Source organism: Leptodactylus fuscus, chromosome 6 (genome assembly GCF_031893055.1).
Source record: "Leptodactylus fuscus isolate aLepFus1 chromosome 6, aLepFus1.hap2, whole genome shotgun sequence".
Taxonomy (NCBI): domain Eukaryota; kingdom Metazoa; phylum Chordata; class Amphibia; order Anura; family Leptodactylidae; genus Leptodactylus; species Leptodactylus fuscus.
This window is the reverse complement of record NC_134270.1, coordinates 122,333,090-122,401,057: the sequence shown is the minus strand read 5'-3', so window position 1 is coordinate 122,401,057 and position 67,968 is coordinate 122,333,090. Positions and strand designations below refer to the sequence as shown.

Genomic DNA, 67,968 nt, shown 5'->3' with positions numbered 1-67,968 from the left:
GGCTGGTTAGAGGCTCCCTCCACCATTAATTGGTCCAAACTGGGCTGGTTAGAGGCTCCCTCCACCATGAATTTGCCCAAACTGGGCTGGTTAGAGGCTCCCTCCACCATGAATTGGTCCAAACTGGGGTGGTTAGAGGCTCCCTCCACCATTAATTGGTCCAAACTGGGCTGGTTAGAGGCTCCCTCCACCATTAATTGGTCCAAACTGGGCTGGTTAGAGGCTCCCTCCACCATTAATTGGCCCAAACTGGGCTGGTTAGAGGCTCCCTCCACCATGAATTTGCCCAAACTGGGCTGTTTAGAGGCTCCCTCCACCATGAATTTGCCCAAACTGGGCTGGTTAGAGGCTCCCTCCACCATGAATTGGTCCAAACGGGTTTTTAGAGGCTCCCTTCACCATGAATTGGTCCAAACTTGGCTGTTTAGAGGCTCCCTCCACCATGAATTGGTCCAAACTTGGCTGTTTAGAGGCTCCCTCCACCATGAATTGGTCCAAACTGGGTTTTTTAGAGGCTCCCTCCACCATGAATTTGCCCAAACTGGGCTGTTTAGAGGCTCCCTCCACCATGAATTTGCCCAAACTGGGCTGTTTAGAGGCTCCCTCCACCATGAATTGGTCCAAACTGGGTTTTTTAGAGGCTCCCTCCACCATGAATTGGTCCAAACTGGGCTGGTTAGAGGCTCCCTCCACCATGAATTGGTCCAAACTGGGGTGGTTAGAGGCTCCCTCCACCATTAATTGGTCCAAACTGGGCTGGTTAGAGGCTCCCTCCACCATTAATTGGTCCAAACTGGGCTGGTTAGAGGCTCCCTCCACCATGAATTTGCCCAAACTGGGCTGTTTAGAGGCTCCCTCCACCATGAATTTGCCCAAACTGGGCTGGTTAGAGGCTCCCTCCACCATGAATTGGTCCAAACTGGGGTTTTTAGAGGCTCCCTCCACCATGAATTGGTCCAAACTTGGCTGTTTAGAGGCTCCCTCCACCATGAATTGGTCCAAACTGGGGTGGTTAGAGGCTCCCTCCACCATTAATTGGTCCAAACTGGGCTGGTTAGAGGCTCCCTCCACCATTAATTGGTCCAAACTGGGCTGGTTAGAGGCTCCCTCCACCATGAATTTGCCCAAACTGGGCTGGTTAGAGGCTCCCTCCACCATGAATTGGTCCAAACTGGGGTGGTTAGAGGCTCCCTCCACCATTAATTGGTCCAAACTGGGCTGGTTAGAGGCTCCCTCCACCATTAATTTGTCCAAACTGGGCTGGTTAGAGGCTCCCTCCACCATTAATTGGTCCAAACTGGGCTGGTTAGAGGCTCCCTCCACCATGAATTTGCCCAAACTGGGCTGGTTAGAGGCTCCCTCCACCATGAATTGGTCCAAACTGGGGTGGTTAGAGGCTCCCTCCACCATTAATTGGTCCAAACTGGGCTGGTTAGAGGCTCCCTCCACCATTAATTGGTCCAAACTGGGCTGGTTAGAGGCTCCCTCCACCATTAATTGGTCCAAACTGGGCTGGTTAGAGGCTCCCTCCACCATGAATTTGCCCAAACTGGGCTGTTTAGAGGCTCCCTCCACCATGAATTTGCCCAAACTGGGCTGGTTAGAGGCTCCCTCCACCATGAATTGGTCCAAACGGGTTTTTAGAGGCTCCCTTCACCATGAATTGGTCCAAACTTGGCTGTTTAGAGGCTCCCTCCACCATGAATTGGTCCAAACTTGGCTGTTTAGAGGCTCCCTCCACCATGAATTGGTCCAAACTGGGTTTTTTAGAGGCTCCCTCCACCATGAATTTGCCCAAACTGGGCTGTTTAGAGGCTCCCTCCACCATGAATTTGCCCAAACTGGGCTGGTTAGAGGCTCCCTCCACCATGAATTGGTCCAAACTGGGGTTTTTAGAGGCTCCCTCCACCATGAATTGGTCCAAACTTGGCTGTTTAGAGGCTCCCTCCACCATGAATTGGTCCAAACTGGGGTGGTTAGAGGCTCCCTCCACCATTAATTGGTCCAAACTGGGCTGGTTAGAGGCTCCCTCCACCATTAATTGGTCCAAACTGGGCTGGTTAGAGGCTCCCTCCACCATGAATTTGCCCAAACTGGGCTGTTTAGAGGCTCCCTCCACCATGAATTTGCCCAAACTGGGCTGTTTAGAGGCTCCCTCCACCATGAATTGGTCCAAACTGGGTTTTTTAGAGGCTCCCTCCACCATGAATTGGTCCAAACTGGGCTGGTTAGAGGCTCCCTCCACCATGAATTGGTCCAAACTGGGGTGGTTAGAGGCTCCCTCCACCATTAATTGTTCCAAACTGGGCTGGTTAGAGGCTCCCTCCACCATTAATTGGTCCAAACTGGGCTGGTTAGAGGCTCCCTCCACCATTAATTGGTCCAAACTGGGCTGGTTAGAGGCTCCCTCCACCATGAATTTGCCCAAACTGGGCTGTTTAGAGGCTCCCTCCACCATGAATTTGCCCAAACTGGGCTGGTTAGAGGCTCCCTCCACCATGAATTGGTCCAAACTGGGGTTTTTAGAGGCTCCCTCCACCATGAATTGGTCCAAACTTGGCTGTTTAGAGGCTCCCTCCACCATTAATTGGTCCAAACTGGGCTGGTTAGAGGCTCCCTCCACCATGAATTGGTCCAAACTGGGTTTTTTAGAGGCTCCCTCCACCATGAATTTGCCCAAACTGGGCTGTTTAGAGGCTCCCTCCACCATGAATTGGTCCAAACTGGGGTGGTTAGAGGCTCCCTCCACCATTAATTGGTCCAAACTGGGCTGGTTAGAGGCTCCCTCCACCATTAATTGGTCCAAACTGGGCTGGTTAGAGGCTCCCTCCACCATGAATTTGCCCAAACTGGGCTGGTTAGAGGCTCCCTCCACCATGAATTGGTCCAAACTGGGTTTTTTAGAGGCTCCCTCCACCATGAATTTGCCCAAACTGGGCTGGTTAGAGGCTCCCTCCACCATGAATTGGTCCAAACTGGGGTTTTTAGAGGCTCCCTCCACCATGAATTTGCCCAAACTCTGCTGGTTAGAGGCTCAATCCACCCTGATTTTCAAAACAAATGTTGGTGCCAACCTCAACTTACTACAAGGGCCAAATTCACTGCTGGTGACAAGCTCTCCTCACTGCAAGTGCCAAATACACATGTTTCAAGGTGTTTTCCTACTGTCAGAGAGGTGGTATTGAGTGTGTAAAGTGTGTAGTTGTTAGGCTGTGATGTTGGGGTAATAGAGGGTCTTTGGTGTGTTAGATGCCCCCAGACATGCTTCCCCTGCTGTCCCAGTGTCATTCCAGAGGTGTTGGCATCATTTCCTGGGGTGTCATAGTGGACTTGGTGACCCTCCAGACACGGATTTGGGTTTCCCCCTTAACGAGTATCTGTTCCCCATAGACTATAATGGGGTTCGAAACCCGTTCGAACACACGAACATTGAGCGGCTGTTCGAATCGAATTTCGAACCTCGAACATTTTAGTGTTCGCTCATCTCTAATCTTAATCATTTTTAGTTCTAAATATTTTGGTGTTTGCAGCAGCCATTTCAGTTTGATATATCTAATAACTGATGGACACAGTAATATTTCAGGATTGAAATGAGGTTTATTGTACTAACAGAAAATGCGCAATATGCATTAAACCAAAATTTGACCGGTGCAAAAATATGGGCACCTCAACAGAAAAGTGACATTAATATCTAGTACATCCTCCTTTTGCAAAGATAACAGCCTCTAGTCGCTTCCTGTAGCTTTTAATCAGTTCCTGGATCCTGGATGAAGGTATTTTGGACCATTTCTTTCTACAAAACAATTCAAGTTCAGTTAAGTTTGATGGTCGCCGAACATGGACAGCCCGCTCTCAAATGATCTGAAAACAAAGATTGTTCAACATAGTTGTTCAGGGGAAGGATACAAAAGTTGTCTCAGAGATTTAACCTGTCAGTTTCCACTGTGAGGAACATAGTAAGGAAATGGAAGACCACAGGGACAGTTCTTGTTAAGCCCAGAAGTGGCAGGCCAAGAAAAATATCAGAAAGGCAGAGAAGAAGAATGGTGAGAACAGTCAAGGACAATCCACAGACCACCTCCAAAGAGATGCAGCATCATCTTGCTGCAGATGGTGTCACTGTGCATCGGTCAACAATACAGCGCACTTTGCACAAGGAGAAGCTGTATGGGAGAGTGATGAGAAAGAAGCTGTTTCTGCACGTACGCCACAAATAGAGTTGCCTGAGGTATGAAAAAGCACATTTGGACAAGGCAGCTTCATTTTGGAAACAAAAATTGAGTTGTTTGTTTATAAAAAAAAGGCGTTATGCATGGCGTCCAAAAAGAAACAGCATTCCAAGAAAAACACTTGCTACCCACTGTAAAATTTGGTAGAGGTTCCATCATGCTTTGGGGCTGTGTAGCCAATGCCGGCATCGGGAATCTTGTTAAAGTTGAGGGTCGCATGGATTCCACTCAGTATCAGCTGATTCTTGAGAATAATGTTCAAGAATCAGTGACGAAGTTGAAGTTACGCCGGGGATGGATATTTCAGCAAGACAATGATCCAAAACACCGCTCCAAATCCTCAGGCATTCATGCAGAGGAACAATTACAATGTTCTGGAATGGCCATCCCAGTCCCCAGACCTGAATATCATTGAACATCTGTGGGATGATTTGAAGCGGGCTGTCCATGCTCGGCGACCATCTAACTTAACTGAACTTGAATTGTTTGTCCAAAATACCTTCATCCAGGATCCAGGAACTGATTAAAAGCTACAGGAAGCGACTAGAGGCTGTTATCTTTGCAAAAGGAGGATCTACTAAATATTAATGTCACTTTTCTGTTGAGGTGCCCATACTTTTGCACCGGTAAAATTTTGGTTTAATGCATATTGCACATTTTCTGTTAGTACAATAAACCTCATTTCAATCCTGAAATATTACTGTGTCCATCAGTTATTAGATATATCAAACTGAAATGGCTGCTGCAAACACCAAAATATTTAGAACTAAAAATGATTAAGATTAATAGGGGTGCCCAAACTTTTTCATAGGACTGTACATTTGCAAATTGAATTACCCCTTTGTAAAAACCCCTTCCCCAACCAAAAACAAGGCAAGGCCAGCATAACATGTGGAAAAGGTGATGTAAATGCATCATAACTAAAGTCTGGTGCAAAACGGTAACTATTCTCTGCCCCAGGACCATTCATGCTTTCACTAAGTAAATGAAGCAGACATTGATTATGGGCTATTTCTCATTACTATCAACCACTATTATGGGTTATTTCTCATTACCATTGTCTGCTACTATGGGCTACTTCTCATAACTATTGTCTACTACTATGTGCCATGTCTCAGTACTATTGTCTACCACTATGGGCTATTCCTCATTGCTATTGACTACTACTATGGGCTACTTCTCATTACTATCGACTACTACTATGTGCCATGCCTGATTACTATTGACTACTACTATGTGCCATGCCTGATTACTATCGGCTACTACTATGTGCCATGTCTCATTACTATTGTCTACCACTATGGGCTATTTCTCATCACTATTGTCTACTACTATGGGCTACATCTCATTACTATCGGCTACTACTATGGGCTACTTCTCATAAGTATTGGCTACTATTATGAAATATTTCTCATTATAATCAGCAAAATCACATTTCCAAAAGCATGGAAAAGACAAAAATTTATTAGCGTTTCACTTACATGTAAGCAGCAGCAGCCAAAAAAAAAAAAAGCCTGAATAGTGGCCATATTGCCTCAGGAGACATAGTTTGGAACCTCCCTAACTATAGATAATTTTGGCTCTGCGACAGCTGATGGGTGTATCCATTTTATTACTGCTCTAGGCAATAATGTGCTCATCTTGGCTGAACCCCATTAGGCTGTAGACAATGCTCTACCTAAATTACTAAAACCAAAGCATTTTATAGATATTATAACCTTTCTGCAATAATCTAATGTGAAATATTCCATACTCCTTTTTGCAATATGACACATAACTGCCGAGTGATTTCACATGTGTCATTTTGGTGCAGTTTTGAAATGAAAATTAGAAGTTTTCTCATGAAAAGCGAAAAGTAGAATTTTCCCTTTATATTTTCTCTTCCTATTGCTATTGATTTCTGCATCACAACAGCATATGTGAAAGCCCCCTTGCTAAATTTATTGCAAAGCTGTGACCTTTGTGTCTTATGGAAAGATGCCACTAGGGGAAGTCTATAAACTTACTAAATGCTGCTTCTAATTCTAAAAACTAAGGTAGTACTCCGTTTGTTAGACAAATTCATTAAAAGTGAGGCAAATCACAAAAGGGCAAATATACTGTATGATCCCCTCAGCCGGGCTCCCATCCAGAACATTACAACAAATTTGTCACCAGGGTGAAACATAAAGAAAATTTGTGTCTCCTTTGTTAGGCCAGGGCCCCACAGGACAGAAGCACCACAATCGCAGTGTTTTACAGAGCAGGCAAAGTGGATGGGATTCTAGCGAATCCCATGCCCACTTTGCAGTAAAAACAGCTGTGCAGACACGCCGTGATTTCCAAAACCAGTGTGGTTTTGGAAATTGCAGCATGTCAATTATACCTACCGAAACACCGGCAGTTTCCCCATAGGTATAATTGCAACAGAAAATCCGCGGAGGAATACTCCGCAAACTTTCTGTTTAAAGTGCTGCGGGAAGAACCACGATGTGTTCCTGACAAGGTTTTTCCCACAGCACTTTATTGCTGCGGAACATCCCGTGGGGCCTTAGCCTTAAGATGTTAATTTATTTCACAATATTCAATTGAGCATCACCAGAAGAGTTTTCAGCATAGCTCCCTGGCCCTGTCACTCAAAGAAAGGCGGAGGTTAAGGACCCAAACGATGGTTACCTGTGGAACCTGGTGGACCCCATTGACTATAATACACAGTCCGCAGTTTTCAGCCTCCATGCAGGTGATTTCTCTTAAAAAGAAGTCAAGAAAAAAAAAAGTGGTGACCTGTCTGAAGATACTAGTGGCAATGTACACTTACCTGATGTTCTTTGGTTTAGTGAACACCTTCTGTCCCCTGTGAGTACTGCACTCCTCATGTACTTACTAGAAGAATGGTTAGAAATATATCTGCCTCTGTCATCATTGCTATCTCACAGTCATGGGTATGAATATTTTTATAAATCTTTACAGCCCTACAGGTGAATAAGCTTACTTACCACTGTAGAAATACTAAACTTGATTAGGGCACCTCACATGTGATCTATATATTCTAGAAGTTTGGTACATGACTACACTTCATTCAAATGATATCCCTTGACATACAGGCTTAAAACTTACAAAATAATAAAAAATAATAATAATAAAAAAAAATAATACCCCCATTGTTCCTGTTCCTAAGCTTCAAATCTACCTGCTGGACTCTCCTACCTACTCCAACCAGACATGGTTGGTCGGCAAATCACTTGCCACCGCAGTGACGCAAACAGCCTTGGCTGATCGTGCTTGGCTATGTGGTCATTTCCTATCACTGGATGATAGAGGTTCCAGCTACAGTCACTGCTTAATGCATAATTTTCTTTGTTAAGGTAGACAGGATTAAAAAATTCTGAACCAATAGATTCTTAATAGAGATTTGTTTCTAAAAATATTCATGTAGTTCAACCCTCTGGCTCATTTCGAAACTGGAAATGCTATTATTATATTCTAGGATCTCTTCAGACCACAAAGTATAATATGTGGTGGTCTCACTTCTCTAGGGCATCCTTGCAGTGCCCAGGTGTTCCCACACATCCTCTGCTGGCCTGTCCTGTCCACTAGGTAACATCACTGAGGCCCAGTCCATTGAGGTCACAGTGCTAAGACCCAGTGTCGTTTTCTTATTCCTAATGCTCATCTCTTGTCAGACTGGGTAGAAGCTACTCTTAGACTTCTTATGACATGCTGTTCTGTCTATCAAATGGTCCTGCAGTTATATCCTTTATCCAGGGTTACAATGCAGGCTTCAATGGCTGGGAAAAAAAAGATTTAAAAAAAAAAAAAAAAAAAAAGGTGATAAGTTCAGAGACTGCTTTTATGGTTAAATGACCAGTAATCCTGGGTAACTGTAGTCGTCCTAATTGATAAGGCTGAGTGCCAGGCAATAAGGAAATCACACCACTCACAATGTTGGTATTAGTTCCTCTCTCAGGGCACTTTATTTAAGTGGGGTTAAATAGCAGCAGACAAAGACAAAGAGATAAGAACAATGTAAGTTCTGTGTTCATTCCTGATTGTTGTAGCACATCTTAATTACACAAAAAAGAAAGTTTAAACAGTTCCATAAACAGTCAGCTGCTTTCGCTCCTGGTGGTGTCTCCTGGGAGAGGTCTCCTGGCAGCGAGCCAAGCATGTGCTCTTTACACGCAAAAGAATTTCACTCTGGAATGGAGGTATCATCTTATCACATAACATTATTCCATTTTCAAGCATAAGCAACTATATCTAACATTCAGTTTTTTAAGGATAACAATGTTTTTCATACAATACATGATTATAACCTTCACATAGGCACAGCGAAAAATATCTCACCTTACCATAACTTACACCTTTTATGAAGGCGTGTGGATTATTCCAGAGATGACTTTATTTCTTTTATTTTAGGAGTAGAAATAGAATGTTCAAATCTGCCAAAAAACAACTTAAGAAGATCATTGTGAGTCTTACCGTACTTCTCATCATCTTCTTTAGCTACATCCATCATTCTAAGGTAGGTTCCTCATAGAGATTAAAGATCACACTTTTTCATAACTTTATATCTGTGTAACAGAAGAAATATTGATCATTTCTTGTCAGCCTAAAAACCTTAGCTCCTACAAACCCAATGTAGCATGTGTTCTGATTTGGAATATGCTGAAGTCTCAATCTTACCAAGTGAAGCCAACAATGTAGATCTGCAAATAAGTGAGCTAATGAGTCTTGTAAATCATATTATTCCAAGTGTGAATTCTACACGTATAAATGAAGTAACCAGTGCCAAAAAAAGCATTGCAACCATCATAGACTATAAATCTACATACTTTATAGGAGACACCATAACGGTTTGAGTTGAGTTGTCTAATTACTTAGGTAAAAAGAAGACCTATGGAGGAGATTTCTTATGAGCTCGAATTTTTTCTCCAAACCTTGGAGCTGGAGCTTCTGGGACAATCAAGGATTTCGATAATGGGACCTATAATGTCTATTTTACTCTATTTTGGGAAGGTCGAGTGAAAATATCTATTCTTTTGATGCATCCCAGTGAAGTAGTCGCGGTTTTATGGAGTCAAGAAACCTTGGTTACAAACTTGTTAAATATACTGGTAAATTCCTCAACGAAAATCAAGAGGTTTACACAGAATGTGGATTTTCTTTACAAACAAAGAGAAAGAAATGTGAATATGTGGATAAAAGATATGGAGAATCCTTCTACTGTATTAAACTTCCCGGCATAGCTTGTGAAGCTTTCATATATCTGATGAGTGAAAACAGGCAACATACCTATGTGACCAGTGAGCAGAAGGATCTGTTTGAATGGTAAATACTTTTTCTAATTATTCCATTTATTTAAATTATAATTATAACATAGTTTTAATTATTATCATTTGCTTGACTTAAATGGCTTATATAGGATTAGATATACAGTACAGAATATTGTGCACTGCTACAGTAGTGCTAAGAACACGGAAACAAATGTGGCATTTTACAGTCTCTGCAAACTGAATCCCATTCACATATTGCGAAAAAATACACGCTGCAGACATGCGGTAATTTCCAAAACCGTCCTGGTTTTGGAAATTGCATCACGTCAATTATACCTACAGAAATGCCTGTGGTTTCCCTTGTGGTATAATGGAAGCAGAAAGTCTGCAGAGGGAAACCTCTGAAAACCACTGTGGGAAGAACGCAATACGTTGTCTCCGTGTTTTTTCCTGCAGTGTTTTTTTGCTGCGGCCCGCTACATGGAGCCTTAGCTTCAAGAGGATGTGCTGTATTTCCTTGTACAGTGGAAATTGCTACAGTCCCTTTGTTTTTAGGATCAGAATGTTTGGACTACCATTGATCAGACGATAGTTTTCGTAGTCATATGCCATAACATTCATTGAACACCCCTTTAAAGTAAGTGTACCACCACCAAAATCATTTCTAAACCCCTAATTCATTTGTAAATAACTCATAGGGTGCCATTCGTGACATTGTGAACATAACTTTTTGCTTTCAAAGTGTAGTCTTGCTGCCAAAAAAAAAATAATCAACTTTTGGCCAGTGGCCCACACTGCAAAATTGCTGTTTTACATTACCAGAAAAGTGATGGTATTCTGGCTTACCCGCGTTTGTAAAAAATTTTTCTGTATAGATATAATAGGGGTAGGAAGTCTGCAGACTTTCTGTTAAAAATGCTACAGGAAAAACATGATGTGTTTCCGACGCAGTCTTGTCCACAGCATTTTTTGGCAGCGATTCACTACCTGGAGCCTTAGTCTCAATGGGGTTATGCCATGAAACATATTTACCTTCTATCCATAAAATTGTTACTGCAGTGGGGGTCTGACTGATGAGAAGTCCAGCAGGGGCAAGCACACATTCAGCCTGGATGCATTCATAAAAGGGATGAAACTTTCCCCTGTTCTCAGGGTCAGTTGGGGGTCTTAGTGGTCAGATCCCATCCAAACAGCTACTTAAATATTTTTCATGGTATAACCCCTTTAATCCATATGTAATTTTTTTTCCAATAATTTGTATGTAAATTTGTTGTTTGGTGCACACAGGGCAAGGTGAACATATCTTTCTGCCTGTGGTTGGTGCCAGCATTGTTCCCTAATATAAAGACTGGCTGGTCCGAATAGGCAAAGGCAATAGGCAAAAATGAATGCTTCAGCAGGCTGAGTCCTGGTTCACATCTGCTTAAAAAGCAGTGAGTAAGGAAAGCAGACGGACGTCAGGGGTCCGTGTGTTTTCCATGCAGTGTCCACACAAATCATGCAGAGAGAAAAGTAGTGCTTGTAGCACTTTTCTCTACGCATCACTCGTTCGGACAACGCTCGGAAAACACACGGATCCATTGTAGTCTATTGGGTCCGTCCGCTTTCATTGCTCACCACTTTTTAAAGCATTCAGTATTTAGTTCGGGGGTCCCCAAGCGGACTCCGTGAACGGAATACCAATGCAGTTGTGAACCAGGCTCCGCCATGTTGCACAGAACAGCGGATAAGCATATGGATTAAAAGTAGATTTTTCCACCAGTAACGTCATTGTGAGTGATTGATTTAAAAACCATTATGGCGGTGGTAGAATTACTTTAAAGTCCAGACGTTCATTCTTTTGTCTTCTTAGGTGTCTAGATATCAATAACGCTTTCTCACATTTTTTTCCTCCTCCATTAAAGGTCCAATTATGGAGTAGAGATTCCCAAACTAATCGGAAGTGTTGATGTTCTGAAATGTTCGGGTAAGTGCTTTTCACTTTTTACCATCATTCTTACTACTCTTGGATTCCTGTCATATTCATGTAAATTCCTAACCGCTAAAAACGAAAACAGTCTACAGGGAGGCTTCAAAGTCTAACTGAAATTTCACTTTTTTGTTGCTGAACATTTTTGTATTATACTTTATTAACCTATTGTACTCCCTTTTAGCTGAAAACAAGTTCTAAAATTCTCCCTGGCAATGCTTATAGTGTCTTGTATTCACCCTCTATTGCTATGTATACATATATAGCAAATGCCAAAGGAGAGGGGGGCGGGGTGTCAATTCCAATAGCTGTATTTCCTGTTGTTTTTTTTTACCACCTAGAAAAATTCTACTTCTATAATTTCAAAGCTACAGATATAGGAGAAAAAGAGAAATCTTGAGTTTTCAACTTGTTTTAACCAGTGAGGAAGTTAAAGACCTGAGTATTCTGTCTACGCTCGGTGTATTCTGTCCATTTTACACAATTTTTATATAGTTTCTAACCCAACAATTTGTTTGTTCCTCTCGTTTGCAGCACTTCTCTTTTTTGATAATCATGGAAATGGCTGGCATCAGACATACTTAGCATATGATTTAATAAATCATATTTACATCCAATGGAAGAAACATGGGCACCCATTTGTAACTCAAAGCTTTTTCACTGTGAAAGATCATACCTATATCACTGATGAAATTGGCCAACTTGGTGGAGGTGCCAACACCATCATCATCATCATTACTGTAGGACAACATTTCCGACCTTTTCCTCTCAAACTCTTTATCAGAAGAATTCTCAATATTCGTAAAGCCATTGAAAATTTATTTTGAAGAATTCCAGATACAAAAGTTATCATAAAAACAGAAAACACCAGAGAAATGAACCCTGATGTTGAACGATTCAGTGATTTTTATGGATACATCCAATATCTGTTGGTGAAAGATATCTTCAGAGTGCTTAACGTTGGTGTGATTGATGCTTGGGACATGACCACAGCCTATGGGTCATATAATGTTCACCCACCACAAATCGTCATTAAGAATCAAATCAATCTATTTCTTTCTTTCATTTGTTAATTTTATTAATATATGTGTTATTTATTTTTGACAAATATAATATACATTTGGAAATAAGAAATGTTTTTGTTATTTTATTAGGATAAAAATCTTTAGGCTAAGCCCTCTTGCACATGACCATGTGCAGTCTCCGGGTCAGTGAAAATGGTTAGGTGACACATGGATTGGTATTTGTGTGTGTCATCAATGGCTTTCACCGACCCATACAATCCAAATGAATTGTCAGAGCTACATTTATGATAGGTAAACCTGCTCCATAAGTTCTGGTTCTTCAATTCTATTAACTTTAGTATGTTAATTCGTTCTTGATATTAGATAAGATTTGTTGGCAACAAATTTTTAGTTAGCAAGGCAAGGCTACAGGTTCAATGAAGGCCTATGGGTGGCCTTATATGACTCCATATAACTTGGGTGTTGAATAGAACCATAATATGGCTCAGAATAGTTATTGCAAGAGATGAGCGAGTAGTACTCGATCGAGTAGGTATTCGATAGAATACTACGGTATTCAAAATACTCGTTCTCGATCGAGTACCACTCGCTATTTGAATGTAAAAGTTCGATGCAGAACCAGCATTGATTGGCCGAATGCTATACAGTTGGCCAATCAACGCTGGTTCTTCTCCTACCTTTAGAAGTCTTCTCCTTGCAGCTTCCCCGCAGCGTCTTCCGGCTCTGAATTCACTCTGCCAGGCATCGGGCCTGGGCAGAGCCGACTGCGCATGTCCGCTTGTAGTGCGGGCATGTGCAATCGGCTCTGCCCAGGCCCGATGCCTGGCAGGGTGAATTCAGAGCCGGAAGATGCCGCGGGGACGCTGCAAGGAGAAGACTGCTCGGAGGATCCAGCCCGACCCTCACTCGTGGACTTGGTAAGTATAATTTGATCGAATGTTGCCCACCCCTGAAACGGGCATTTTCCCCCCCATAGACTATAATAGGGTTCGATATTCGATTCGAGTAGTCGAATATTGAGGGGCTACTCGAAACGAATATCGAACCTCGAGCATTTTACTGTTTGCTCATCTCTAGTTATTGCTAATAAATGTTCATGAAGTGTGTTATCTAATGACTTTAACATTCATGTTTTTTTCAGTTTAGAGTGGCATTTACTCAATTTTACATATTTGGAAGTTATGAACTATATAATGTTAATGCGACTACTCTATCGCTATCAGAAGAAAGTATGAAAATCTTCAACAAAATGTCTGCCATGGTCCCTAACCTTACTTTGACTGATCTTGAGAAAACATCTAGTGCCAGAAGAAGCATTGCCACAATAGTCCATCCGAAACTGAAGTACTGTGTTGGAGACAAGTTAATTGTCCAAATTGACATGTTTGACAATTTTGGTAACAAGAAAACATATGGAGGAGACTTCATAAAAACGCGAATCTTCACACCTAATCTTCAAGCTGCAGCATCAGGGAACATAGAAGATTTTAACAATGGAACTTATCATGTCCATTTTACCCTATTTTGGGAAGGGCGAGTTTATATTTCTATTGTTCTTTACCACCCAAGTGAAGGGGTTGCAGCTCTATGGAGATCAAGAAACGAGGACTATGGTCTTGTATACTTCATAGGAACCTTTATGAATGGAAGTCAACAAGTCAAAAGTGAATGTGGATTTGACTTGAATTCACATAAAAACTTATGTGAATATAGAAATGGGGAAGACAATGAAGCATTTTACTGCTACAAAGTAGATTCTCTGAGCTGTAAGTCATTAGCTTACCTCCAGTCCTTCAACAGGCAACTCTCTTTCCTCACACCGCTTGAAACAATACTTCTTAGAAGGTAACAATGCAATGTACTATTTTTTTCTTTTTATTTCTTTTTCCCGCAACGCTTTTTTGCTGCGGCCTGCTATGTGGGGCCTTAGTCAAAATGTCTTGGTCTTGAATATTTTTAATATATTAATAAGTTAAATGTGTTTTCCCAAGGACATAACTACAGGGTGTCCCAAAAAAATGTATACACATTTTAGCAGCTGATAACTCAATTATTTATTCTTTCTTTACAGACTGAACCCATTAAACCGAGTGATGGCATACAGACTTGACTTTGAAGAAAGGAAATTTATTCTAAAATGCTACTGGAAGTATGAAAACGCAGTAGAAGTGCAAAGACAATTTAGGAGGGAGTTTAACAAAGAACCACCTACACAAGTTACCATCACTCGAATTAGGGATAAGTTTGAAGCTGATGGAACTGTTCAGGACGTCCATAAGAAGCGTTCCGGAAGACCACGTACCTCGACAAGCCCCATAAAAGAAGAAAGATTACTGGAAACGTTTCAGCGAAGTCCACGAAAGTCTTTGCGGCAAGCTAGTCCTGAGGTAGGGATTTCAAAATCATCAGTCCATCGCATCATGAAACGTTGTCAGTGGAGAAGTTACATTCCAAGATTAGTCCATGCTCTCAATGACGATGATCCAGACCGAACAGTATTGCGAGTGATACTTGGAACGATGTAACGAAGATGCACACTTTCCCACAAAGATTGTGTGGAGTGATGAGGCCACATTCAAATTAAATGGTTCGATTAACAGAAACAATTGCACCTACTGGGGACCTGAGAATAACACATGGTAGTGTGGAGGTGCCCCATCTTTCTTCTTTTATGGGGCTTGTCGAGGTACGTGGTCTTCCGGAACGCTTCTTATGGATGTCCTGAACAGTTCCATCAGCTTCAAACTTATCTCTAATTTGAGTGATGGTAACTCGTGTAGGTGGTTCTTTGTTAAACTCCCTCCTAAATTGTCTTTGCACTTCTACTGCGTTTTCAGACTTCCAGTAGCATTTTAGAATAAATTTCCTTTCTTCAAAGTCAAGTCTGTACAGTATGCCATCACTCGGTTTAATGGGTTCAGTCTGTAAAGAAAGAATAAATAATTGAGTTATCAGCTGCTAAAATGTGTATACATTTTTTTGGGACACCCTGTATATTTAAATTTGTAGGCAATTAAAAAGTAAATATTTTTTCAAATTTAAATAATTAAACCTTTATAAAAATTTTAAGATTTTTCTGTAATTATCTTAGTGGTGATTTCCCTTAGATATAGTTGTTTGTGGGAAAAACCTCTTTTATTAAAGTCACCACTAACTGATCTTTAACTTTCCTTTAAACTCAACAGTTTTAATTTTGTTATCTTTTCTGAGAACAATTTTCCACCCGTTCCTTTAACGCCACCCCCCATGACTACAACGTTGATGGCCTAAAGTAAAAGTGGCTGAGATGATAAAATACTGGGGCAAAGCATAAAAAACAAAAGTGTTGACTGCTGCATCTAAGGCCAGTGATTACCCGCAGGGTCACAATTTTTTGGCTTGGTCTCATCTCTGCTGCCCAGTGGGGATTTAATAGGTGAGTAATGTTTTCTTGGTTTTTATATAAGATCATTGCTTGTCTATGCCCCAAATGTTAGAATCTCCATTTATGTCATCACTGTTGTAGTTCTGGAAAACTCCTTTCATTTCTTATATTAACTGCCCATGAAATAACTACAATTCTCATAAACGTTTCCAAGGGTTTGATATTATAGAAATTAGTAGCTAAATTACAGATTAGTATAATGCAGAGAAACCTAGAGTAGTGAGATTGACTATACAATATTTTTAATAACCTTTGTTTAAAAATTCTCTTCCCAGAGAAAACATTGCAATAGAAATCCCAAAGAACCCTGAATATGTTGATGTGCAGACATGTAAAGGTGAGTATTTAGTATTTAAACCCTACAAATTGTACAGCGCTACGGAATATGTTGGCGCTATATAAATAAAATTTATTATTATTATATTATTATTATTAGTGTATTTTAGTAGTTTTAAACACCAAGATGCTGTTATGCACAGCACACTTCAGATTGTACTTGGCTATACCCATTTTAACTGGAAAAGCTCTTTAAACCCTTTAGGCTTAATCCTGGGCTTTCCTTTTTTTGTTCAGTAATGCATTCTAAAATCCATAACTTGGTACCATTTTAAGGTAAAAAATTTTAATTTATGGAGTAGGAGGGGGGAATATAAAAAGGCAATTCTAAAATTCTTTCTCTTTATTTATAAGTTGTTTGGTTTTTTAGCAATGGTGGCAAATTTATCAATAATGTTTAAAAGTGCAAATTTAGACTAGACAATTTTAAAGAGGACCTTTCATGTCTTTGGGCACACACGATTTGATATACCACTAGAAAGCCAACAGTGCGCTGAATTCAGCACAATATCGGCTTTCCCGTTATGTGCTCCTGGTGAAGAGCTATCGGTGTTATTGTAGCTCTTCATTGTAAGAAGGGCTTTCCTGACAGTCTAACTGGGAATGCCCCTCCTGATAGTCTGGCTGTACCTCTGTATGGTCAGATGGGGCGTTCCTTACTGCCCAGCCATTCTGGGCATCAGCATTGTGTCAGGCATCCCACTCCTGATTAGGCCCAAATGAATGGGCCTAAACAGGAGTGTGTCTCGAGCCGCCAAATCCATGGCAAGATAGGTCATGTCTCTTCTTTTTTCCGCTGCTAGCTAGCGGGAAAAAAAAAGCGAGCAGCTCCCATTGAAGTCAATGGGAGTCATTTTTGCAGGCAGATTTTGAGCCAGATTCTGCCTCAAAATTCACCTGCAAAAATCCCATGTGAACATACGCTTAGATGCCTGTACAGCAATTTAGGAGTTAAATGTCTAGCATCAGAGGTTTCTCTGGTCTTAGACATTACAGCAGGAATCTGACTGGCAAGAGGTTATTACTAGAGATGAGCGAACAGTAAAATGTTCGAGGTTCGATATTCGTTTCGAGTAGCCCCTCAATATTCGACTACTCAAATCGAATATCGAACCCTATTATAGTCTATGGGGGGAAAATGCTTGTTTCAGGGGTAGGCAACATTCGATCAAATTATACTTACCAAGTCCACGAGTGACGGTCGGGCTGGATCCTCTGAGAAGTCTTCTCCGTGCAGCGTCCCCGCGGCATCTTCCAGCTCTGAATTCACTCTGCCAGGCATCGGTCATGGGCAGAGCCGACTGCGCATGCCTGCACTACAAGCCTGATGCCTGGCAGAGTGAATTCAGAGCCGGAAGACGCCGCGGGGAAGCTGCACGGAGAAGACTTCTAAAGGTAGGAGAAGAACCAGCGTTGATTGACCGACTTTATAGCATTCGGCCAATCAATGCTGGTTCTGCATCGAACTTTTACATTCGAATAGCGAGTGGTACTCGATCGAGTATGAGTATTTCGAATACCGTAGTATTTGATCGAATACCTACTCGATCGAGTACTACTCGCTCATCTCTAGTTATTACGTATTTATTAATTATTTTGTATCAATCCTTCAGTTTACTCTCCATGGAATCTGGAAAAATGTAAGATTGGAATGAAATCTCCATCTCCCAGTGGTTTTGTGTTACAAAATATATGGAAACCTGTGTTTTGCACCATCCCCAACTTTACTACCCAAAAGAAGATGTACAATTGCTTAAGTGACAAAATGATCTACTTTTTGGGAGACTCAACTGTACAACAATGGGTTACATATCTAGTACAGACTTTGAAAGGTAAGGTAAAAAGTTTCTCAATCAATTTATGTACAAATCATAATCTAAATGAAGAACTCGATTTAAAAATGGTTTTATATGTAATTTTAGGTAATCTTTTTGTGCACTATATTTTTTAATAGATCTGGAAAAGTTTGATCTTCATAGAGCTGGAATGGAGACGTTGATGGTTGCAGTAGATCAGAAAAGGAATATTCATTTACAGTGGAAAAAGCACAGTCATCCAACTATTGCCAGCCATTTGTACATGGTCAAAGATGATGCTTATATTCATGAGCAGATAAATCGACTAGCTGGAGGTCACCATTACATTATTGTCATCTGTTTGGGTCAACACTTTAGGCTTTTTCCAGTCCATCTTTTCATTAGGAGGGTTATTAATGTATACAACGCTTTGTTGAATCTCTTCTTGAGGAGTCCTGATACTAAGGTCATCATCAAAACTGAAAATACCAGAGATGACCGTCATGATGCAGAGAGATTAAGTGACTTCCATGGTTACATCCAAAACCTGATTGTGAGAGACATCTTCAGAAATCTTCCTGTTGCTATGGTTGACGCATGGGAAATGACCATTGCCTACAATACACATAATGTTCATCCTCCAGAACATGTGATCAAGAGCCAGATAGAAATGTTTCTAACATATATTTGTTAAATTTGTTTGAAAATTAGTGCTGAGCTCCTAACTTACATCCTGTTAAAAGATCTCAATAGTATCTTGCAGTTTGGGCTTTTAGGTGACTTTGATAGATGCCATACCAATACATAGGGGGTATTTCAAGATATAATCCAAGTTGTCCTTATTTTAGAGTCAGCTGTTGTAGACACTGTTGAAAGTGGAGGTCTAGCTAAGGTTTACATTGTCCTCCTACCACAGAAGTCATAAGGATTTCATCAAGTCCAAGCTATCAAGTTGATCTAGAAGAGGATGATGCCAATTACCCCATCAGAAGAAAAAAAAATCTTTTCCAACTCAAAATATGGCAATGGGTCTAAATCCCTCAATCAACAACCTATCCCTTCTAGCTCCTATTGTTAGGGTTGAGACGTACACTAACATTCAAAAGTTTAGGGTCACTTAGAAATTTCCTTATTTTTGAAAGAAAAGCACAGTTTTTCAATGAAGATATTATTAAAAGAATCAGAAATACACTCTATAAATTGTAAATGTAGTAAATGACTATTCTAGCTGAAAATGTCTGGTTTTTAATGCAATATCCACATAGGTGAATAGAGGCCCATTTACAGCAACCATCACTCCAGTGTGCTAATGGTACATTGTGATTGCTAACTGTGTAAGAAGGCTAATGGATATTTAGAAAACTCCTTGTGCAAGTATGATAGCACAGCTGAAAACAGTTTTGCTGGTTAGAGAAGCTATAAAACTGACCTGAGTGTGTACTACTCCCTTCAGAGGACAGCACAAACAGGCTCTAACCAGGGTACAAAGAAGTGGGAGGCCCCGCTGCACAACTGAGCAACAAGACAAGTACATTAGAGTCTCTAGTTTGAGAAATCGACGTCTCAAGGTCAACAACTGGCAGCTTCATTAAATAGTAAACTCAAAACACCAGTGTCAACGTGTACATTGAAGAGGCGATTCCGGGATGCTGACCTTCAGGGCAGAATGACAAAGGAAAAGTCATATCTGAGACTGGCTAATAAAAGGAAAAGATTAATATGGGCAAAAGAACACAGACATTGGACAGAGGAAGATTGGAAAAAAGTGTTATGGACAGACAAATCGAAGTTTGAGGTGATTGGATCACACAGAATAACATTTGTGAGATGCAGAACAACTGAAAAGATGCTGGAAGAGCCTGACGCCATCTGTCAAGCATGGTGGAGGTAATGTGATGGTCTGGAGTTGCTTTGGTGCTGGTAAAGTGGGAGATTTGTACAAGGTAAAAGGGATTTTGAATAAGGAAGGCTATCACTCCATTTTACAATGCCATGCCATACCCTGTGGACAGTGCTTGGTTAGAGCCAATTTCATATTACAACAGGACAATGACCTAAAGCCACCTCCAAATTATACAAGAACAATTTAGGGAAGAAGCAGGCAGCTGGTATTCTATCTGTAATGGAGTGGCCAGCGCAGTCACCAGATCTCAACCCCATTAAGCTGCTGTGAGAGCAGCTTGACCGTATGGTACGCAAAAAGTGCCCATCAAGCTAATCCAACTTGTGGGAGGGGCTTCTGGAAGCACGGGGTGAAGTTTCTCCAGTTTACAAGAGCAAATTAACAGCTAGAATGCCAAAGGTCTGCAATGCTGTAATTGCTGCAAATAGAGCATTCTTTGACAAATGCAAAGTTTGAAGGAGAAAATTATTATTTCAAATAAAAATCATTATTTCTAACCTTGTCAATGTCTTTATGATATTTTCTATTCATTTTGCAACTTATTTGATAAATAAAAGTGTGAGTTTTCATGAAAAACACAAATTGTCTCGGTGACCCCAAACTTTTGAACGGTAGTGTATACTGTGGCCCCTTTAAGTCTGTCAGGTCCACAGAGACAAATTCTCCTTTAAGAAATTGTGATTTAATTCATGTGCCAACCTGGGTCTTTATAATTCCCTCCTTTTCTCTCTTCCATGCCGGCTATTGGTTTCTCCCTGGTTTTGGCTCCCATCCCTGTTGTTTCCTGTTTGTGATTGCTGTTTCTGTTTCTCTGGCTCTGACCAACGGACTATATACCTGGACTTCTCTTTGGATTGCAACTATGCTGAATTATCTCACTCTTTCATTTGACTTCTGTGACGTACCTTGACCTCTCATTCCATCATTCGCTGGTGTACTTCGCTGCTATCTCCATTGCAGACCCTGCTCTGTCATTTACTCCTTGTCTGTTGAATTGCTTGCAACTCTGCTCTCTGGCTTCTGCTCACAGTTAATCAATTTGTGGCACATTCCCCTGTGTTGTCAACTCTGTTCTGGGATTGCCAAGTCCATCTCCACCACTAGGAACTCTGGTAAAAATGTTTTGAGACTAGTTTTAGCTCATACTGGATGTGTAGAAGTTTGGTTACGGTTTCTCCACTAGCGGTCGTTGCTAGCTGGACCCTGTACCTGCATAACTTTACATTTTAGCTTTAAATATCCACATAAATCACTAGATATAGGACAATACCCCAATATAACATCAGGATTGTTTCAGCAATTTGACAACTTGTTATATGGGTATTTTTGTAAATTATCAATAAAGAATCCTTGAAGCCACAGTACTGTAAATAAGAAATACACCTGGAGGTCATGTCTGTTCCTCTTGTCTTGTTATATTTCCATTTTTCTCCTATACTACATTAAATACATATGTTCTCTAATACCATGTTCCAAAACGTACCCTACTCTTGTGGTACAGAGACTGTGGACTAGTACTGCAGCCTCGATACTGCTGTTTGCCTCTATAGTCTACTTAGTCTTAAAATTCTTAAAGTTAAAATCATCACCTACAACTATATATTTTTAAGACCATTTTCATACATATGTAACATAGCCACAAAATCCTCAGCAAACCTACAACACCCCTGTAGAAAGTTTTCTTAGGCTAAGGCCCTATGTATCGCCCGCAGCAAAAAAGTGATGCAGGAAATAGACTTATGGGGAAAGAGAAACACTAAAATGAGGCTGAATTTTTTTCCACAGTATTTTTATTATTTTTAGCTGTGATTCAGACATAATTTGGTAACGTTTTGGCATCTGTATTGAAATGCATGTCTCATATTCTGGCGTCTGTGTAGCAATGCAATATCAAGACCTCCCGTCTGAACACAATACAAACTTCAGACGAACATCTAGGTGATCTCTGAGGGTAAATTCACCCGGGGTAATTTGGTCAGGATTTTGAGGCTGTATCCGGATCAAAAAGATGGCTCCCATTCAAATCAAAGGGATCCGGTCAGTTCTTTTTTCCAGGAGCTGTTTGTTCTGGCTCCCGGAAAAAAGAAGCAACATACTCATTCTTCAGGCAGATTCGCCTCGCGACATCCGCCTGAAGACACTCCCTCCCGACAAGGCCCATTCATTTGCTACCATATTTTGGTCCGGAACCTGAGGCAGCCTCCACCTCAGGTTCCAGACAAAAAAACCCAGTGTGAACCCAGCCTAAGCATTTTTCATTGAAAACATTGTGCAAAAAACTAAAAGTTTTTCTTTGCTAATAAAAAGTGAATTGAAAAAAAGTTGTTCTTTGCTGTCATTAATATTTCTTGGTAACCAGAAAAACAGGTCTTGACTACTCAGTAACCTACCATAATTAGAGAAGGGGATTCCTCTATGACAGGCTGTGTAGGTGTGAAACACATTTTTCTAAATTGTATGTACAGTGCTGTGCATACAAAAAGAATTGACTCAAAAATAGAAGTATTAGGCTACATGCACATGACCGTGCACAGTGTACAGTTCAGTAAAGATGGCACTGATGATACATAGATTGATATCTGTGCGTCACCTATGCTTTTCACTGACCCATATATTGAGGCTAAGTCCCCACTTTGCAGAAACGCAGCTTTTTTTGTTGCAGATTTTGCTGTGTTTTTTTGATCCAAAGCCAAGAATGGCTACAAAAGAAATGGGAAATATAAAATAAGTTCTTATACTTCTACCTTCTACTCAATCCACTCCCGGCTTTGGCTCAAAAAACTGCAGCAAAATCTGCAACAAAAAGAGCTGCGTTTCCGCAACGTGGGGTCTTAGCCTAAAAATGAATTTACAGTGGTGCGAATGCAAACAGGTAAAACCTGCTTCATATTTTGCAGCTCTTCAATTTGGCCCAGGCTAAGAGCTGCAAAACTATGGTTGTGTATGGGCCCATTGAAATGTACAAGTCTGTACTTTTATCCCTAATTGCAGTCGTGTCCGTGAAGCCTTTAGGCTAAGACCCCACAAAAGCACTGCAGGAAAAACCATGGCGGAAACACATTGTGGTTTTTCACGCAGCACTTTTCACAGACTTTCTGCTTGCCTTAAAATACCTATAAGGAAACCGCCAGCGTTGCCGTACATATAATTGACATGCTGCAATTTCCAAAGCCGCAACAGTTTTGGAAATTGCAGCATTTTCACTGTGCATAATTTTTCTGCCATGTGTGAATGGGATTAGCTAGAATCCTATCCACATTGCAGTGACTGTAAAGTGCCATGGTTTTTGCCATGATGTTTCCAATGTGGCCAAGCCGCAGTGTTCACTAGGGTTGATCAAGAAATTGGATTCCTATCGGCGATCGAGTAAATTTCACGATTGCGATCGGAATTCCGATCCCGATCTTTTCCTTCGGGATCGAGGTCAGAGGTTATTTTCCACAATTCTTGGCTACTGGCTAATCATTGTGGGAAAAGCTAACAATGTTAGCGACTACTACTACAATGTACAGTAATGGAGATGTAGCAGGGTCCAGTGTACGGCACAGCAGGGAGGAAACAGAAGAGTAGATAGTATCTACTCTTCTGTTTCCTCCCTGCTGTGCCATATACTGGACTCTGCTACATCTCCATTACTGTACATTGACTTGTCTATCTACTCTTCTACTTCATCCCTGATTTACCGTATACTAAGCCATTACTGTACATTACTGTACAGTAATGGAGATGTAACAGAGCTGAGTATACGGTAAAGCAGGGACGAAGCAGAAGAGTGGCAGGCTGAGGTAAATCACTCTGTGCTGCTGCTATAGCTGCCTTATCTGCAGTAACTGACACTCGCTGGCTGTGGCTATTTTAGGTAAGTGTCCTTCTCTCTGCGCTGTAATGCCAGCTGGAGCGGTGCCCTCTCTGCCCAGTACCTTTATATCTCTCCAGCGCGTCCTCGTAGTCCTACAGGTATTCCTGTTCTTCAATGCGCTGCTGTGAGGACGACGAGGCACTCGCCATATAATAAGCCATGGCTGAAGTTTGCGAGTAGATAGTACTGTACATTGACTTGTCTATCTACTCTTCTGCTTCGTCCCTGCTTTATCGTATCCTCAGCTCTGCTACATCTCCCTTACTGTTCAGTAATGGAGATGTAGCAGAGCTGAGTATATAGTAAAGCAAGGACGAAGCAGAAGAGTAGATAGACAAATCAATGTACAGTAATGGAGATGTAGCAGAGTCCAGTGTACGGCACAGTAGGGAGGAAACAGAAGAGTAGATAATATCTATCTACTTGCGAACTTCAGCCATGGCTTATTATATGATGAGTGCCTCATCGTCCTCACATAGTGATTAATAAAAAATGTTTTATGGCAATTTAAGTGTTCCCTTGCTCATTCTATGCATTCTAAGAAAACGATCTTAAAAAAAATCCCATTGACTTGACTTAGAATCGGAATTTGGATCGGGATTGAATGGAACATGATCGGAAATCGGATTTTAAAAACGATCCTGAAATTTCAAGATCGACTCAACCCCAGTGTTTACCCATGATCTCTGGCCTTATAGTTTATTTTTGACAATTAGTAAACTCCAATGTGAATGAATAAGAGAGAAATCTAAATTCCATCAATATTTGGTGTGACTGCCCTTTTCCTTTGAAACAGCATCAATTCTTCTAAGTACACAAGTTTTTGAAGGAACTCGCCAGGGAGGTTGTTCCACTAATCTTGCAGGGATTATTCTTTATTCTGCAGCGTTTACAGATATTGCCATGACTCGAGGTCCCAAGTTGGGCTCGCAATCTCAATTTTCTGTCAGTATGTCTTTGGAGTGTGGGAGGAAAGTCACACAGACACAGCAACAACATTCACACCCGATGCAGATGATGTCCTTGGCTATATGTATAACCCGAGACTCCAGCACCACAAGACAACAAGGCTAACCATTGAGCCATCGTTATATTCTCTTCTTGCTGATGCTATGCAAATTTTCAGAATTCTGCCGTCAATTGCCAAAAAAATTGTCTAGTTTAAAACTGTAAATGTATGGGGGGAGAGGGGGATGCAGCTGCAATTTTTTACTGCTATTGTGCATATGGGGATATGTGCCCAGTTCTGTGACCTGGGAATATGTGTCTACACATTAGCAGGCATGATGCTGCAGGATGAAGAAGGATTCAAGGTTGACCTGACTCTGCACCTAGATGTCATTTCAGCCGCCTACAGGACGTACAAATAAACTGGGTAGTTTCTTATTTAATCTAACTATTATATTACACTGACTCTTAACCTGGTTGAGATGTTGTGCCTTTGGGGACATATACCAAGACTACTGCATCTATTTTTGTTTTTCTAATTCTTCCCTTTCTTGTTATGTTCTATGTATGTAAGATTTATCATGTGTTTTCGCATGTTTTAAAATTTGTCATGCTTGTCACTTTGCTTTTTCTTAGGAAAGTGGGTGTGGTTTATTGAAGTAGCATTTTACAATGCCCGGGGGTTTTAGCCTTAATTTTTGCAGTGGTAGAATTACTTTGAATGAGTTCCTCATTTGTTGCTTTTGTCCTCTTAAATATATAATGTTATGCCAAGATGTTTTGTTGCTTTTTTACATGCAGTTTTACCATGGGTTCCACTCCATATTCCTCTGTGTGAACTTAACCTTCAAGGTCCAATTTTGGAGTAGAGATTCCCAGACTAATTGAAATTGTTCAGAAGTCTTCAGGTAAGTGCTTTAATTAGTTTTAGTGTAAGTTTTATTTCCGTTGGATTCTTGTCATAGTCGTGTAAATTCCTAATTGCCAAAAAGTAAAACTGTAGATATAATCCTCTATTTATGAATATGCAAATCACCTTCAAGTGCATTGGGGGAGAGGTTTGATTGGCCTATCTGTAACTGAGTTTTTTGCTAGATTAAACATAGCTCAGAAAATTTTGCCTGTTTTTTTAACTTAAAAAAACTAAAATTTAAAAAGCAAAGTTCACACATCTCTAGAATTAACTTTTTTATTGATCTTATATCAAGATATAGTTTTTAATTTAACAATTCATTTTTTTCTTTCTTATTTTCAGCACTTCTGTTTTTCAATAAGCAATGAAATGTCTGGCATAAGACACATATGGAATCCAAGGAAGAAGCATGGACACCCACTGAATTTGTCACTGTCAAGCCTGAAGTATACAACTTGGAACTTACTCAGCCATAACACAAGTCCCAGTCCTCTTGTTTCACAAAATTTCTCTATGAGTTCTAGATTTTTAAATATTTATCATAATGAAAATTTATTTTTAACATGTCTAGAGGCAAAAATCATCAAAATCTGAAAACGTCAGAAAAATGAACCCTGATTTAATCAATTCAATATCTCTTGGTAAAGGAAATCTGAAATTCAGAGGACTTACCATAGGTGTGATCAATGCTTGAGACATTACCACAGCCTACGGATCATATAATGTCCACCCACCAGAAACTGTCATTAAGGATCAAAATTTGGTGTATTCTCATTGGTTCCTTTCTTTTTACTTACATTTTAGTTTATTGTTTTTTTTTTTTTCCATTTATCTCAGTTTCTGGATTCTTTGATTTTTCTTTTACAGTATCTGGCTTTTTCATTGTTTGGCTTGTTTACTGGAGACATTTTGGTTTGTTTTTTTTATGATATATATTTTTTCTTTTTCCTATTTTCCTTTTCTTCTTCTCTTTTTTCCTTTTTCTTCTTTTTTTCCATGTTATTTTAAACCTCTATCTATCCTGATCTCCAATTTTGTGTTATCATATGGTCTATATGTTTTATTCCCCTGTTTTTTTTTTTTTTTTTTTTTAAAAATGTGTGTTCTATAATTTTTTTGGTGTAAAAATGTTCTTTGTGTATTGTTTTGTAGATCTAGCCAGACGAAGGTCATCTGACCGAAACGTTGCAGCATCGTTTTGATCTACAGCTTGGTCATTCTTTGTCCTGATACTTTACATGGCGTGTAATTTTTTTTGTACAAAAACTTCTTGTTATGAAGTCACAAATTAAAGGATTACTTCTTTTCGCTTTAAGCTAAAACGTGTGTGTGCAGATAAATTACTAATTTCTGTTTTTTAACTCAGACGCTGACATGATTTTGCATCCAGGGTTTTGAGAGCTCAGCATGAGATATGGCTGATCAGCTATGTTGGCTGTTTCATTCTTAAGCAAATGAGATAAACCGCTGGTAAAATTAATAGATTCTTATTCCCAAATTTAATGGATTCAGAAGATATGACGTTCTTAAGTATATTATATCTATTTAGGTCAACCTATTATTCCACATAGGAATCAAAAACAACTACTATGAGAAAGTAATTGCTATTTAGTTTAGAGAAAAAATTTCTTTTTAACTGAAAATATTGTAGTTGCTCATCTCTGCAATCTAATACAGATCCCTTGGAAAATCTGGTTTGGAACCTTGGGTTCAATATTCTGATCTTGAAGATAGCAATTTCTTGTATTAAGAGAACATTTAATGTCTTGATGCTCGGCGTGCCCATGTGATTGCTGCTGGCCCAATCACAGGCTTCAGCCACGACTGCCAGGCTGATAACGTCACAGAAGAGCGCTGTAGTATGCTTAAACAGAACACAAACAAGGCACTGAGCAGTGTTCTATTTTATCTTAATTGTACACTTGAAAAAGGGGTATGCACCCCAAAATGTGTGGTGTGAGATTTTCAATAAAGGATCATAGGATTATTTTACTATCTCCGGGGGTGCGCAGTCCTGCTATTTGCTGACTCATTCTTTGGGTCACCTATTGGTCAGTGCATTGTCTACAGGAGAACGCTGGATGTTGTCAGTAGAGTGCCGGAGGCCCAAAATGGTAACGGAAGGTGAATATGAATGTGTTTTTGGCTTCTTACAGCTCCCCTGGGCCTCCATCTGTTATACTCTGGGGTATGACTAGACCCCATAGTATGATAATGTCATTTTACCAAGTATTATACTCTGGACCCCAGAGTATAATAATTGTTAATGGGTGTCAACAATGGAGCATAATACTGTGTGCAGGGGCCACTATGGGGCATAATGCTGTATGCAGAGACCACTATAGGGTATAATACTGTGTGCAGGGGCCACTATGGGGCATAATACTGTGTGCAGGGGCCACTATGGGGCATAATACTGTGTGCAGGGGCCACTATGGGGCATAATACTGTGTTCAGGGGTCACTATGGGGCATAATACTGTGTGCAGGGGACAGTATGGGGCATTATACCTTGTGCAGGGGCTACTATGGGGGATAATACTGTGTGCAGAGGCTGCTATGGGGCATAATGCTGTGTGCAGGGGCCACTATGGGGCATAATACTGTGTGCAGGGGCCACTATGGGGCATAATACTGTGTGCAGGGGCCACTATGGGGCATAATACTGTGTGCAGGGGCCATTATGGGGCATAATACTGTGTGCAGGGGCCACTATGGGGTATAATACTGTGTGCAGGGGCCACTATGGGACATAATACTGTGTGCAGGGGACACTATGGGGTATAATACAGTGTGCAGGGGACACTATGGGGCATAATACCGTGTGCAGGGGCCACTATGGGGCATAATAGTGTGTGCAGAAATGCGGGGGGAGGGTCGGTTGGTTGAGGTCTTTGGCGTTGGTTGGGGGGGGGGGCATGTCAAAAGTTCACCAGGGGGCCTGCCATTCCTAGTTACGCCACTGGTAGTATGCTGTTTATATTATTACAAGAGATGAGTGAACACTATTCGAAACAGCCGTTCTGAATAGCACGTTCCCAGAGAAATGAATGGATGTAGCCTGCACGTGGGGGGTTAAGCGACCGGCCGCCGGCAAAGTCTGCGTGTTGGCCACTTCCATTCATTTCTATGGAAGTGTGCTATTTGGAACAGCTGTTCCGAATAGTGTTCTCATCTCTAATTATTAGGTCTATTTTGTTATACATTTTTCTTGTAGTTCATAGTCTTTCTTTGAAATTCCCAGTTTGACAGATACCACATATTTGCCCAGAGGGTTTATTCTGGTCACAAAGTTATTATTGGAATTTGACCTTTATCAATATAATACGTAAGAGTAATTGTATATACAATTTATTACAACTAGCACAGTGTGGTCCATGTAGTTACTGATCTTACATAAGGCTAAGGTCTCCCATTGGGCATTAAATCAGTGCATAGAGTACTGTAAATTAATAAACCCGTCTCTATAAATATGAACCATAGATTATAAATTCAGGTTTTTTGTTTATACTTCATTTTTAATTGCTAAGACATTTCAATTTACAGGAATTGTTCATGATTACAAAAAATTGGCCTGTAGTTTTTTTCCCAGAGTTCCTCATTATTCCTTGGGTTGTTTTTGATGTAGACGCTAAGCTCCATTGATGTGTGTTGAGTTAATTTGCCAGGAAAGATAAAACAAGGGTCTATTTGTGGCATTGTTTACGGAAGAAAGTAACTAGATTTTTGTAATCCTGGACATCCCCTTTAAATTAACTATTAAATTTTCCTTTAAAAAGAATTTGTGCACAAAATTGAGATATAAATTAATCACAGTACCTTGTAGGGCTGTCAGCACAGGTTACAATGATATATTGCTTATTCAGGAATGTTGCTCCATTCTTGTTAAAATTCCCCTTTTATCCCTATGCAAATGAGGAGGAAAGGGGGTGTTGCTTTCCATGAACGGGCTTCACTATCTGCTGCTGCTAACTGCTGCGCAGCTCCATCCACTAACTGTACTGCGCATGTCTGATGATGACACCCTGCACTGAAGTGAAGGAAGTTGGCGCCAGATGGAGACGGTGTGACATTATCGGACAGGAACAGTACAGTTAGTATTGCATGCTGAGGTAGAGGAGAGAGATTTCACTCAACTAGCAGGGGCAATGTTTGTAAGCAGTTATGCCCATGCCCATTGATGGAAAGCAATGTCCCTTTTCTGCTCATTAGCATAGGGAAAACAGCATGATTTTAACCAAAATGGAGCAGCGGTCTTACTATTCCCAGTCAAAGAGCAAACATCAGTACATTTGTCAGGCAAGCCAATTTTGCCTATTTTAAAGTGAAAATTGGTGATCGAGATAAATCATGGGTCCTTCATAAAGTGTGTAAGCAGTGTGTTGAGAGTTTACGGATGTGGATCAAACTTCCATTTGGTATACCTATGATTTGGCGAGAGCCCAGAGATTATTCAAGTGATTGCTACTTTTGTACAGTGAAAACGCCAGGATATAACAAGAAAAACAAATGTAAAATAGAGTACCCTAGTTTTCCATCAGCTATACGCCCAGTGCCTCATTTAGCTGAAATCCCAGTGCCAGTTTTTAATGAATTACCCTCTTTGGAAATACGGGAATACGAGTCTGGTGAAGATAAGAATGACCCCAGCGATGAAGATTTTGAAACTGAAGATGATTCCATTCATGAGGGAAATGAGTTGAATGATTTGGTACGAGATTTGGGACTTTACAAAAAAGCTTCAGAGCTGTTAGCATTAAGACTGCAGAAGAAAAACTTACTTGAAAAGGGAGCTATGGTATTCTATTTTTGATAAAGAGAAAGTGCGTTTATACAATACTTTCAAAGTGATATTGGATTTGTGTATTACCATAACGTACATGGTGTAATGGAAGATTTGGGAATTTCAGCCTATAACACAACTGAATGGCGACTGTTAATTGATAGCTCAAAGCGGAGCTTGAAGTGTGTTCTCCTTCACAATGGAAATTTATGTTGTTGAGTCCCGATAGGCCATTCAGTTCATCTCAGAGAAGAATCTGAAGACATAAAGAGAGTCATTGATTTGTTGCAATATCACATGCACCAATGGATCATTTGTGTGGACCTTAAAATGGTCTGCTCCCATCTTGGCCAGCAATGCGGATATACCAAGCATCTCTGCTTTTTGGGTTTGTGGGATAGCAGAGTTGGTGAGAAGCATTGAGTGCAGTCAAATTGGCTGCCAAGATCTGACCTGAGACCTGGTGATCCAAACATTCTACATCAACCACATTATATTTCCACCTCTGCATATAAAATTGGGTCTCATGAAGGAATTCGATAAAACTTTGCCAGTTGAAGGAGACTGTTTCATGTATTTCATTTCGGTATTTCCTAGCCTGTCATTTGAAAGGATAAAGGCCGGTGTTTTTGATGGTCAACAGATTTCGACAGCTTGTTAAAGATGAACATTTCATCGAAACAAGGTCAGAAATTGAAAAGAATGCTTAGTTGTCATTCAAAAACATTGTTAAAGACTTTCTTGGAAATATACAAGTACAGAATTACGTCAAAATTGTTTGCTAGGTTGTAACATGAGCACCACATGGCATTTTTTACATAGCCATCTTGCTAACTTCTGAAGCAGATAAACGAGTTTGGGCTACCTACTAGCCTATGGGGAACATGGACATTGTTTGACTAGTTTGCAATTATTGTAGAATATAAAAAGGTGAATCTTCTTCTTTTCTCCATTTTTCCCCGGACTAACATCTGTTCAGAATTTCTCCGAGCTCTACAACTGTGAGGGATATTTTATACAGTGTACAGAGCATCTAACCTATGTCCGTCTTTACTGAATGATACGCCGTGTAAGTAGCTGCTTATAACCTTTGTACTGTACTGTTTAGAGAATTACACTGCTTTTACATGGAAATTTTACCGCACATGTCTTAGTAAAGATTGTGTCTACGCTTACTTATTTTAAAGACTTTTGCAAATAAATTTATTTTTAAAATTTATAATAGTATAAAAATAATGCTCACCTAAAAGTAATTAAAAAATGTTAAGTAAAGTTGATTCAAGTACAGTGTAGTCCATGTAGGTTTGGCCCCAAGATCTCGTCTTGAGGACTGAAAGAGTTCTCAGAGTATATTGTAAGTTAATATTATAGTTTGATTCAGTAAACTTTATATACAATAAGCCAAAAACTATACAATATTTTTAATTCAATCAGATTACATAAAATACCTTTATTACTTTTTTAGGTAATTTAGCAGAAAATGTTTGCTATATAGAGACCAGTCTTCTGTTTGTTTTACTTTATGTTGTTATATTTTTTTATTGCATCAATTATATCTTTTTTACTATTTTTAGCATTTTCTTTATATGTTATATAAAATTAGTTTACTAAGTTGATGAATTCATTACATTTTCTCTAATACTAATATATATCAGGCACTCAAAAAGCCAGAAAAAATAACAATTGTGCATTAATGTAATCCAATATAAAAAGGGTGACACCTCTTCCTCCTCACACCTTGTAAATGTTAGGGCTAACTGAATGAAATAATAAATATTATTTTAAAATTTTTTAATTTCTAAATGTCACCTCCATTCTGCTTTAATTTACTTGTGAAAAAATTTAAAGGATTAACAAACTTCCTAAAGACTAGAGATGAGCGAACAGTGTTCTATCGAACACATGTTCCATCGGATATCAGGCTGTTCGATGTGTTCGATTCGAATCGAACATCACGTGGCAAACTCCAAAAAGATTCGATTCCCCTCCCACCTTCCCTGGCGCTTTTTTTGCACCAATAACAGCGCAGGGGAGGTGGGACAGGAACTACGACACCGGAGGCATCGAAAAAAATCGGAAAAAGTCATTGGCTGCCGAAATCAGGTGACCTCCATTTTAGACGAATAGTAGATTTCAAATCCGGGTCATATGAGAATGTGAACTTTGTGACTATGAGACAGGGATAGCTGTACAGGCAGGGATAGCTAGGGATAACCTTTATTTATGTGGAAATGTTATTAAAAATAACTTTTTGGGGCTCTATCGGGTGTGTAATTGTGATTTTTGTGACATAAACTTTTTCCAATAGGAATGCATTGGACAGCGCTGATTGGCCAGAGTACGGAACTCGACCAATCAGCGCTGGCTCTGCTGGAGGAGGCGGGGTCTAAGATCGCTCCATACCAGTCTCCATTCAGGTCCGACCTTAGACTCCGCCTCCTCCGGCAGAGCCAGCGTTGATTGGCCGAAGGCTGGCCAATGCATTCCTATGCAAATGCAGAGACTTAGCAGTGCTGAGCCAGTTCTGCTCAACTACACATCTGATGCACACTCGGCCCTGCTACATCTGATGCACACTCGGCTCTGCTGCATCAGATGTAGCAGAGCCGAGTGTGGGTCAGATGTAGCAGAGCCGAGTGTGCATCAGATGTAGCAGAGCCGAGTGTGCATCAGATGTAGCAGAGCTGAGGGTGCACTAGAACCCCTGTGCAAACTCAGCTCACGCTAATAGAATGCATTGGCCAGCGCTATTAGCCCGATGAAGTACAAAGACTGTTTTGAATTTTGTTTAGGGCTGCAGATTTGAAAAGTGATTTATTGGGACTTCTAATACAATTAATAATACAAGTCCCTTAAGGCTGAGGCCCCACGTTGCGGAAACGCAGCTTTTTTTGTGGCAGATTTTGTTGCGGTTTTTTAAGCCAAAGTCAGGAGTGGATTGAGTAGAAGCGAAAAGTATGAGAATTTTTTTAGAGTACCCATTCCTTTTGTAGCCATTCTTGGCTTTGGCTCAAAAAACTGCAACAAAATCTGCAACAAAAAAAGCTGCATTTCTGCAACGTGGGGCCTTAGGGTGCATTCACATGGAGTAACGTGCCGCGTGACCTGGCACGTATACGTCGTGTGAGACTTTGAGTGCCGTATACGCTCCCATTGATTTCAATGGGAGCCTGGATCATATACGTTGCGTTACTCACGCGGCACGTTACTCCGTGTGAACTCCCCCTTAGCCTGAGAAAAGGCTTTGGAAATTTTGTTGAAAATTTTAAAAATTTCTGCTTGACTTGTAAGTCTTCTAAAAGAATTAAAAGAATGTTTAAGGTTTGATGCCAACGTAAAGTACAGACATAGTAAATAATATTTGTGACGGAATTTGGATGGTTTGACAAAACAGATTATTTAAGATTTTGAAAATTGCTAATTTTTCTAAATATTCGCCAGATTACTATTTCTCACAAATAAACACAAAACATATTGGCCAAAATTCACCGCTTACATGAAGTAAAATGCATAAACTCATACCTCAAAACTACTTATGTACAGTGTTGGTCAAAAGTATTGGCACCCCTGCAATTCTGACAGATAATACTCATTTTCTTCCAGAAAATGATTGCAATCACAAATTCTTTGGTATTATTATCTTCATTTAATTTGTCTGCAATGAAAAACCACAAAAAGAATTGTCAAAAAGCCAAATTGGATATAATTCCACAGCAAACATAAAAAAGGGGGTGGACAAAAGTTTTGGCACTGTTTGAAAAATCATGTGATGCTTCTCTAATTTGTGTAATTAACAGCACCTGTTACTTACCTGAGGCACCTAACAGGTGGTGGCAATAACTAAATCACACTTTCAGCCAGCTGAAATGGATTAAAGTTGACTCAACCTCTGTCCTGTGTCCTTGTGTGCACCACATTGAGCATGGAGAAAAGAAAGAAGACTAAAGAACTGTCTGAGGACTTGAGAAGCAAAATTGTGAGGAAGCATGAGCAATCTCAAGGCTACAAGTCCATCTCCAAAGACCTGAATGTTCCTGTATCTACTGTGCGCAGTGTCATCAAGAAGTTTAAAGCCCATGGCACTGTGGCTAACCTCCCTAGATGTGGACGGAAAAGAAAATTGACAAGAGATTTCAACACAAGATTGTGCGGATGGTGGATAAAGAACCTCAACTAATATCCAAACAAGTTCAAGCTGCCCTGCAGTCCGAGGATACAACAGTGTCAGCCCGTACTATCCGTCGGCGTCTGAATGAAAAGGGACTGTATGGTAGGATACCCAGGAAGACCCCACTTCTTACCCAGAGACATAAAAAAGCCAGGCTGGAGTTTGCCAAAACTTACCTGAGAAAGCCAAAAACGTTTTGGAAGAATGTCCTCTGGTCAGATGAGACAAAAGTAGAGCTTTTTGGGAAAAGGCATCAACATAGAGTTTACAGAAAAAATAGAGGCCTTCAAAGAAAAGAACACGGTCCCTACAGTCAAACATGGCGGAGGTTCCCTGATGTTTTGGGGTTGCTTTGCTGCCTCTGGCACTGGACTGCTTGACCGTGTGCATGGCATTATGAATTCTGAAGACTACCAACAAATTTTGCAGCATAATGTAGGGCCCAGTGTGAGAAAGCTGGGTCTCCCTCAGAGGTCATGGGTCTTCCAGCAGGACAATGACCCAAAACACACTTCAAAAAGCACTAGAAAATGGTTTGAGAGAAAGCATTGAAGACTTCTAAAGTGGCCAGCAATGAGTCCAGACCTGAATCCCATAGAACACCTGTGGAGAGATCTCTTGATGGCAGTTTGGAGAAGGCCCCCTTCACATCTCAGGGACCTGGAGCAGTTTGCCAAAGAAGAATGGTCTAAAATTCCAGCAGAGCATTGCAAGAAACTCATTGATGGTTTCCGGAAGCGGTTGTTCACAGTTATTTTGTCTAAAGGTTGTGCTACCAAGTATTAGGCTGAGGGCGCCAATACTTTTGTCCGGCCCATTTTTGGAGTTTTGTGTAAAATGATCAATGATTTGATTTTTTTTTCATTCTCTTTTGTGTTTTTTCATTGCAAGCAAAATAAATGAAGATATTAATACCAAAGAGTTTGTGCTTGCAATCATTTTCTGGAAGAAACTGAGTATTATCTGACAGAATTGCAGGGGTGCCAATACTTTTGGCCAACACTGTAAGTTAAACCATTATTATTACAGAAAGCAACACGTTATATTTCACATGTCAACACATGTCCATTAGGTGTTTTCAGGCCATGTTCTTAAGGGGTTAAACAAGCCGTTTATTTCCACTTCCTACCATACCTTTTCACATAGATAGATATCTTGCTGTCACTTTGATAACACATTGCCTTCGTGACCTATAAATGGGTTATATATGGTTCCAGGAACAGTGAGAGCATTACACCCTATTTTAAGTCAATTTCAAGTCAGAACAAATTTATTCGGACAAAGACAGACCTTGGGACCAAAATGGCTGAACGCGAAACAAAACAAAAATTGAGAGTTTTCTCATCTCTAGTTAATTTCTAGGCCTGGAGCCATAGGAGTTTTAGCAACCTTATCTAAATACACTCTTAAAATGTAAACACAAATATTGCATGATCAGTTACTAAAAGCTAACATCACTTCTTCTTTTCTAGAAGACCAAGTAGAATGTCGATATCCAGAAAAATAAGCTTTATAATAATTTTGAGCATCACAGTCATCTGTATCTTTTTGGTTACTGTCAAGGTCCACCTGCAAAGTGCTAAGGTAGGTTCGCTTTGTGATTTGATTAAGGCGGTTTTCCAGGCCTAAGAAAATGAGACGGAAAGCAGGAAATGCTTGTTACGTGAATGAATAAACATAAGTCCCAGCATTCACCGACTGCACCTCTCAAGTTTTTCATTCATACCCAGTATACTTCCTTACACATTCATGTGTATATATTTATATTCATATATATGCTCACACACATACATTATATGTTACATATATATCAAATATATGCATAGATACAGTACAGACCAAAAGTTTGGACACACCTTCTCATTCAAAGAGTTTTCTGTATTTTCATGACTATGAAAATTGTAGTTTCACACTGAAGGCATCAAAACTATGAAGAACACATGTGGAATTATATACTTAACAAAAACATGTGACACAACTGAAAATAAGTCTTATATTCTAGGTTCTTCAAAGTAGCCACCTTTTGCTTTGATTACTGCTTTGCACACTCTTGGCATACTCTTGATGAACTTCAAGAGGTAGTCACTGAAAATGGTCTTCCAACAGTCTTGAAGGAGTTCCCAGAGATGCTTAGCACTAGAGATGAGCGAACACTAATCAAAATAGCCGTTTTGAATAGCACGCTCCCATAGAAATGAATGGACATAGCCGGCACGCGGGGGGGGTTAAGCGGCTGGCCGCTTCCATTCATTATTATGGGAGTGTGCTATTCAAAATGGCTGTTTCGAATAGTGTTCCCTCGTCTTTACTTAGCACTTGTTGGCTCTTTTGCCTGCACTCTGCAGTCCAGCTCACCCCAAACCATCTCGATTGGGTTCAGGTCTAGTGACTGTAGAGGCCAGGTCATCTGGCGTAGCACCCCATCACTCTCCTTCTTGGTCAAATAGCCCTTACACAGCCTGGAGGTGTTTGGGGTCATTGTTCTCTTGAAAAATAAATGATGGTCCAACTAAACGCAAACCAGATGGAATAGCATGCCGCTGCAAGATGCTGTGGTAGCCATGCTGGTTCAGTATGCTTTCAATTTTGAATAAATCCCCAACAGTGTCACCAGCAAAGCACCCCCACACCATCACACCTCCTCCTCCATGCTTCACAGTGGGAACCAGGCATGTAGAGTCCATCCGTTCACCTTTTCTGCGTCACACAAAGACACGGTGGTTGGAACCAAATTTGGACTCATCAGACCAAAGCACAGATTTCCACTGGTCTAATGTCCATTCCTTGTGTTCTTTAGCCCAAACAAGTCTCTTCTGCTTGTTGCCTGTCCTTAGCAGTTGTTTTCTAGCAGCTATTTTACCATGAAGGCCTGTTGCACAAAGTCTCCTCTTAACAGTTGTTGTAGAGATGTGTCTGCTGCTAGAAATCTGTGTGGCATTGACCTGGTCTCTAATCTGAGCTGCTGTTAACCTGCGATTTCTGAGGCTGGTGACTTGGATGAACTTATCCTCCGCAGCAGAGGTGACTCTTGGTCTTCCTTTCCTGGCGTGGTCCTCATGTGAGCCAGTTTCTTTGTAGCACTTGATGGTTTTTGCAACTGCACTTGGGGACACTTTCAAAGTTTTCCCAATTTTTCGGACTGACTGACCTTCATTTCTTAAAGTAATGATGGCCACTTGTTTATCTTTACTTATCTGCTTTTTTCTTGCCATAATACAAATTCTAACAGTCTATTCAGTAGGACTATCAGCTGTGTATCCACCTGACTTCTGCACAACACAACTGCTGGTCCCAATACCATTTATAAGGCAAGAAATCCCACTTATTAAACCTGACAGGGCACACCTGTGAAGTGAAAACCATTTCTGGTGACTACCTCTTGAAGCTTGATAAGAGAATGCCAAGAGTGTGCAAAGCAGGAATCAAAGCAAAAGGTGACTACTTTGAAGAATCTAGACTATAAGACAGATTTTCAGTTGTATCATGCTTTTTTGTTATGTATATAATTCCACATGTGTTCATTCATAGTTTTGATGCCTTTAGTTTGAATTTACAATTTTCATAGTCATGAAAATACAGAAAACTCTTTGAATGAGAAGGTGTGTCCAAACTTTTGGTCTGTACTGTATATATACAGCATAATAAACAATCTCATACCAAAGGCGTTACTAATATCCACACATGGAAGGACTCACATGCAGCTAAGGAACACTCAGTGGACTCTTCTGAGCAAAACATAAACCAATAACACCGAAAAAATCCAATGGCAAAAAAATATATATCCAAAATATTAAAAAATAACTTTTAATGAAGCATAATAAAAAAAAGTAACACAAAGTTACAAGAGATATACCAGATCCATACAGCCTACACATTTCAGAAACAGGTTATTAGAAGGTATTTTTTTTATATTTTGGATTTTTTTTTTGTGCCATTGGATGCTGGAACATTTTTCAGTGTTATTGGATATATACAGCATGTATATGTACAGGATAATATATATATATTTACCTATAAATATGCAAATGCATATGTGTATAATGCATAAAAGAATATGCATGTGTATATGTACCTATACAATCTGATCCCATCATACAACACTTCACAGTAAGGCTGTGTTCACAAAGTGCAGTTTTGCTCAAAAAGCAAAACTTTTCAAAAATGCATTCACACGTTTTTTTTTGTTTTTTTTTAAATACCATATATTGCTCAAAAACATATGCATCATAACAAATCTACGTATTGTAACATGTATCTATTTTTCCATCAGCCTTCCAAACTTGACTGTGTGCAAACAAAAAATAACATATCGTCTAGTTGGAGATCTTCTACAACCACAAAACCATTAAGAATACTAACTACCACAGACTCAAAAATAAAGCAAATAATGACTCTTATAAGTCAAGGTGTTTCACATGTAAACTTTACAAACTTAAATGAAACAACCAGCGCCAGACGTAGTAAAGCAACCATTGTAAACTATAAACCTTCGTATTGTGTTGGAGACACCATAACAGTTCAAGTTGAGATGTTCAACTACCTTGGTGAAAAGAAGGCCTATGGAGGAGACTTCTTACGAGCTCGGATATATTCTCCAAACCTTGGAGCTGCAGCTTCTGGGACAATTGAGGATTTCGATAATGGGACTTATAATGTGCATTTCACTCTATTTTGGGAAGGTCGAGTGACAATATCCATCATTTTGATGCATCCCAGTGAAGGAGTGTCTGTTTTATGGAAGTCACGGAGCAACAGATACAAATATGTCAAATTTGTTGGTAAATTCCTCAACAGAAATCAAGAGGTTCACACAGAATGTGGATTTGTTTTGGCTACAGAAAAAGAGAAGTGTGAATACATGGACACAAGATATGGAGAATCCTTCTACTGTATTAGACCTCCTGGGTTAGCTTGTGAAGCTATGGTTTCAATGAAAAGTGAAAACACGCCCTATACTCATCTCACCAAGGAACAAAAGAATCTCTTTACCAGGTAAATATAGATTTCAGAAATTGTTACAATTGCAGCATATGCACAATGGGAACGGCATTTTTGGGAAATATAGAATCAGCTCTACAAGGTCACTGGTCACTAGATTGATGCTAATTTTCCTACACACTCCCTTTAAAACTACTGACAGATAAAGGACATGACATTGCTTATCATATTACATTGCCACATATCAATGGATGGAATATAATCTATTAGGCAACAAGTGCAGTCATTTCTTAAATTTGATGTGTTGTAATGGGGAAAAATAGGAAAGTGTTAATATCCGAGTGACATGGGCCAAATTGTGATGCTCAGACATGCAGGACTTTATCTTCCGTTACAAAGGTAAACATTAGTGTCAATAGTAATGGACAAAGAATCACATAGTGATCTCACAATGTACATTTTTCCCAATCAGTGTCTGTTTTTGGAATATGTAATGGAAAACCATGCAAACACAGGGAGAACATACAAACTCCTTGCAGTTGGTTTTTTGAATTTGGTGGGATTTGAACACCAAGACTCCAGCGCTGCAAGGCAGCAGTGCTAACCACTGAGCCACCATGTGCCCCTCTGACTGCTCTCTTTGACAACTAAAGTCTGTTGCTGTCATCCTGTGACGGAAGACAGCAAGGGACATTAGTAACGGTAGTGTGAACTCCACCTTATTGAATAATTCCAGTATGCAGTGCTACTGAAAGTGGTCCTGGGCACCCAAAGCTTATTGATAGGCATGGGGAATACAAAACTATCCCGTCTGCTCCAATCTCTCAGAAAATCAGAGTACAAAAAATTGCTGAAGATAATGCTGGCTATGGTAGCTGGCGGTGTATTGTGCAGCATATGTGCAGATCAGACAGAATACACTGCTAAAAGTACCTACAATGTGCACGGCATGTCAGCAGCAGAACTTGACCATAGAGTAATGGTAAAAGGTGACCTGGTCTGAGGAATAATGTTTTATTTTACATCATATGGACAGCTGGGTGTGTGTATGGGATATACCTGAGAAGCGATGTACCAGGCTGCACTATGGGAAGAGGGCAAAACAGGGAAGGTCTTGAAAATCATGGGTTCTAACACTTATTTGGCTGTTACTTTAACATGTAAAGTAGCTCCTACTTATTCTGAAGGATAATGTCTCCTGTGACAAGAATAGTTTCAAAATAGCTTAGGTAACGTGATACAGAGTACAAATTGTTTACTTTAACTCCAAATTCTCTAGATCTCATTTTCACCAAGCATTTGTAGTATGTGGTGGAAAAGCAAGTCTAGTCCTTGGATGCCTCACCTTACAACTTTCTTGTCGTGTTGCCAGATACTACGCGAACACAACGTGTCCTGAGGTCTTGTGGAGTTTATTGCATGATGGGAGGTTATAGTTTTCGCCTAAGGCCCCTAAGAGTGAGCCACAGCAAAAAAAAACAAAACAAAACACAGCTTTTGAAAACACAGATTTTTTTGTGCAATGTGTGAATGAATCCCATCCACTTTTTAGGTACTGTAAAACGCAGTGTTTTGTGCCATGGCATTTCCGCCCCGGCCAAAACACTGCAATTTCAGAATATAGTGCCCTGGCCTTAATGTTATGAGTGGCTAGTGTAAGTTCTTAGGTACTTACAGGTATATATGTTTTTTGTTTTCTTAATATAATATTTTAGGTCCAATATTGGAGAAGAGATACCCAAACCAGCTGAAAGTGTTATTGTTCTGCACTGCACAAGTAAGTACACTATTTCTGTTTATAGTGGTTCGAATGCGCAGCAGCATGTTAAGATTTTTTGGTTTTTTTTGCTATGTTTACTGCAACTGAGAAAACTATAATTGTAAAATGCTTAGTGCAGGTCATAAATAGGGGGATAAGTACAATCAGTTTAGAGACAGCAGCCCAAAGAGCCCTCTGCCAAATAAGGGGGTGTCAGTATTATAAACTGCAAATGAACTATTTTATCAAATTTGAATTACAAATGTCATACTTTTCATTTCTTCACAAAGAACACAAATAAATCTAAACAAATTTTTTTACCAAAATTATTCTGCATTTCAGATTTTAGAATTTATTCATCTCACAAGACTAAACAAGTAATTTGTCTGCACTGATATGAAGGGTGATACTGAGTTCTCAACTGCAGTGGTCTGGCTCAAAAATTATCCCCCATCACTGCCACTAAACAATATAATGGTTCCATCACTGGTCCCCATACAGTATGGAACCAGTGTAGGAACCACTGTACGGGCTCCCAGTCCTATTCTGTCTCCCTGCTTCAGGCACACTGTTGTGACGTCATGTGCGCCAGGAGTAGGAAGAAGCAGGAAATGCTGTAGAGCAGACAGATGAGTATTGGTATTCAGGAGTAATAGAGCAGAAAGATGTGGCTTCCTGATCTACCAATAGCAGAACTGGGTCAGCAACACCACTCCTCCCCAGTTAGGTCAATCTGGTTTTACAACTAGATCGGCAGAATCGGAGAAAACCTGACTGCATTCACTTACCATTAAAACTCCTGCTCTTCTTCCCTCTTCAGCCTCCTATGGTCCCTGTGTGCCACACATCAGGTCATGATGAAGTAATGTGTGGTGCACAGGGGCCCCCTGGAGATGGTAGAGAATAGGTAAGTTAATATGGGTCATTACCAGACTTCCACTGCCTATTAAAAAGTAGTTTGGGTCCAGTAGGGTCCCCTAAAGGAATGAGACCCACTAGAGGATTCACGGCTCAACAGTCCTGGCAGGCTGCATATTATTGATTTTATGAAAGCGGTTGCTGGCCGTGGAAATTTGAACACGGTCGAAATTGACTCCTGGGCTGGACTTCGGGCATGCAAGCCCTACAAGAAACAAAAATAATATGTTTCAATACTATCAACATGAAACCCAATTATAGAACATCTTAAAGGAGTAGCCTCCTTTTTAATAGAAGGTCCCCTGATGTTCGGTTAGCCACAGAGGGTCTAGAGAATCTTGCCACAAGTGCAGAATTCTGTTGCAATGTCACCACAGTGAAAATGAAGCATTACAAAGTTCATATTTGAGTTAGTAGACTTTTTGAATAAACCACATGAAAATGACTCAGGCGATGTAATTTATAAGCTCTTTCTGCTTTGGCTAATAGATGACCCTCCGTCTCTATAAACTATCAAAAACTATGGTTATTTATAGAGATGAGCGAACAGTGTTCTATCGAACTCATGTTCGATCGGATATTAGGCTGTTCGGCATGTTCGAATCGAATCGAACACCGCGTGGTAAAGTGCGCCATTACTCGATTCCCCTCCCACCTTCCCTGGCGCCTTTTTTGCTCCAATAACAGCACAGGGTAGGTGGGACAGGAACTACGACACCGGTGACGTTGAAAAAAGTAGGCAAAACCCATTGGCTGCCGAAAACATGTGACCTCTAATTTAAAAGAACAGCGCCGCCCAGCTTCGCGTCATTCTGAGCTTGCAATTCACCGAGGACGGAGGTTTCCGTCCAGTTAGCTAGGGGTTAGATTCTGGGTAGGCAGGGACAGGCTAGGATAGGAAGGAGAAGACAACCAACAGCTCTTATAAGAGCTAAATTCCAGGGAGAAGCTTGTCAGTGTAACGTGGCACTGACGGGCTCAATCGCCGCAACCCAGCTTTCCCAGGATCCTGAATGGAATACACTGTCAGTGTATTCCCGTATACCCGATATATACCCCCGATACCCGTTCCAACGGTGTGCCCCCCCACCTTCACCCCAGAAATACCCTGCAAGTCCCCTAGCAATAGGATTGGGGCTATATACACCCACTATTTTTGCTACTGCCATATAGTGCCATTGTCTCACTGGGAATTCAAAGAATATATTGGGCTTACATATAACTTCAATTCCAGGGAGAAGCTTGTCAGTGTAACGTGGCACTGACGGGCTCAATCGCCGCAACCCAGCTTTCCCAGGATCCTGAATGGAACACACTGACAGTGTATTCCCGTATACCCCATATATACACCCCAAATCCCCGTTCCAAAGGTGTGCCCCCCCACCTTCACCTCAGAAATACCCTGCAAGTCCCCTAGCAATAGAATTGGGGCTATATACACCCACAATTTTTGCTACTGGTATATAGTGCCATTGTCTGACTGGGAATTCAAAGAATATATTGGGGTGACGTGCACCCACAATTTTTGCTACTGCTATACAGTGCCATTGTCTCACTGGGAATTCAAAGAATATATGGGGATATGTGCACCCACAATTTTTAATACTGGTATACAGTGCCATTGTCTGACTGGGAATTCAAAGAATATATGGGGGTTACGTGCACCCACAATTTTTAATACTGCTATACAGTGCCATTGTCTGACTGGGAATTCAAAGAATATATGGGGGTTACGTGCACCCACAATTTTTAATACTGCTATACAGTTCCTTTGTCTCACTGGGAATTCAAAGAATATATGGGGGTTATGTGCACCCACAATTTTTAATACTGGTATACAGTGCCATTGTCTGACTGGGAATTCAAAGAATATATGGGGGTTATGTGCACCCACAATTTTTACTACTGGTATACAGTGCCATTGTCTGACTGGGAATTCAAAGAATATATGGGGGTTATGTGCACCCACAATTTTTACTACTGGTATACAGTGCCATTGTCTGACTGGGAATTCAAAGAATATATGGGGGTTACGTGCACCCACAATTTTTACTACTGGTATACAGTGCCATTGTCTCACTGGGAATTCAAAGAATATATGGGGGTTATGTGCACCCACAATTTTTACTACTGGTATACAGTGCCATTGTCTGACTGGGAATTCAAAGAATATATGGGGGTTATGTGCACCCACAATTTTTAATACTGGTATATAGTGCCATTGTCTGACTGGGAATTCAAAGAATATATGGGGGTTACGTGCACCCACAATTTTTACTACTGGTATACAGTGCCATTGTCTGACTGGGAATTCAAAGAATATATGGGGGTTACGTGCACCCACAATTTTTAATACTGCTATACAGTTCCATTGTCTCACTGGGAATTCAAAGAATATATGGGGGTTATGTGCACCCACAATTTTTAATACTGGTATACAGTGCCATTGTCTGACTGGGAATTCAAAGAATATATGGGGGTTACGTGCACCCACAATTTTTAATACTGCTATACAGTTCCATTGTCTCACTGGGAATTCAAAGAATATATGGGGGTTATGTGCACCCACAATTTTTAATACTGGTATATAGTGCCATTGTCTGACTGGGAATTCAAAGAATATATGGGGGTTACGTGCACCCACAATTTTTGCTACTGCTATACAGTTCCATTGTCTCACTGGGAATTCAAAGAATATATGGGGGTTATGTGCACCCACAATTTTTAATACTGGTATACAGTGCCATTGTCTGACTGGGAATTCAAAGAATATATGGGGGTTACGTGCACCCACAATTTTTAATACTGCTATACAGTTCCTTTGTCTCACTGGGAATTCAAAGAATATATGGGGGTTATGTGCACCCACAATTTTTAATACTGGTATACAGTGCCATTGTCTGACTGGGAATTCAAAGAATATATGGGGGTTACGTGCACCCACAATTTTTAATACTGCTATACAGTTCCTTTGTCTCACTGGGAATTCAAAGAATATATGGGGGTTATGTGCACCCACAATTTTTAATACTGGTATACAGTGCCATTGTCTGACTGGGAATTCAAAGAATATATGGGGGTTATGTGCACCCACAATTTTTAATACTGGTATACAGTGCCATTGTCTGACTGGGAATTCAAAGAATATATGGGGGTTATGTGCACCCACAATTTTTAATACTGGTATACAGTGCCATTGTCTGACTGGGAATTCAAAGAATATATTGGGGTGACGTGCACCCACAATTTTTAATACTGGTATACAGTGCCATTGTCTGACTGGGAATTCAAAGAATATATGGGGGTTACGTGCACCCACAATTTTTAATACTGCTATACAGTTCCTTTGTCTCACTGGGAATTCAAAGAATATATGGGGGTTATGTGCACCCACAATTTTTAATACTGGTATACAGTGCCATTGTCTGACTGGGAATTCAAAGAATATATTGGGGTTATGTGCACCCACAATTTTTAATACTGGTATATAGTGCCATTGTCTGACTGGGAATTCAAAGAATATATGGGGGTTACGTGCACCCACAATTTTTGCTACTGCTATACAGTGCCATTGTCTCACTGGGAATTCAAAGAATATATGGGGGTTATGTGCACCCACAATTTTTAATACTGGTATACAGTGCCATTGTCTGACTGGGAATTCAAAGAATATATGGGGGTTACGTGCACCCACAATTTTTAATACTGCTATACAGTGCCATTGTCTGACTGGGAATTCAAAGAATATATGGGGGTTACGTGCACCCACAATTTTTAATACTGCTATACAGTTCCTTTGTCTCACTGGGAATTCAAAGAATATATGGGGGTTATGTGCACCCACAATTTTTAATACTGGTATACAGTGCCATTGTCTGACTGGGAATTCAAAGAATATATGGGGGTTATGTGCACCCACAATTTTTACTACTGGTATACAGTGCCATTGTCTGACTGGGAATTCAAAGAATATATGGGGGTTATGTGCACCCACAATTTTTACTACTGGTATACAGTGCCATTGTCTGACTGGGAATTCAAAGAATATATGGGGGTTACGTGCACCCACAATTTTTACTACTGGTATACAGTGCCATTGTCTCACTGGGAATTCAAAGAATATATGGGGGTTACGTGCACCCACAATTTTTACTACTGGTATACAGTGCCATTGTCTGACTGGGAATTCAAAGAATATATGGGGGTTATGTGCACCCACAATTTTTAATACTGGTATATAGTGCCATTGTCTGACTGGGAATTCAAAGAATATATGGGGGTTACGTGCACCCACAATTTTTACTACTGGTATACAGTGCCATTGTCTGACTGGGAATTCAAAGAATATATGGGGGTTACGTGCACCCACAATTTTTAATACTGCTATACAGTTCCATTGTCTCACTGGGAATTCAAAGAATATATGGGGGTTATGTGCACCCACAATTTTTAATACTGGTATACAGTGCCATTGTCTGACTGGGAATTCAAAGAATATATGGGGGTTACGTGCACCCACAATTTTTAATACTGCTATACAGTTCCATTGTCTCACTGGGAATTCAAAGAATATATGGGGGTTATGTGCACCCACAATTTTTAATACTGGTATATAGTGCCATTGTCTGACTGGGAATTCAAAGAATATATGGGGGTTACGTGCACCCACAATTTTTGCTACTGCTATACAGTTCCATTGTCTCACTGGGAATTCAAAGAATATATGGGGGTTATGTGCACCCACAATTTTTAATACTGGTATACAGTGCCATTGTCTGACTGGGAATTCAAAGAATATATGGGGGTTACGTGCACCCACAATTTTTAATACTGCTATACAGTTCCTTTGTCTCACTGGGAATTCAAAGAATATATGGGGGTTATGTGCACCCACAATTTTTAATACTGGTATACAGTGCCATTGTCTGACTGGGAATTCAAAGAATATATGGGGGTTACGTGCACCCACAATTTTTAATACTGCTATACAGTTCCTTTGTCTCACTGGGAATTCAAAGAATATATGGGGGTTATGTGCACCCACAATTTTTAATACTGGTATACAGTGCCATTGTCTGACTGGGAATTCAAAGAATATATGGGGGTTATGTGCACCCACAATTTTTAATACTGGTATACAGTGCCATTGTCTGACTGGGAATTCAAAGAATATATGGGGGTTATGTGCACCCACAATTTTTAATACTGGTATACAGTGCCATTGTCTGACTGGGAATTCAAAGAATATATGGGGGTTATGTGCACCCACAATTTTTACTACTGGTATACAGTGCCATTGTCTGACTGGGAATTCAAAGAATATATTGGGGTGACGTGCACCCACAATTTTTAATACTGGTATACAGTGCCATTGTCTGACTGGGAATTCAAAGAATATATGGGGGTTACGTGCACCCACAATTTTTAATACTGCTATACAGTTCCTTTGTCTCACTGGGAATTCAAAGAATATATGGGGGTTATGTGCACCCACAATTTTTAATACTGGTATACAGTGCCATTGTCTGACTGGGAATTCAAAGAATATATTGGGGTTATGTGCACCCACAATTTTTAATACTGGTATATAGTGCCATTGTCTGACTGGGAATTCAAAGAATATATGGGGGTTACGTGCACCCACAATTTTTGCTACTGCTATACAGTTCCATTGTCTCACTGGGAATTCAAAGAATATATGGGGGTTATGTGCACCCACAATTTTTAATACTGGTATACAGTGCCATTGTCTGACTGGGAATTCAAAGAATATATGGGGGTTACGTGCACCCACAATTTTTAATACTGCTATACAGTTCCTTTGTCTCACTGGGAATTCAAAGAATATATGGGGGTTATGTGCACCCACAATTTTTAATACTGGTATACAGTGCCATTGTCTGACTGGGAATTCAAAGAATATATGGGGGTTATGTGCACCCACAATTTTTACTACTGGTATACAGTGCCATTGTCTGACTGGGAATTCAAAGAATATATGGGGGTTACGTGCACCCACAATTTTTAATACTGCTATACAGTTCCTTTGTCTCACTGGGAATTCAAAGAATATATGGGGGTTATGTGCACCCACAATTTTTACTACTGGTATACAGTGCCATTGTCTGACTGGGAATTCAAAGAATATATTGGGGTTATGTGCACCCACAATTTTTACTACTGGTATATAGTGCCATTGTCTGACTGGGAATTCAAAGAATATATGGGGGTTATGTGCACCCACAATTTTTACTACTGGTATACAGTGCCATTGTCTGACTGGGAATTCAAAGAATATATGGGGGTTACGTGCACCCACAATTTTTAATACTGCTATACAGTTCCTTTGTCTCACTGGGAATTCAAAGAATATATGGGGGTTATGTGCACCCACAATTTTTACTACTGGTATACAGTGCCATTGTCTGACTGGGAATTCAAAGAATATATTGGGGTTATGTGCACCCACAATTTTTACTACTGGTATATAGTGCCATTGTCTGACTGGGAATTCAAAGAATATATGGGGGTTATGTGCACCCACAATTTTTACTACTGGTATACAGTGCCATTGTCTGACTGGGAATTCAAAGAATATATTGGGGTTATGTGCACCCACAATTTTTACTACTGGTATACAGTGCCATTGTCTGACTGGGAATTCAAAGAATATATGGGGGTTACGTGCACCCACAATTTTTAATACTGCTATACAGTTCCTTTGTCTCACTGGGAATTCAAAGAATATATGGGGGTTATGTGCACCCACAATTTTTAATACTGGTATACAGTGCCATTGTCTGACTGGGAATTCAAAGAATATATTGGGGTTATGTGCACCCACAATTTTTAATACTGCTATACAGTTCCTTTGTCTCACTGGGAATTCAAAGAATATATGGGGGTTATGTGCACCCACAATTTTTAATACTGGTATACAGTGCCATTGTCTGACTGGGAATTCAAAGAATATATGGGGGTTATGTGCACCCACAATTTTTAATACTGGTATACAGTGCCATTGTCTCACTGGGAATTCCACAAATAATTTGGGGATTCATTCACCCTACATCTCAGGCTCTTGCCATATTCACCCAGGTTGTCAGTGCTGCACCAGCTCGTTCCCAGACAGCTCGGCCCGAAAAACACGTTACCTATATAGAGGATTTGGACAATGAAGACAACATGTTCTAAATCTAATGTCTGCACCTTCTCCAGAATTAAAATAAAGGCAGCGTTTAACTTTCAAATAGCACTGCACAAAGGAAGAGCTTATCAGCTTGTCTCATGACATGCTACTGAAAAGTTTCATTTGTGTATCTTAATGTAAATATAGTTGTATAAGCTTTTTGGGTTTTAGGCACTGCCAAGTTATTTATTACCACCCGCTCCCTTATAATGATGATGACGCCAAAGTCACTGTGGGTGTTCAGAGCTCACAGCTTTGGGTGACATTTGTCTTGCTCTCTGTCGGTACCAGCTGTCTTTTTGGATACCGTAAAGTTATGTTGACTTTATTAACAGCTATAGAAGCTTTAGCCAGGTTGTGACGGTGTGTAACCCTAACAACACTAAGTGGGATACACATTAATAGTCAGTCTATGTACGCTAAACGTATCACTGAAGTAATTTTTTTTCCCTCTCCCCTAATATAAGAAAGGAACAGACATTAGACCTAGACCGGGGTTCGAGGCTTGAAAAAATCCAGTATTATTTGTTCTTCATGATGTGAAATATGTGTTGAAAAGCAACCCAAGATGAAGTCAGCCATGTGTGCCAGTGTGTTACTTGGCATGCCTTTGCTGGCCCCAACTGTAAGGGTCACTCTCCATTTCCTCCATTTTCCACTCCCCTTCACACCATTTGTGGTGAAGCAATGGGATGCACTGAAGTGCACCCTCTAGCCTCGTGTGGGATAGGGACATCAGATGCCACTCCAACCCCCTCGTCTTCCTCCGCCAGCCAACGGTGCGAAGATGAGAGGAGTGTGCTCTGAATGTTTTCTGCCTAGCAGAGGCTAGTTCTCACTTACGAAAATGGCCCCACTTTGACCTGTATATCAGGCACAATGGTGTAGGTTTCAAAGAAACATGGCACCAACAAGTTGGAAAACGTGGGCCATGCGTGGACCGTGTTTGAGTCTGGCAAGCTCCAGATCTGCTACCAGGTTCCAGCCATTATCACAGGCGCAAAAATGCCAGGCCCCAGGTGTAGCAGGGAAAAAAAAATGCCATCTCAGCCAGGATGGCATCCCTGACCTCGGAGGCACTGTGCTGTCTGTCCCCCAAGCTGATCAGTTTCAGCACGGCCTACTGACATCTCCCCATGCCAGTGTTACAGTGTTTTCCGCTAGTAGCTGGGGTGGAGGTTGCAGCTTCGTAGGGTTTCAGTCTACTCCTGCCATGAATTTTGGCCTGGGAGAGGAGATAGGCCACCCCAGTTTGCACCCGGGGAACAGACTCCACCACATTCACCCTGCCTGTCATTAAAGATAAGCACTGCAGCATCCCTGACCACAGGCGCTTGTCCATGTGTCGGTGGTCAAGTGGACCTTGCAGCAAAGCGCAGAGCTCTGGGCCCGACTGATGTTATGGGACACATGCAGGCGCAAGGCAGAGACAGCACACCAAGAGAAGTAGTAACGGCTAGGCCCAGCATAGGGAGGTGCCCCAGCTGCCATCTGCTGACGGAAGGCCTGGGTCTCCAGAAGCATAAACAAACACCAACATCTCCAGGGCCAGCAGTTTATCGATGAGGCTGTTACAGGCTTGGGCATGGGGGTGGGTTGTATTGTACTTCTGCCTGCAATGAAAAGCTTGGGAAATGTGGAGTGGCTGGGAAGAGGCGCATGATGGTGCAGGCCAAAAGGGCGCATGAGGGTGAACTCCCCAATGTGTCAGAGATAGGTGTGTAGGTGTCCTTGCATCATATACTTGCACCATATTTGGCTTTGGAAGTTAATTTTGTGCCAAAAAGTGGTTAAGACAGCGATCCCTCAGCTACTCCCGTTACACTGTCTATTGAAGTTACCATCTGTGGAAGTGGACCACCATTTCTAAGATCCCAAAGGAAGCAGGCAAGAGATGTGCAGTTCAGAAAAAAAGATGAGAAAATAAGTTTAGGCTGTAGAGCACAGAGGGATCGGAGAGGACAGAGCTGGTGTCGGCCAGGTATTCCCACAACATGCGCCTATACTTGTCCCTCCTGGTGACACTAGGCCCCTGAGTGGCAGTAATTTGTCCAGGGGGGCCATTAACGTGTTCCAGACCTAGGAATAAGTCTTCCAACAGGGTAGAGTTTTGCATGCCTTTGCTTCTACCCACTGTTTTTGCTGCTTAGCTTCCCTCCACATCTACTCTGCTTTCACCCCTAAACATCACCCCAGTTTATGCCTTTGCTTCTACCCAGGTTTTTTGTTGATTTAGCTTCCCTCTACATCTACACTGCTTTAGCCCCTAGACATCACCCCTGTCCATGTGGGGTCGGTGGCCTCGTCATCCACCAACTCCTCTTCCAATTGCGCACTGCCCCCTTACTGCAAACCGCACATGACCACAGCTTGCCTTGATGGCAACTGTGTCTCATGATCCCCACTTAGGTCCAGACAAGTCGGTGGCGGGTCCAAAACCCCAAAATTGGAAGGAAATGGCAGATGCTGCAGTATTTCTAACACCTGTTCCTGGTGCTCGGGCCTGGTCTGTGTTGTACCCTGCACCCTGCTTAACGCATCTGCCATATCCGAAGTTGTGCTGAGCGCATGCTAATGTTTCGTGTCCAGTGCAATGGATGGGATGGGATTTCACATAAGTCTGCCACCCATGGCCACTCATGGTTGAGCAACTGAGGGAGTTGACTTTGACGAACCCGAGGGTTTTGGAGTTGGAACTACATCAAAGGTCTGTGCTGCTCACACACTCTGCTCAACACATGATATGTTTAGTGCCAGCAGTGTGGAGACGTCGCACAACAGCCGTTGTTCCAGCAGGTACAGGCGTTGTAGGAGTGCATAGAGGCTAGCAGCGGCAACTATACACTTTAAAAACTATCCGCACAAGCGCCACACTTTCACCAGTAGCTCAGGAACATTGGGGTACCTTTTTCAAAAGATTAGCAGCAATGAGTTAAAAACGTGGCCCAGGCATGGAATATGTTGCAGGCTGCCAAGCTACAGAGCCAATCCCAGGTTACGGCCATTATCACACATGACAACATGCCTGGGCCCAGGTGCAGTGGCAAAAACCACATTGCCGTCTCATCGAGGATGGCATGACTCACTTTGTAGGCAGTGTGCTGTCTGGCCCCCAAGCTGATGAGCTTCAGCACGGCCCGCTGACGTCTCCCCACACCAGTGTTGCAGCGTTTCCAGCTCGTAGCTGGGGTCAATTTAACAGCGGAGGAGGGTGGTGTTTCAGCCCTCCTCCCAGGAATGTTGTGTGGGGAGACAAGTCAGGCCACCACATTTTGCGACCCGGTCCACGCCTCAACTACATTCAACCACTGTGCCCAAATTGAAAGGTAGCGTCCCTGTCCGCATGCACTTGTCCATTCGTAACTGGTCACATGGAACTTTAGGGCTAAGCGCTGAATTTAGGGACCGCCTCATGTTTGGGGGAAAGTGCTGGTGTGGACGGCACAGTGCGGTGGCGCAGTAGACACTCTGCCCAAAAAGGGCAGAGTGTCCCCCAGCCGGGATTCCAACATCTCCTGGGCCAGATTTCTTGAGATGAGGCCGTTGAAGCCTTGGGCATGTGGGTGGGTTGCGCTGTACTTTAGCATGAAATGAAAGGCTTGGGAGATGGGGAGTTGCTGGGAAGAGGCGCATGATGGCGCGGGCAAAAGGAGAAATGGCAGGAAAAGGTGAGGATAAGGGTGAACTCCCCAAAGTGTCAGAGGCAGATGTGGAGGTGTCCTGGCTCCTGGTCTGGACTGCAGCGCCAGCCCTGTCAACAGTGGAAGAGGCAGTGGCCGCCAGGCCAAACGACGATTATCCTGCGCTTGCTCTCACCCACTGAGCCCAGGGCTTGCCTTCCAAATGATGGCACCCGCAAGAGGTGGTGAGATTCCTCTCCGCAGATCTCCAAACCATCTTGGACTTGCAAATTGCACTAAATTTGTCATGTAACTGACATGTATATGATGAGTCTATCCATTGTCTGTTCATTTTGGTGAAAGTCAGCCTGTCAGCTGACAGACAGCTGTGCTTGTCAGTGATGATGTCACCGGCTGCTTGTACCCCCAGTTTTTGCTGCTTAGCTTGCCTCCACATCCACACTGCTTTTGCCCCTACACATCACCCCTATCCATGCCTGTGCCTCTAGCCATAAGTCTGCCACCCATGGAAACTCATGGTGCAGAAAGTGAGGGAGCTGACTCTGAGGAACCCTTGGGTTTTGTAGCTGGTACTCCATCAAAGGTCTCTGCTGCTCACACACCCTGCTGAACATACGGTATCTAGGGTTAGAGCGTGTGGTGACCTCGCACAACAGTAGGTGCTTCAGGCAGATGTAGGCCTTGCTGGAGTGTATTGCGGCTAGCTCCAGGTACTGTAGACTTGGGAAAGTGGGTGTCCAAGTGCCGCACTTTCACCCTTAGCTCAGCTAATTTGGGGTATGTTTTTAAAAATCATTGCACCACTACATTGAACATGTGGGCCAGGCATGGAACGTGTTGGAGGCTGGCAAGCTCCAGAGCCCTCCAACAAGCTAAAAAACCTGGCCCCAGGGGCAGCGGGGATAAACAAATTGCCATCTCATCCAGGATGGCATCCCTGACCTCAGAGGCAGTGTGCTGTCCGTCTCCCAAGCTGATGAGCTTCAGCCCAGCCTGCTGACGTCTCCCCACACCAGTGTTGCAGCGTTTTCAGCTCGTAGCTGGGGTAAATCTAACAGCGGAGGAGGAGGAGGGTGGTGTTTCAGCCCTCCTCCCAGGAATGTTTTGTGGGGAAACAAGTCAGGAAAATTCTTGAAACGGGAGAGTTTTGCATCTTTGCCCTTGCTGCCTATGGACATCCCTTTGCCTCTAGCCACCATTTTCCCTGCTTTGCTTGCCTCCACATCCACACTGCTTTTGCCCCTAGACATCACCCCAGTCCATGCCTTAGCTTGTACCCCCAGTTTTTCCTGCTTAGCTTGCCTCCACATCCACACTGCTTTTGCCCCTAGACATCACCCCAGTCCATGCCTTAGCTTGTACCCCCAGTTTTTCCTGCTTAGCTTGCCTCCACATCCACACTGCTTTTGCCCCTAGACATCACCCCAGTCCATGCCTTAGCTTGTACCCCCAGTTTTTCCTGCTTAGCTTGCCTCCACATCCACACTGCTTTTGCCCCTAGACATCACCCCAGTCCATGCCTTAGCTTGTATCCCCAGTTTTTCCTGCTTAGCTTGCCTCCACATCCACACTGCTTTTGCCCCTAGACATCACCCCAGTCCATGCCTTAGCTTGTACCCCCAGTTTTTCCTGCTTAGCTTGCCTCCACATCCACACTGCTTTTGCCCCTAGACATCATCCCTATCCATGCCTCTTCCCCTAGCCATAACTCTGCCACCCCTGGAAACTCATGGTGCAGAAACTTTGGTTGCTGACTTTGAGGAACCCTTGGGTTTTGTAGATGGAACTCCATCAAAGGTCTGTGCAGCTCACACACCCTGCTCAAGATATGGTATTGTAGGGTTTCAGCGTGTGTGAATGACGGACAACAGCCTGTGTTTGGACAGATGTAGGCCTTGCTAGAGTGTTTTTAGGCTAGCAGCGACTCCTGTGCACTTGCAAAAGTGGGCGCACAAGCGCCGCATTTTCAACAGTAGCTTCGGTACATTTGGGTATGTTTTTAAAAAACTTTGCACCACTAGGTTAGACGTGGGCCAAACATGGAACGTGTTGGAGGCTGGCAAGCTCCAGAGCCGCTACCAGGTTCCAGCCATTATCACAGGCGTAAAAATGCCAGGCCCCAGGTGTAGCAGGGAAAAAAAAATGCCATCTCAGCCAGGATGGCATCCCTGACCTCGGAGGCACTGTGCTGTCTGTCCCCCAAGCTGATGAGCTTCAGCACCGCCTGCTGACGTCTCCCCACACCAGTGTTTTAGCGTTTGCCGCTAGTAGCTGTGGTGGAGGTTGCAGCGTCGTAGGGTTTCAGTCTACTCCTGCCATGAATTTTGGCCTGGGAGAGGAGATAGGCCACCCCAGTTTGCACCCGGGGAACAGACTCCACCACATTCACCCTGCCTGTCATTAAAGATAAGCACTGCAGCATCCCTGACCACAGGCGCTTGTCCAAGTGTCGGTGGTCAAGTGGACCTTGCAGCAAAGCGCGGAACTAAGGGCCCACCTGATGTTGAGTGACACGTGCTGGTGCAAGGCGGGGACGCCACACCGGGAGAAGTTGAGACGGCTAGGGACGGCATAGTGAGGTGCCACAGTTGCCATCAGGTCCGGGAAGGCGGGAGTTTCAACAAGCCGGAACGCCAACCTCTCCTGGGCCAGCAGTTTAGCGATGTTGGCGTTCTAGGCTTGCGTGGGTGGGTGGTTAGCGGTGTATTTCTGCCGGCGCTCCAATGTCTGAGAGATGGTGGGTTGTTGTAAAGAAGCGCCTGATGGTGCCTTTGATGGTGCAGGAGAAGGAGATAAGACAGAAACAGGGGAGGATGAGGGAGAAGTCAACAAAGTGGCGGAGGCAGATGAAGTGATGTCCTGGCTCGTCCTCTGGAGTGCATCGGCAGCACTGTGAGCAGAGGCAGTGGCATGAACGGCGGGCGACGTTTGTCCTGCCGTTGCTGCCTGCCACTGATTCCATTGCTTGGATTCCAAATGACGGTGCATTGAAGTGGTGGACAGGTTGCTCTTCTCAGGGCCCCTACTCGATTTCGAGAGGCAAATTGTGTAGACGACACTATATCTGTCCTCGGCGCATTCCTTGAAAAAACTCTACACCTTCAAGAAACGTGCCCTCGATGGGGGAGTTTTTCTGGGCTGGGTACAAAAGGGAACATCTTCGGACATTCCGGGTCTGGCCTGGCTTCGGCAAAGCAGCTGACCTCTGCCTCTGGACATGTCTCTGCCTCTAGCTACCCTTTTTGGTGCTGCACCTGCCTCAACATCCACACTACTTTCCCAGCTTGACATCTGCCTTGTCCAGGTGGGGTCGGTGTCCTCGTCGTCCACCACCTCCTCTTCCAACTCCTGTCTCGCCTCCTCCTCCTGCACAATGCGCATGTCAACTGGCTGCCCTGACAGCAACTGCGTCTCATCGTCGTCGATGAGGGTGGGTTTCTGGTCATCCGCCACCAAATCGACCGGAGATGGAATGGAGGAGACTCTAGTGTTTGAGCATCTGGACACAGATACTCGTCTGTTAGGTCCGTGGAATCGCGAAATGGAGGGGCAGGTTGCGGTACAGTCAAAGGAAGGGAGAACAGCTCTGGGGAGCAGGGACAGTTGGGGTTATTGTTCTGAGAAGATTGGGAATTTTGGGTGGAAGGAGGACAAGACTGTTGGGTAAGAGGAGGTAGAGGCTGACTGGCTGGTGGACAATGTGCTTTAAGCGTTATCCGACAGCCATTGCAAGACCTGTTCCTGGTTCTCGGGCCTACTAATCTTTGTACCATTCAGCCTAGTTAATGTGGAACTTTTGTGCAAAGCGCAGAACTTAGGGCCCGCCTGATGTTAAGGGACACACGCTGGTACAAGGCTCAACTCACCCTAAGTGCCAAAAACACTGCTGGTGCAAGGCTCTACTCATGCCAAGGGCCTCAATCCCTGCTGGTAGCTCAGCTTAAGGTCATGTAACTTTGTTTGGAAGGGCTCATGTTAAGGGCTAGAAAAGTGAATTTTGGAAGGTCTTACCACATCACACACACACACACACACACACACACACACACACACACACACACACACACACTCAAAATGACAGTTAAGGGTGAGGGCTTTTGGAATTCCCATTGCCTATTCCATTTGTGGTTGTCATGGGGAACGTGATTTAAAGGGGTGGTTGTTACTGTTTGTTGAGCTTAAATTGGGGTTTGTGTCCATCCATTTGGGGAGTAAAGAAGGTTTCCAGGTATTTTCCCACTTTGATAGAGGTTTTTTTGAATGTGGAAAGTGTGTAGTTGTTAGGCAGTGATGTTGGGGTAATAGAGGGTCTTTGGTGTGTTAGATGCCCCCAGGCATGCTTCCCCTGCTGTCCCAGTGTCATTCCAGAGGTGTTGGCATCATTTCCTGGGGTGTCATAGTGGACTTGGTGACCCTCCAGACACGGATTTGGGTTTCCCCCTTAACGAGTATCTGTTCCCCATAGACTATAATGGGGTTCGAAACCCGTTCGAACACACGAACATTGAGCGGCTGTTCGAATCGAATTTCGAACCTCGAACATTTTAGTGTTCGCTCATCTCTAGTTATTTAAAGTTTAACTCCATTCAAAACCCAAAATGTTTCACGTTACTGTAGCTATCCCTGATATCACATGGGGAATGGTTGTGGTCACTGCTCATTTTCCATTTCTGAACAATGACTATACACTGTATATTACTTTTTATTATGTATTCTTAATTTTTCAGGACATTTCCTCAAAGAGACTGAAAAATGCAAAACTGGGATGTCTCCCCCTTTTCCCAGTGGATATTTCCTGAATGATCAATGGTTCCCTATATATTGCAATTTAACCAGCTATGACCCCTTGAAGAATATTGAGAAATGCCTGGCTGGCAAAATGATATATCTAATGGGAGATTCAACAAGTCGCCAGTGGATAGAGTATTTACCAAGAGTCATAAAGAGTATGTATGTCTACAGCTAACCCACTGTTATATTTTTATGATAACTTCTAAACCTACTTGTAATCTTAATACTTAATAGTATGTTAAGGACTGATTTCTGAATAAGTAAAATGAAGTCTGAGTCATGGGGGTCACTGCTTTTTCTATTCAGTCTTTACATCATATTATACAGATAGTGCCAATGTTGAGGTGCTAATAATCGTGCTCCAAGAAATCCTTGTATCTTGCCCATTTAACAGGCATTTGTCAGATGATCAGTTCAATCAGTTGCCCCAAAATGTGGTAGAATACCACTGGATCAAAGTAAAGGTAGCACACCCCTGTCTAGGGGAGCCTGGATGTCAACACTGTGGTGAGATGCCAACTTCAGTCATTACAGCAGCTGCAAGTTCTTCTATTCAGTGTTCTACTTTGCTTAAAGGGATCGTCTTACTAAATTTAAAAAAAAGGGCACGACATGATAGAAACTAAAAAAGAAAAAAAAACATGTCACTTTTCAATTGTATTCCATTCCAGCACTGACACCAGGAGTGGTCATGTTTTATTTGTGGTCAGGTGACCCCTAAAGCCAATCTGGTGTCAGTGTCACTTGTACCCATGCCAGTCATTCACATAACATTTGTGTACAGTTTACTAAGAGTGAATGGCTGTAGTGGTCACCTGATCACAAATGTGTTGTTACTACTTCTCAACCAGCAAGGACTGGAAAAATTGGGGACCGGGCTACCAGTGTAGAAATAGTAAACATTTGAAAGGTAACTTACGATTAATTGTTTAGTTTCTTTATTTTCTGTTAGGGAATTGATAGATGAGCATTTTCCCGAGTACCTGCTGGAGAAACCTGGGAAGAAGGGAACGATAACACAGTGAATGCTAAGACTAAACGCATCTGCAGTCCCTGCCTGTTTGCCTCACCTACCCTAGGCGGTAAGGGGCAACTGGACGACAGTCCCTTCCTATGATAAAAGTGATAACACAGAAAGATGAACATCAGCAAACAAAAGGTCAGCTAGCCAAGGGGTTGGAACTAGTCGAGCAGTGAGGTACAGAGTTGGAATCCAGGAGAATAATCACAAGAAAAACCAAGGGTGACAAATATAAATATAAGCAGCAAACAATATAGAGCCAGCACACACAGGAAGGCAATAGCAAGCATTAGGGAGTGGGCTGAAAAGATATTTAAAGTAATATAGCCTTACACTTGATTGGTTGGGAGGAATGCCAATGAAAAGCACTAAGCTCTAGTAGGCAAAGGAACAAAAGCACTGGCTGAACTGACACAAAGCAATAGATCATCAGCTGTGCTACATCAACAGGTGCAAAGAATCACAACCGAACATGCCTCCTGTGTGACAAGATGATGGCGCAAATGCCCGAATAAGCAAAGATGTTAAAGTTTCCTAAATTGTAATCTAAATTACAATCTAAATTGTAATTTGTGAGTCAACAGAGAACCATTGCTAAGGTGAATAGGAGCAATGGAATGTAATGGAGACTGAGAAAGGTGCAACACTAAAAATAAGAGAGTCAGGCAGCTGCTGTAAAGGCTGGCTAGAAAATTATTGATTACCATAACATTATAAATAACCTGTACTCTGTCACTATAAATGACCAGTAATTAATTAACTAACAAATTAACGATTATTATGAAGGAAAGGATGGAGTATGAAATTATGTAGATGGTAAAAGACTTTAAGGTGATGACCTTAATGAAAATCCATAGAAAAAAAGATGTATTCTATTTTATTTTGCAGCACTCAAGGCTTTTGATAATCATGAAACTTCCTGGCACAGGAAAATTTTAGCTATTGATCAGACAAATAATATTCAGGTTCAGTGGAAGAAGCATGGCCATCCATTTGTAACTATGAGTTTCTTCAACATGAGGGATCATACCTATATCACTGATGAAATTGACCGACTACTTGGAAGTGCTTACACCATCATTGTCATTACTGTTGGACAACATTTTCGTCCCTTTCCTCTGGATCTGTTCATCAGAAGAGTTTTCAGTATTCGTAAAGCCATTGAAAATTTATTTTTAAGAAGTCCGGAAACAAAGGTTATCATAAAATCAGAAAACACCAGAGAAATAAATCTTGATGTTGAACGATTCAGTGATTTTCATGGCTATGTTCAATATCTCGTGGTGAAGGAAATCTTCAGAGGACTTAATGTTGGTGTGATTGATGCTTGGGACATGACCACAGCCTATGGATCATATAATGTCCACCCACCGGACACTGTCATTAAAAATCAAATCAATCTATTTCTTTCTTATATTTGTTAAATTATATAGATATTGTAGATGTTTATCCTATATGTTTTCCAAATGGAACACAAGATCTCATATTGTATATGGGACTGTTATAGGAAGGCAAGGTTTGAAATTAAAACTTAATTCACTGTCATTCATTGTTCCCTTGAGTGTTTGCACGATGAACTTCAGCAGTTCAACAAATCAACTATTTTACACTCTTGTTTCTCTCTAAACATATATTATACCAGCCAGACCCCAGGCTGCTGAAAATGCATACTGGCACCCCCCGATCTCGCTGCGGGGGTTGCCAAGAGGTCTTTATAACTGCACAACCCCTTTGATTCCGCAAACCCCTTTGATTCATGTTTGACCGTGGCATATAAGGGGTTAACACCCGCTCTCGATGTCACCCGGTCAGCTTCTGAATGGGTGACATTAAAATGACGTGATGGCACGTCATTTTGCATCAAGGGGTTAATATGTAAAATGGGTTTCTCCTTCTGAAGGTATTTGTGTCTTCCTTTTTCTGTTTTCGACTGTGATGGCTATCCTGTGGTTATATATAGTGTTTTGTTAAGTAGACACATGTCACGGAGACCATTGCTTGCTTTCCATAACTCGCCCACAGGTAGGTTTGCCGGAGCTCAAAGATCCTGCCATATAACCAGGTGCAAATGTGCAGTCCCTAACACTCTTATTTAAAGTACGGGACAGACATGCACCCACACATTTTTACATTCACTTGAATAGCTTATAATATATCATTACTATGACTCCTTGCAGAGATGGGGGGTTCCTTATATACTCACTGTCCCTCTCATGCTCTCCTGCTTGATATTGGTCAACTACTTGGGTACAAATGCACAAAAGAAATTTGGCAGCAGGCTATCCTGGTAACCCGCAGACCCCCATAAACTATAAAGGGGTCCGCTGGTTATCTGTCCAGTTTCTACTCAACAAATTCAGAAAGAAAAGTCCTGCTTGTATTTTTCAGGTGAGATGAGGTATCTATCTATCTATCTATCTATCTATCTATCTATCTATCTATCTATCTATCTATCTATCATCTATCTATCTATCTATCTATCTATCTATCTATCTATGTCTCACATATAGATACCTATCTCCACACATACTCACATGACCAGCTAGGATCTGGGTGCTCAGGATTACTTATAATGTGAGGTTCATTTGAATATTATTGCATATGATGATGTCACAATAGCCACATTTGCATATGATGATGTCACAATGGACCCAGGAAGATACATAGAACCTGACTGCTGTGACATCACTGCCATTCTTCAGTTGATGCTTTTGCTGAAACTTCACTTTAGCGAACTAGTTTGTGCTACAAATCTAGTGTTTACTTCCATTGATTTGTTTACTTACTAATCTTTGATCAGGGCCCAGTATCACCTGAGCCACCTGAGAACTTAGTTCTTTGAAATTCCATCAAATCATCCTTGGGTAGCTAAGTCATAAGCGCCCAAGAGCTGCGTCAGCTGATGGCTGAAAATGATGAATGGCTAAATCGACCAGAAAATCAAGGTCGATTCCTGGAGATGTACCCATGATTGTTTCGGTATCTCAGCAGCTCACTGGGACACCATATAATGAGCGTGTTGTTGGAGCAGATGATCCCCCTCAGCTCCACTTGAGGAGAACTCTGTGACTTCTGGCTACCTTCATAGCTCTCGTTGCTTGCGACAAATTACATTTTCTTTTTCCAGGCATGTTGAAAATTGGCAAACTGCCAATTTGGATTAAAGGTGTTTGCCCATGTCAGTTTGTCAGCAGTGCCTGGAGCAGATCAGATAATATGCAAATGCATGAACACAAACCACTGAGGGTTAGCGTGTGTTTACACAGAGTGATAACAGCCCTGGCTTTCTCAGAAGCTGAGATAAGAGCAGTATAATATTGTATGTGAACATAAATTCATAACATTTGTGAAGGAATGTCATTTACCGGGATAAAAAGTAGCCTATGTTTTAATCGAGGTTACAATCTATCTGTGTGCCAAATTTCAGTCAAATCCGTTCAGCCGTTTTTGCATGATTGAGGAACAAACACACAAACATACAAACACACAATCTTTCACATTTATAATACTTTCACATTTATAATATTAGTAGGATAAGATTTACAAGATACTATAAGTAAAAAGAATACAAGTATTATAAAACAGGACAGGAAAATGCCAAGATGTTCCTTGTAGATCTACTCGGCTTGAGTTTCATAGATTTGATGCTTCTCCTAGGGCTTGCCTCTTACAGCATATAATTCATTATATATTCACAATGCTACCCACCATCATTATAGCATACTGCATTTACTCACAATATACCATATCTACCACCCCATATTTTAATTGTAATGTACAGTACAGTTTACAAATGCCTCCAGAATAATAAAAAATATTGTATCCAATTTCATAACCGAATGACTTAGAAGAACATAATGGGATCTACCATTTAACAAAAATTTAAAATTTTGGTGAGAAACTCCCTTTAACTGTAAATCCATGAAGCTTTGAATGGCAGTTTCGCTATTCATCCTTTTGGGTCCAGTTTTTGAAGGTGTTTAAAAGGTTCTACAGTATTAGAAAATATGACTTAATCTTTTCAAAAATTGTACCATACTTGTCTTCAGATTATCTGATATTGACCCTCAGTCACATCATTCTGTTTAAAGAAACTGAGCTACAGTTCCACAAGCACTGCGCGGACAGGTGTGGTGTAGTTTGTCTTGAAGCAGCCATGGTTTTCTAAATATGGGCAACCCGTTTAACATGTTTTACTTGAATAAGTGGCTAGAATGTGCATTACATAAGTGATTCATAGTAAAAACATAAAATCTCAGCTTCAATGACTTGGGGGCAAATATTTTCACACGTAGACTGCTGTTATTGAATAACTTTTTCTCCAATAGGTTAAAACTTGGTTTGAAGATCTACAAAGTGGTGGAAAATGTGAACAAGTAAAGGAAATCAGGAAGGGGGCTAATATTTTCCTTTTTTTAAATGTAGATTGTGAGCCCCATATGGGGATCACAATGTACATTTTTTCCCCTATCAGTATGTCTTTGTAGAATGGGAGGAAATCCACACAGACACAGGGAGAACATATAAACTCCTTGCAGAATAAAGTCTGCTCACAGAAACCATGATACCAAGCTGTAATATTTTGTTAGATCAAAGAAGAATTTTCATATTTGGATACATCAAGCAGTTTTTATCTTGGGCTTTGCTTGTCATTTTTCTATGACAGATCCTGCCAATCCACACTGAAAATGTAATAATGTCATGGAGAAATAACTTTCAAGGGGTTGGTGCCACTGCAGAGAAGCCAGAAAATATAGTGTCACAATTTTGCAAAAAGTCTTTGTGATCATTTGAGAGAAATGTACAGTAATTTTTAACAAGGCCAAGTTTGGTGAAATAAAAGGACTGCATGTGCATGGTGGTACACTACTGCCACCACACCACTATCTGAACAGCCTCTCCCCTCACCTTTTGTCTCTATCCCTATGTAAGTCCTTGCAGATAGGGCCATTTATCCCACTGTACCAGTCGATCACTTTTAGTATTGTATTTGTTTTGTATATTTTGTGTACCGTATGTAAACCCTCAAATGTAAAGCACCATGGAATTAATGTTGCTATATAAATAATAATAATAATAATAATAATAATAATAATAATAACAACACAGAGCTCTTTCACACCTGGAGAAACCAAGGTACACTGTGAAAATAATGTTCATTGACTCCTCAAGTGCTTTTAGCACCCAGTGGCGGATACAGGGTTTGCGGGGCCCTGGGCAATTGACTTTGGCGGGGCCCTACTTACTGGGGGTCTCGCACTTCTAACCTGTACTTCCCAACTGTTGAAGACTAGAAAGAGGGAACAAAACGTGCGGGGCCCCGCCCACTTTTATGTTGACTCCACCCATTCTCATTCAATTTTCATGTGATTCCACACAGTATAATCCTCCTACAGTCACCCGTAAATTATATCTCCCCCCATTTTCATATACACCCTTCATCTACCCCTAGTTTCATGTCCCCCCCATCTCTGTCCCCAGTTTCATGCCATTCTCCCCCTTTATCTGCCCACAGTTTCATTTCCCCCGTCTCTGCCCCAGTGTCATGCCGTTCTCCCCCCTTCATCTGCCCCAGTGTCATGCCGTTCTCCCCCCTTCATCTGCCCCAATGTCATGCCATTCCCCCCCTTCATCTGCCCCAGTGTCATGCCGTTCTCCCCCTCCATCTGCCCCAGTGTCATGCTGTTCTCCCCCCTCCATCTGCCCCAGTGTCATGCAGTTCTCCCTCCATCTGCCCCAGTGTCATGCCATTCTCCCCCCCTCCATCTGCCCCAGTGTCATGCCGTTCTCCCCCCTCCATCTGCCCCAGTGTCATGTTGTTCTCTCCCCCTCTATCTGCCCCAGTGTCATGCCATTCTCCCCCCTCCATCTGCCCCAGTGTCATGCCATTCTCCCCCCTCCATCTGCCCCAGTGTCATGCCGTTCTCCCCCTCCATCTGCCCCAGTGTCATGCTGTTCTTCCCCCCTTCATCTGCCCCAGTGCCATACCATTCTTCCCCCTTCATCTGCCCTAGTGTCATGCCATTCTCCCCCCTTCATCTGCCCCAGTGTCATGCCGTTCTCCCCCTCCATCTGCCCCAGTGTCATGCTGTTCTCCCCCCTTCATCTGCCCCAGTGTCATGCTGTTCTCCCCCCTCCATCTGCCCCAGTGTCATGCCGTTCTCCCCCCCTCCATCTGCCCCAGTGTCATGCCGTTCTCCCCCTCCATCTACCCAAGTGTCATGCCGTTCTCCCCCCTCCATCTGCCCCAGTGTCATGCCGTTCTCCCCCCTCCATCTGCCCCAGTGTCATGCCGTTCTCTCCCCCTCTATCTGCCCCAGTGTCATGCCATTCTCCCCTCCATCTGCCCCAGTGTCATGCCATTCTCCCTCCTCCATCTGCCCCAGTGTCATGCTGTTCTCTCCCCCTCTATCTGCCCCAGTGTCATGCCATTCTCCCCCATCCATCTGCCCCAGTGTCATGCTGTTCTTCCCCCCTTCATCTGCCCCAGTGCCATGCCATTCTCCCCCTCCATCTGCCCTAGTGTCATGCCATTCTCCCCCCTCCATCTGCCCCAGTGTTATGCCATTCTCCCCCCTCCATCTGCCCCAGTGTCATGCCATTCTCCCCCTCCATCTCCCCTAGTGTCATGCCGTTCTCCCCCTCTTCATCTGCCCCAGTGTCATGCCGTTCTCCCCCCTCCATCTGCCCCAGTGTCATGCTGTTCTCTCCCCCTCTATCTGCCCCAGTGTCATGCCATTCTCCCCCTCCATCTGCCCCAGTGTCATGCCATTCTCCCCCCTCCATCTGCCCCAGTGTCATGCCGTTCTTCCCCCCTTCATCTGCCCCAGTGCTATGCCATTCTCCCCCCTCCATCTGCCCTAGTGTCATGCCATTCTCCCCCCTCCATCTGCCCCAGTGTCATGCCATTCTCCCCCCTCCATCTGCCCTAGTGTCATGCCGTTCTCCCCCTTCATCTGCCCCAGTGTCATGCCGTTCTCCCCCTTCATCTGCCCCAGTGCCATGCCGTTCTCCCTCCTCCATCTGCCCCAGTGTCATGCCGTTCTCCCCCCTCCATCTGCCCCAGTGTCATGCCATTCTCCCCCCTCCATCTGCCCTAGTGTCATGCCGTTCTCCCCCTTCATCTGCCCCAGTGTCATGCCGTTCTCCCCCTTCATCTGCCCCAGTGCCATGCCGTTCTCCCTCCTCCATCTGCCTCAGTGTCATGCCGTTCTCCCCTCCATCTGCCCCAGTGTCATGCCGTTCTCCCCCCTCCATCTGCCCCAGTGTCATGCCGTTCTCCCCCTCCATCTGCCCCAGTGTCATGCTGTTCTTCCCCTCTTCATCTGCCCCAGTGCCATGCCATTCTCCCCCCTCCATCTGCCCTAGTGTCATGCCATTCTCCCCCCTCCATCTGCCCCAGTGTCATGCCATTCTCCCCCTCCATCTGCCCCAGCGTCATGCTGTTCTTCCCCCTTCATCTGCCCCAGTGCCATGCCGTTCTCCCTCCTCCATCTGCCCCAGTGTCATGCCGTTCTCCCCCTCCATCTGCCCCAGTGTCATGCCGTTCTCCCCCCTCCATCTGCCCCAGTGTCATGCTGTTCTCTCCCCCTCTATCTGCCCCAGTGTCATGCCATTCTCCCCCCTCCATCTGCCCCAGTGTCATGCCATTCTCCCCCCTCCATCTGCCCCAGTGTCATGCTGTTCTTCCCCCCTTTATCTGCCCCAGTGCCATGCCATTCTCCCCCCTCCATCTGCCCTAGTGTCATGCCATTCTCCCCCCTCCATCTGCCCCAGTGTCATGCCATTCTCCCCCCTCCATCTGCCCTAGTGTCATGCCATTCTCCCCCCTCCATCTGTCCCAGTGTCATGCCATTCTCCCCCCTCCATCTGCCCTAGTGTCATGCCGTTCTCCCCCCTCCATCTGCCCCAGTGTCATGCTGTTCTCTCCCCCTCTATCTGCCCCAGTGTCATGCCATTCTCCCCCCTCCATCTGCCCCAGTGTCATGCCATTCTCCCCCCTCCATCTGCCCCAGTGTCATGCCATTCTCCCCCCTCCATCTGCCCCAGTGTCATGCTGTTCTTCCCCCCTTTATCTGCCCCAGTGCCATGCCATTCTCCCCCCTCCATCTGCCCTAGTGTCATGCCATTCTCCCCCCTCCATCTGTCCCAGTGTCATGCCATTCTCCCCCCTCCATCTGCCCTAGTGTCATGCCGTTCTCCCCCATCCATCTGTCCCACTGTCATGCCGTTCTCACTCACACACAGTCACACACACACTCACCATTCCTCGTTCCCTCGCAGCTCTCTCCCTCATACACATATTGTAGCCGCGATGTGATGACGTCATCACATCGCGGCTACAAATGCCGGAGGCCCGGAGCTCAGCGTTAAAGCAGGAGATGAGCTGTGACAGCTCCGGCTTTAATCGCCTATGCATTCAGCTCATCGGCGTCCTACCACCGATGAGCTGAAATACATAGGCGTTTAAAGCAGGAGCTGTCAGCTCCTGCTTTAACGCTGAGCTCAGTTGGAGTCGGGACATGCTGACCGGGACCATTTTGTTAGGTCCCGGCCGCGCCGCGGGGCCCCGCTAAGCGCGGGGCCCCGGGCGGTTGCCCGGCCCTGGATCCGCCCCTGTTAGCACCATCCAGCCAGGGCTACTGAGGGACAAGCTGGCACTTGTTGGAGGGGACCATCACCTGTCCAACTGGATCCTAGACTATCTCACAAACTGACCTCAGTATATGAGAGCCCGGGACTGTGTGTTTGACACTTATCTGTAGTAAGGGGGCACCACAGGGTACAGTTCTTTCCCATTTCCTCTTCACATTGTACACTGCTGACTTTAGGCACAACTCATCCAGCTGTTACTTACAGAAGTGCTCCAATGACTCTGCAATAGTAGGCTTTATCACTGACAGTGATGACAGGGAATACAGAAAATTAAACTGGGATTTTGTGGAATGTGCCAGCGGAACCACCTCAGGATTAATGCTGGGAAGACCAAGAAGATAGTGACGGACTTTAGTAAGCAGAGATATGCTCCAAAACCAGTGGATATCCAGGGGATGGGCAATGAGATTGTCAATAGCTATAAGTATCTGGGTGTGCTCCTCAATAAT

At 42.4% G+C, this 67,968-nt stretch overlaps 2 protein-coding genes and 1 pseudogene across 2 annotated transcripts; all 3 read left to right on the top strand.

The window, feature by feature from the left end:
• Nucleotides 1-8,854: 8,854 nt before the first annotated feature.
• On the top strand, nt 8,855-12,526 carry LOC142210041 (NXPE family member 2-like; annotated as a pseudogene).
• A 1,201-nt stretch (nt 12,527-13,727) lies between these two features.
• Nucleotides 13,728-18,728, top strand: LOC142209654 (NXPE family member 2-like). The gene is made up of 4 exons (XM_075278677.1): nt 13,728-14,323; nt 16,178-16,239; nt 17,852-18,070; nt 18,193-18,728. Exons 1-4 carry the CDS (start codon nt 13,728-13,730, stop codon nt 18,726-18,728), a joined length of 1,413 nt encoding a protein of 470 aa, XP_075134778.1.
• Nucleotides 18,729-36,092: 17,364 nt separating this feature from the next.
• On the top strand, nt 36,093-60,288 carry LOC142210040 (NXPE family member 1-like). The gene is made up of 5 exons (XM_075279070.1): nt 36,093-36,191; nt 38,878-39,599; nt 41,261-41,322; nt 57,780-57,998; nt 59,753-60,288. Exons 1-5 carry the CDS (start codon nt 36,093-36,095, stop codon nt 60,286-60,288), a joined length of 1,638 nt encoding a protein of 545 aa, XP_075135171.1.
• Nucleotides 60,289-67,968: the final 7,680 nt, after the last annotated feature.

Excerpts from the sequence above, each read along its gene's own strand:
- LOC142209654 (XM_075278677.1), top strand. The coding sequence starts at position 13,728 with ATGTCTGCCATGGTCCCTAACCTTACTTTGACTGATCTTGAGAAAACA. Across the intron at positions 14,324-16,177 it reads GAAACAATACTTCTTAGAAG|AGAAAACATTGCAATAGAAA; the intron begins GTAACAATGCAA and ends TTCTCTTCCCAG. Across the intron at positions 18,071-18,192 it reads TCTAGTACAGACTTTGAAAG|ATCTGGAAAAGTTTGATCTT; the intron begins GTAAGGTAAAAA and ends ATTTTTTAATAG.
- LOC142210040 (XM_075279070.1), top strand. The coding sequence starts at position 36,093 with ATGTCGATATCCAGAAAAATAAGCTTTATAATAATTTTGAGCATCACA. Across the intron at positions 41,323-57,779 it reads TATTGTTCTGCACTGCACAA|GACATTTCCTCAAAGAGACT; the intron begins GTAAGTACACTA and ends TTAATTTTTCAG. Across the intron at positions 57,999-59,752 it reads TTTACCAAGAGTCATAAAGA|CACTCAAGGCTTTTGATAAT; the intron begins GTATGTATGTCT and ends TTTATTTTGCAG.